The following is a 72089-nucleotide window of genomic DNA, read 5'->3' as shown; positions in this document are numbered from 1 at the left end:
TTATATGAAAATTTTAAAAAATTAGGGGTCGACCGCTCTCAATCCACTCGATCTAGCCTTGCATGATAAACATGTCATATCTTATTATTGACTTTTTTTATACTGGTAACTGTAAGCTTGGTTTAAATTCTCAAGCTTCTGTGCATGTAAAGTAGATATTATTGATGAACTGGGATTTTGTTTGAGCAATTAGATATAAGGATGAGTAAAACTCAACTCAATTTTTTTTAAATAAAATTTGAGTTATAAAATAAGACTTATTAATTCGTATAATTTGAAATCTTTTTACTCGATTCAAATTGAATTGACTCGATCGAATGTCACTCTTAATTAGACAGTTCAATTCAGGTCACGTGGGTTCAAAGAAGCCAGCATTTACTACTCCATGAATCATGGAGTAATTGTTAATGTAGCACATATGAATCAAAGACTGTTGTCGCAACCGTCTTTCGGGTAGGTCCAGAATTAGGCTTCGACTTAAATAAAATACGTTGGAGCCTCCACCGACCATTTTTTAAAAAAAGGATTGATCGGATACCTTAATTTACCATCTTACCTGATCTGCGTTTTACCATAAATATGTCGGGTTAGGGAGTCGGTTACATTCAAGGAAGGATTAACACCTTTGAACTGTCCTTTCAGTACCACTTTAATTTATCGGTTGTCTTAATTGCAAAAATTAAAACTTATATTAAAATTTAAAGATTCGATTGAATACTTACCTCCCATCGGTAAAAATTGCCCATATTAAAAAACATCAAAACTAATGTTAACTAAAAAAATACATTAGGGTTAAATAAAACAAGTAAAAATTAAATTAAATTAAATAAAAACTAAAATAAAATAACATTCAAATCAAAAGGGTTAAACTGTAAAGAATTTAAAATTAAGGATCCAATTGATATTATTTGAAATCTATAAGAAATAATATAGAGTTAGGAGGGGCTAATTTGTAAAATATAAGAATTTTAAACAGGGACTAAATTGAAACAATTTGAAATTTAAGGGCAAAATTACAATATGTGACCAAAATAAATTACACTTCGAAAGTGTAGGGACTGTGGAAATAATTTAAGAATCTTCTAATTACACTTCGATCCCCCCATAAATAGCCCAAAAAACCCAAATATTATCATTTTACTCTTTTTCCCCACCTAAAAAAATCCTCTCAACCTACCCCTCTCCGACCAATGGCCGGTCCAATTCTGACGAGGCCCTCCGCTGTACCGGCCACCATCGACCGCCGCTCTAGCCACCACCATCGGTGGTCGAAAAAACCCAAGTCACCCAAAAAAATCCCCCTCGTCCCCGTAAGCTCAAAATCGAGGTTAAAAACCCCAAAATCTACCCCTATTAACGTAGATTTAAGCGCAAAGTTTGAGCCTTTTACCTTTTCGACGGTGGTTCTTCGTTTTTCGATGCGTTGATGATTCGGGTCCCTCGGCTTTGAGTGTTGTATTCGGTTTCTTAATGTTTGGTTGCTTTATGGTTGTGATTGGTGCTATTTTTTGCTTCTCCCTTTTGTTGTTTTGATGTTTGCTTTACAGGGCATTTATAGACCCCCCATCGGGGCCGTTCCCGGTTACTTGGGGGTCACTCCCGGTTGTTTCGAGGTTGTTTGCCCATGTTTCCTGATTTATTCAAGGTTATGGGTTATTGCTTGACCGAGGGTTATTGCTTGACTGTTGTGTTGAAAACATTTTGATATTTCGATATAACAAATTAAGTTAAATGAATTTTAAGATTTTCTAAAAAGATTTTCTAAGTATATTCGATATAATTATTCGAATATCAAAATATTATTCCAAATCTTTCAAATGTCATTTTTAATCCTTACTCAAGTGTAAAATTAAGTTTTAAACTTAAAATATTTTCAAAACGATTTTACAAAATATTTCGAACCATTTCAAAGCCAAAAATTCCAGATTGTCCAGAGGGAACCGATTCCCCCTGAAAGGTTTTGCTCCGAGAAATTCCAGTATGCTCGGAGGAAACCGATTCCCCCAGGGGGTATCGATTCCCCCCCACTGTTCAACGGTCGAATATTTGAATTTTACACTTAGGGAATCGATTCCCCATGAGGGGGTACCGATTCCCCCCACGCTCCAAGAAGAAATATTAATCGTTTTCACACTTAAACGGCTCCAATAACTTCATTAATGATCCCCAACGTTTAGAAGTGATCCAAAGTGTATTTAAAAAAGATTAGAAGCCATTTATCAACAACAAGAAATATCAAGCAACTAGAATCAAGAGAGAATCAAAGAGAAAGCATCAAACCTCAAGTTTGAGCATTTCAAGCCTATTTTTCATTCAATATTCATTTTTCTTTCAAGAACACTTATTGTGCTCAATTATATTTATTCTTGAGTGTTCTTTCTTTGTTCTAGAATTGTGCAAACATCTTACATTGTGAGGTTTTCTTGTAAGTTTGCGAAATTTGTAATCTTCTCTTTGAGAAAGAGTGTTCTCAAGAATTGGGGTATAAATCTTGAGGGAGTTGTAAGGTTATCTCTTTGGCCTCAAAAGAAAGAACAAATTAGTGAATTTGTTGGAAAATCCTTAGTGTGGATAGCTAAGGTAGTGGACGTAGACTTTGTTGAGAAAGTCGAACCATTGTAAATCGATGTGTAATTACTTTCAATTTTCTGCAAAAGCTTTCACCAAAATTTTAATTACCAATTCACCCCCTCTTGGCTGATTCCATCGATCGATTAACTCAACAATTGGTATCAGAGCCTAACTCATTTGAAGGTTTAATCGCCTCTTGAGTCGATTCGGGAAGAGTTACATCGATAATCAAAGTCATCAATGTCCTCTACTTCAAACTTCGACTCCAGTCTCGATTCGATGCCCGTCAACAAGCCTCTTTTCTTCAATGGGGCTAACTATGCCTATTGGAAAAAATAGGATGATGTACCTCATTCAAGCAAGTGACATGGGAGCATGAAATGCCGTAGAAGAAGGATACATCAAGCCTCTCACTCATCCAAGATTGTGGAGTGAATGAGAGACAAGAATGTTCCAGCTCAACTCCAAAGCCATCTATATCATATTTTGTGCTCTTGGACAAGATGAATACGGAAGAGTTTCATCTTTTACAACCGCCAAAGAAATATGGGACAAACTTCAAGTCACTCATGAAAGTACCGATGAGGTAAAGAAATCTAAAATTAGTATTCTAACGCATAGCTATGAAAATTTTAGGATGAAACCAAATGAAGATATCAAAGCTATGACGGATAGATTTTCAACGATTGTTAATGGTCTCAAATCATATGGAGAGATCATTTCAAATGAAAAGCTTGTGAGGAAGTTAGTCTACTCCCTTCTAAAATCATGGCAATCAAAGAATATGACAATCATCGAGTCTAAGGATCTAACGTCCTTAACTCTTGAAGAACTAATCGGTTCTCTTCTCACTCATGAAATGATGCTTGAAGATGAAGTGGATCTCGATAAGATTGACAAGACACCAAAGGAGAAGGAGAAGAAGAAAACCATTGGAGTTGCTCTCAAATCCATAAAAGATGAGAGTGATTCAAATGACGATGACGATGATGAGGAAATGGCATTATTTGCCAAACGATTCAGAAAGTTGATGAAGCCCAACCGAGGAAGAAAATCCAAATGTCATGAAGGCTTTAAAACTGAATCGAAGGAGAAAGACCCGATCATTTGCTATAAATGCAAAAAGTCGGGGCATGTCAAATAGGATTGCCCACAATTGAAGAAAAATGGTCAATCCAAAAAGAAGCACAAGGCTCATGTAGCTACATGGAGCGATGAAGAAGGTTCTGATGAAGAGGAACAAGAAATTGCAAACTTGTGCTTGATGGCTATCGGGGAAGATTCTAAGGTAACCTCTAACTCATTCGATTTGAATGAATTATCTTATGATGAGTTATTAGAGGATTATAATGGGTTGGCTTTGGATTATAAGACTCTATTTTCAAAATACAAAAATGATATTTCAAAATTGAAAAACGAAAAATAGTCTTATATCCAAGACCAACAATGAGCTTGAAAGTAAGATCAAAGAATTGCAAATCAAAATTAATGATTTTGGAAAGAAAAATACTGATTTGCATAACTTACTTTCAAAAGTTCATGATGATCATCAAAAGAAGATTGATGATCTTAAAACTTCTTTTAATAAGGTTGGAACAAAAAGTTTTGAAAAAGGTGAGAATTTAAAATCTAATTTTGTTAAGAAAAGTTTTAGAAGCTACAATCATAAAAGTCCTCAACGAACCTTGAATGGTAAAATTGTTAGGAGTATATGGGTTCCTAAAGAATTCATTACTACTAAAGATAAGGATATCCTTCATAAATGGATACCAAAGGGGACAAGGATTTTAGAAACTAATGAATATGGACCCAAAAGAATTTGAGTACCAAAAATTAGAAATTAATCTATGTTTTTAGGAAAATGAGCATTGCTACAAGGCACGGGAAACAAATCCAAATTCATGGTACATTGATAGTGGATGCTCGAGACACATGACCGGAGACAAAATCCAGTTCATAGAGCTTAACGCCAAAAATTGAGGAGAAGTGACTTTTGGTGATAATTCAAAAGGTCACATTGAATGTATTGGTACTATACGTAATACCTCTTCCATAAAAATTAAAAATGTGTTATATGTGAATGGATTAAAGCATATTCTATTGAGTATTAGTCAATTATGTGATAAGGGATTCAATGTCATGTTTGAAATTAATGGTTGTAAAGTCATTGACATTGCATCTAATCGGGTTATGCTTATTGGTCATAGAATATGAAACATATACATGGTGCACTTAGATTCTATTAATATGACTAATTTGTGCCTAGTTGCTAAGGATGAGCATGATAGTTGGTTATGGCATAGGAGACTAGGACATGTTAGCATGAGTGTTTTGCAACGGTTAGTTCAAGAAGAATTGGTTTGAGGGCTGCCTAAACTAAAATTTGATAATGATAAAATTTGTGATGCTTGTGCTAAAGGAAAACAAAAGTGAGTTTCTTTTAAATCCATTAATGATGTGTCAACTAGTAGAGTATTACAATTGATCCATATAGATCTTTTTGGGCCAACTAGTACTACTAGCTTGGGTGGAAAACAATAAGCATTTGTCTTGGTAGATGACTATTCTAGATATACTTGGGTTCTATTCTTAAGTACTAAAGATGAAGCATTAGAAAATTTCATCACATTTTCAAAAGTAATCCAAAACGAAAAAGGTTACTCTATCACTAGTGTTAGAAGTGATCATGGCACTGAATTTGAAAATCTTGCATTTAATGAGTTTTGTAATTCTAATGGTATTAGCCATAATTTTTCAGCACCTAGAACCCCTCAACAAAATGAAGTTATTGAGAGGAAAAATCAAACTTTAGAAGAAATGGCTAGAACCATGCTTTGTGAAAATAATTTGCCAAAATATTTTTGGGCGGAAGCCACAAATACCGCTTGTTATGTTGTAAATCGAGTAATGATTAGGAAAATTTTAAAGAAAACTTCATATGAAATTTTCAAAAATAAAAAGCCTAACAGTAGCTATTTTCATCCTTTTGGATGTAAATGTTTTGTTTTAAACAACGGTAAAGAAAACCTTGGCAAATTTGATGCTAAAAGTGATGAAGGAATTTTTCTGGGTTATTCATTAAATTCTAAAGCTTATCGAGTATTTAATAAAAGAACTTTAGTTGTAGAAGAGTCTATACATGTTGTTTTTGATGATAATCTCCTTTCGAGGAAGGATTCTCGTGTTAATGATGATGTAGGTATTATAAATACAAATGACGTTAGCCATGACGTTGGAGAATCATCATCAAAGAAAGAAACGAAAGATGAGGAAACTCATGATCCTCTCGAGAATCTAACCATTGAAGAAAGGGAAGTATCTTATCCAAGAGAGTACAACTATGTCAAGGATGGTGAAATTATAGGTGATCCATCCAAAGGGGTAACAACTCGATCTTCTCTTAGAAATATTTGTAATTATGTTGCATTTATTTCATGCATAGAGCCTAAGATTATTAAAGAAGCATTAAATGATGAACATTGGATTATGGCTATGGAAGAAGAGTTAAATCAATTTGAGAGAAGTAAAGTATGAACATTAGTTGAAAGGCCTAGTAATAAATCTACTGTAGGTACTAGATGTGTATTTAGGAATAAGCTTGATGAGAGTGGTAATATAGTGAGAAACAAGGCTAGACTTGTTGCTCAAGGGTATACTCAAGAAGAGGGCATAGACTATGATGAAACATACGCTCCCGTAGCTAGGATGGAAGCAATTAGAATGTTATTAGCATTTGCATATTTTTATGAATTTAAATTATATCAAATGGATGTTAAAAGTGCATTTTTAAATGGTTTTGTAAAAGAAGAAGTATATGTGGAACAACCTCCAGGTTTTGAAGATTTAAAATTTTCGGATCATGTCCTTAAATTGACAAAAGAACTTTATGGCTTAAAACAAGCTCCTAGAGCTTGGTATGAAAGATTGTCAAACTTTTTAATTGAAAAAGGTTTTTCAAAAGGGAAGGTTGACACTACATTGTTTTTAAAGCATAAAGGTAAAGATTTATTAGTAGTTCAAATTTATGTTGATGATATAATATTTGGTTCTACTAATGATGTTCTATGCCAAGAATTTTCTAAGCTAATGCAAAGCGAATTCGAAATGAGCATGATGGGGGAGCTCTCATTTTTCTTAGGACTCCAAATCAAGCAAAGAAAAGATGGCATCTTCATCAATCAAGCTAAGTACGTCAAAGATATGCTCAAGAAATTTGGACTGGAAAATGGCAAGCCTCATGACACTCCAATGAGCTCTTCAACAAAGCTTGACTTAGATGAAGGAGGTAAATGTGTAGATGTTAAATTATATAGGTCAATGATTGGATCTTTACTTTATCTAACTGCAAGTAGACCGGACATTATGTTTAGTGTTTGCTTATGTGCTAGATTTCAATCATGCCCTAAGGAATCACATTTACTAGCTGTTAAGAGAATCTTTAGATACCTTAAGGACACTCCTAGTTTAGGACTTTGGTATCCTAGAGACTCTAGCTTTATCTTGCATGCCTTTACTGATGCGGATTATGGAGGATGCAAATTAGATAGGAAAAGCACCTCCGGTACTTTTCAATTCCTTGCAAATATGTTGATTTCTTGGTTTTCAAAGAAACAAAATTGTGTTGCATTATCTACCACTGAAGCGGAATACATTTCAGCTGGTAGTTATTGTGCACAAGTTTTATGGATGAAACAACAACTTTTTGGTAATGGAATTGAAGTAGGTACCATTCCTATCAAGTGTGACAATACTAGTGCTATTTGTCTCACTAAAAATCCCATCCAACACTCTAGAACTAAGCACATTGAAATAAGACATCACTTCATTAGAGACCATGTCACTAAGGAAGATGTAGTTCTAGCATTTGTTGATACTTTGCATCAATTAGTGGATATCTTTACAAAACCTTTAGACAATGAACGTTTTTGGACACTTAGGAGAGAATTAGGTTTAACTGACCTATCTTCACTTAGTGTTTAAAAATAATTTTAGCACTTTTAATAATAATAAATGAAAAATGCTTATAATAAATTTTGATTGCATTCTTTGCTATTAGTTAGGGGGAGTTTATGATTCTTTGTGAAAAATTGATTATATGGTCAAATAAATTTTAAGGATTAATTTGATTGATTAAACATAATTAATTTTTTATATATGAGTTGCTAATACCACTAGAGAAGATTAATTTAGCATTTTGAGTGTTTAAAATACATATTTTTTAAATATTTGGCAGAGGGAATCGATACCCCCATAAGGGAACCGATTACCCCTTTGAATGGGAACTGATTCCCCCTGTAGGGGAATCGATACCCCCATGGGGTTCTGGTTTTAACACGGGCGGAACCCAATATTTGCTCAAACCCTCTCTTCTTTTTTAAACGTCGTTCATCCTCTCTTTCTTTCTAAATCTCCATTTTTGCCAAAATCATCAAATACAAGTCGAAATTAGATCTTTCTTCAACTTCTAATCCTTGCAAACAACATCACATTCTCATAAAATCCAAATTTTCAAGGTAATATTTCAAAATCCTCTATTTCATTGATTTTTGAACTTAGGACTAGTTTTGATTAGTTCTAAGATGAACATTACATCGGGCATTGGTTATATGATGATTTTACAACCAATTTCTTCAAAAACACTCAATTTTTCAAAATTATCTTTTAATTTAAAAAAATCGAGAATTGTGGTTTTAATTGATGTTTTTGATTCAATTATGTTGTTTTCATAAAAATTATACGTATTATGATTTTCAAACATTATTTTCCAAATAGTTTTTCAAAACATTGCCCTTTAGAATTCGATTTAGAGAAACTTGAAATATTGAGGACTCATTTGAGTTTTGGGTTTGATTATATTACATACATGTGTTTTAATTTGTAGGTTACATATTCTATTCCGATTCTTAAACCATGTCAAATCCTAAACGACCTAGGACATTGTCTAGTCGCTCAAGTCAAAACCGACCTCTTATTCCTCCACCCAATCCAAATAACCCAAATATGACCATTTTGAACTCTTGTTTCACGTACCTGGTTGTAGACAAGATCTATACCATATGTACCATACTTGTTTTGAGTCATACAAAATCTGGGAAGTGCGTATCCCTTCGATCCAAGCTATAGGAGATATGGACTTCCAATATCATCCTACTCTTAAATCCTAGAAGTTTGATAAACTCTTTAAACTCAAACCTTTGATTTATCATCAATTAATCCATGTTTTTCTATTCCAATTTGGTATGTGTCCAAAACGAGCGCCGATCTAAAACTATAGGAATTCGATCCTATCTTTTAGGACAATTCATTTTTATTGACTCCGGCACAATCGCTACCCATTTTGGACTAGATAACTCAGGTTTAATGGAAAAAAAGACTGTGGATTCACCCTATAAGTCTAAGGATAGTGAGAGTACCCTAAGAACTCATCGTGATAAATTCCTTCATTATTTGATCTCTTGGTGGTTTAGACCATCCGGAGGTAAGTACTCATCCCTTAGGAATATAGATATATGGTGGATATATTGTATCCAACATAAAAAGAAGATTAATCTGCCACATATCATCTTTAGTGAGTTTCCATAAACATTGTTCCTTCCAAGAATATAGAAAACCTTGGTTTACGGTTGTCTCCTTAGTAATTTGTTTATCAAACTCAGTCTTTGGGTCAATGGGTTTATCGTCCCGAGCTCATAACTTTTAATTGTGAAACATTTTGATGTTCATGGATTGTTTTATTTTGGGTGTTTGAATTTGTTGGATAATTGGCTATTTGAACTTACATGCTTAAATATTTGGTTTGATTTTCACTTTCATTTTGAGGTTAATGTTTATTTTCGCATCATTTACATATTAGTTGCATTATGACCAATTTTTGTCATTTCACATTGTTTATGAATATTGAATTATGGAACTAATGGCTAATCTTTCTCTTGATTATGATCTTAACAGCTTACGCTATATTTAGTTATCAATTGGCTAAATGATTTCAAAACCTTGTTTAAAATCTTTTAAAAGTCTTTTTGATTTAACAAAAAGGGGGAGAAATGTTTGTGTTTTTAAAATGGAGAAGTGTTAGAGTAAGGGGGAGTAATTTCAAAACTTGATTTCAAAATCTTAAAATTACTAAAATGTTTTGTTATATCAAAAAGGGGGAGATTGTTGAAAACATTTTGATATTTCGATATAACAAATTAAGTTAAATGAATTTTAAGATTTTCCAAAAAGATTTTATAAGTATATTCGATATAATTATTCGAATATCAAAATATTACTCCAAATATTTAAAATGTCATTTTTAATCCTTACTCAAGTGTAAAAATTAAGTTTTAAACTTAAAATAATTTCAAAACGATTTTACAAAATATTTCGAACCATTTCAAAGCCAAAAATTTCATATTGTCAGAGGGAACCGATTTCCCCCCAAGGGGGTACCGATCCCCCTGAATGGTTTTGGTCCAAGAAATTCCAGTATGCTCAGAGGGGACCAATTCCCCCCAGGGGGTATCGATTCCCCCACTGTTCAACGGTCGAATATTTAAATTTTACACTTAAGGAACCGATTCCCCAGGAAGGGTACCGATTCCCCCCACGGTCCAAGCAGAAATATTAATTGTTTTCACACTTAAACGGCTCCAATAACTTCATTAATGATCCCCAACATTTAGAAGTGATTCAAGGTGTATTTAAACAAGCTTAGAAGCCATTGATCAACAAAAAGAAATATCAAGCAACTAGAATCAAGAGAGAATCAAAGAGAAAGCATCAAACCTCAAGTTTGAGCATTTCAAGCCTATTTTTCATTCAATATTCATTTTGCTTTCAAGAACACTTATTGTGCTCAATTATATTTATTCTTGAGTATTCTTTCTTTGTTCTAGAATTGTGCAAACATCTTACCTTGTGAGGTTTTCTTGTAAGTTTGTGAAATTTGTAATATTCTCTTTGAGAAAGAGTGTTCTCAAGAATTGGGGTATAAATCTTGATGGAGTTGTAAGGTTATCTCTTTGGCCTCAAAAGAAAGAACAAATTAGTGAATTTGTTGGAAAATCCATAGTGTGGATAGCTAAGGTAGTGGACGTAGACTTTGTTGAGAAAGTCAAACCACTGTAAATCATTGTGCAATTACTTTCAATTTTCTACAAAAGCTTTCACCAAAATTTTTATTACCAATTCACCCCCTCTTGGCCAATTCCATCGATCTATTAACTCAACATGTTGTAATCATGATTTCGTGCTACGCCGGTTGTTTCACCGACCGAAAGTAGAACCCCAGACGAAAATGGGAGACTACAGCTGCCCTTTTTTGCTAATTATCGTGTAACAAAAATAGGGTAAAGACAAAAGGCACAAATTTTCGTTCGGTGCATATGGGCTTGGAAATAAGCTTGCTCTTGTGAGAGTTGTTGAATTATGTTCTAGAAATCCAACTTAAGGTTTTCGTTGAATTTTTATCAACTACCTTCCGCTGTGGAGTTGAGATTCGAAGAAGATGATGACTCCCTGTTGTATTTGAACACGATATCCTTTGTTTTGAAGTTGAAATCATAGTTTAAAATTTGAATAAGAAAGTGGCTTCTTGTTTCCAAATCGTAGTCAACCTTGGTTTTCTTCTCGGCTTAAAGACATCGGTGTGAAAATTCTACCGAATAGTAGTTCCTTGCTGCTACTATGAAGTTTATATACCTTCGAACTGAATGGAATTGAACTCGAAAGGTTTTTGTTGATAGATAGCCCTTCTCACCTTGAGCTATGGTGTAAATTAGGCTGGGAGATAGTTCCTTGTTGCTAAGTCGCAGCCAACCTAGGTCTTCTTCTTGACTTAAAGACCTCAGGTTTAAAGTTCAACCGGTAAGTAGTTCCTCGCTACTACCATGCGGTTGATACACCCTTGAGCTAAATGGAATCGAACTCGAAAGTTTTTGTTGACAGATAAACCTTCTCGCCTTGAGCTATGATGTAAATGGTTCCTCTAAGCAAAGGATGGCTCCCTTTCACGGGTCTATTCCAGTCATAATGATGACTCCCCTTCACGGGAAAACCATGTAGTATATTCTTCAGGTGACCCCTCTTTGCAAGAAAGCCAAGTGAGGTAGTCTGTCAGCCGGATATCATCCGTCGTGGAGAAAACTTTAACTGGAAACTAGCCACTCGCCATTGAGTTAAGCTAAACTGAATCTGTTCTGAATTGGCTCCCAAACTCAAAGTTGATTATAAGATCCATCGATATTTTTATAGGTCAACTTGGTTGAGGCAAAGCTCCTCTCCGCTGAGTTTAGCATCCACCATTAATTTTTTGAAGATACATTTGAATCGAGTATCCTTTGTTGGGAAGTTAAAACTTGACTCTAAAGCTGTAAAAATTATGTATGTGAAAAATGATAAATGTGATGCTCTTAAGTATGTCTAAGATGTATGCATAATTAATTAGTTTTTGTTTGATTTCTTGGACAGGGTCTCGTTCTTTATCTACTGGTCCTGTCCTTGGAATCGATCATGTGCCAGCACTGATGGTTTCATGGAAAATATATAATATTTTTCCATTTGTTAGCTCAATCCAGTGATCTTGCACTCTTGATTGTACGGATCAATTTAAATTCAGAGATTACTAAGTGTTCTTTTAGCCTTTGTTTACTCGAGGGAGTAAAACTCTTTTGCATTTCAGTTGATGATCAAATACTGGAACTGGTTGGGTTAACATCGTGGTTGACACATTAATATTTAGTGAAAGGCTTCCATACATGGCTTGGAAGCTCAAATGAAAACCTCTACAGCCAAGGCTGCCTTCTCTAGTGTCCATGAAATTATTATGATTGCCATGGAAAAAGACTGACAAACAAAAAGGCATGCTTCCTTGAAATTTTATAAAGCACCCTCAGTGCTTCTTGTGAGTTCTCAGCTTCTTGTACTTGTAGAGTACTTTGAATTTCTTGCATGAGAATCTTGGCAACAAAGTTTATATTTACTCTAAACATTGTTGAGTTATAAGCGTCTTGCTCTCTTCCTTTCATGCTCATTTGAGTTGTCATTATCATCAGGGCTTGTATTCCTGTTGTTTTCCTTTGATATGTCATCCATAAGTACAATAGTAAACTCATTCTTCATGAGGGACCTGATAGTGAATGAATTTATCATCATTAAGGGCTAAACTCTTTCTGTCCAACTCATTGATGTAGTCTCTTTGCACCTTACTGGACAACCATCTTCATAGTAAAGAAAGACACTGTGCTGGATAAAGCAACCATATGTATTGATCATACTCACTTTGAAATTATTGGTTAGAATGGTTATTTTCGTTCCTTCAATCTAGTATCATGTCTGGTCATGGATTGTAACTCTATATTTAACACTTCAAGCTCTGTTTTGGTAGGAACCACGTCAGGAGGCATGGGTGGTAGAAAGAGAAGAGATTGGAAACCTGAAGAAGCTCCACATCGTCTCAGATACTTTAACCGATTTTTTGAGAAACTATGTCTTGTCTGAGATATATCTCTCTTTTTAAAAGGTTTGGTATAAAAATGATGTCAGAGCAATTGAAGCAAAATATCAATTCATCGAATATCAAATAAATGAATCACACAAGTAATTTGTCAAAGGTTATAGCCATTTGACAAGTATCAAGATCCATGCGATTTGGTTTTGAATTTCATAATTTTCAAACAGGATGTAAACAAAATAGCACAACTGATGCATTCCACTGTAAGGCCCTTTAGAGAGTATTTCTATTTTAGTTCTAAGGAATCTTCCATTTGTTCAAGTTTCGTAGATTCCTTAAGCAGGGATAGCGTCGAAATTTTGATCTAAAAACAAAAGCCATGAGTGCTTTTGTATAATCAACTATAATAGATGTTTCCTGACTCCCTTAGTCCACCTTTCATCAAAGTTTAATTTCAAATCCACGTTTATTTCAGGCCTTATTGCCTTTTATTTTATTAAACTTGAGGACCTCACTTTAGATTTTACTGGGAGATTCATCTTGACACATAGATACTAGTGTCATAATCTTAATGTACTCGTATTCATAAAGTTAGGGAACTTAACATTGCTCATTACTTTAGCGGAATACCCTTAGTTAAATGATTTAAGTGTCAGAAAGTCTTTGACTTGACAAACTCAAACGAAACTCACTTCATAAAGCTCGAACATTACCACCATAGCTACTTCAGACAATACCTCCGAAGATTAACAGCCTACTACTTTCAGCAAAGTGCCCCCAGCATTGTTAAAATTATCGTTCATTAATATAACATTAATTATTCAATTTCGAGATTTCCTAAGTTTGTCAGGAAGAAACTGCTATAGTCTGAGTGTTGGTGAAAGTCAGAAAATTTCATTTTTAGAGTTCAATTTCTAAGCAACTTATCTAAGCCAAATTTGTTTATTCCACCATTCCATTTGTGAATATCGTCACAGAACATCCTAAACTTGGTCTTGCAATGTCATGCATCGGGGATGCCCCATCTTGTCTACTTGCATACTTGTACGAGTGAGATATCATTTATCTTTTTCGGGTAAAATATATGGATCTTGTGTTTTTTTAAAAGGGAATTGATCTCGACATATGTTAAAAGGCTATAACCTCATTTCTCAAAATGTGCATTTCAATATACTTGATATACACTGAGTTTCAAACAATTCTCTATTACTCAAAGAAATGGCATAATTTTTTTTTGTAAAAAAAGTTCGAGCATAAAAAAGATAAATTCAAACAAGACATCATTTCATAGGTAACACAACTCTGTGGTAATAGTAATGACATCCTCTTGTCTCATCCCAAGATACCTTGCTCCTCGGTTACACCATTTACTTTTTAGACCCATCTCCAGTTGCACAAATATCCGCTCTGGGAGTGTCCTTGATTTCATCATAAAATTCCATCTTTTTTCTTCCAATCATTAGTTGTATCAAGGCTCTAAATTTGGAACATTTTGATACATCATGCCCTTATTCATTGTGGTAACAACATTTGTTACCACCTTCATGTTTCGATATATTGGAATTGGGTATAAGAAACCCTGCTTTCACCATCTATCTCCACAACCAGGCTAGGGGAGACGTTATTTCAGCAACACTTGTTTTGACTCTCTTGTTTCTTTCCTCAACAATTGCATTAACTCTACATTCTTCGTGGTTAGTTAAATGGTTCTATACAAAATTTGGTGCCTCTGAGTTGTTGAAATGGATCCAATTCTTGTTTCGTATTCTCTGTACGATCCTCTTGAATGTGAGGTAGTTTTCGATAGTGTTCCCTAGGACACCGCCATGATATTCGCAATGGGCGTTCTCATCATACCACCTGGGGTATGGGGGCTTCATAGGTTCTACTGGTATGGTGACACCACATGAGTGTCAAATAGTTGTTGGTAAAGTTTTTTGTAAGTCATGGGAATAGGATTGAAATGTTCCTTTTCTCTTTCTTTCCTAGGTTTCCTTGAATCTTGTATAGAAGTACCTGACGGTACAACAACAATTGATTTTGGGTTGGAGATCGTAACACCTTTGTTGTTGTAGGTGTTGATGTTGTTGACCTCTCCATCACTCTTCTTCATATCTTATTGGTTCCCCCTCCCTCGATCTTGCCTTGTTTTATGGCCATTTCTATAATTTCCCCGACCATAACTAAGTCAGTAAAAATTCCAGATGTGATTGCAACCAGGTGCCCGAAATAGGGTGCCTTTAGTGTTTGCACGAATAGCTTCTTGGTTTCTTTCTCATCCAAATATGGATGAACTTGCACAGCTAAATCCCTTTATTTCTGTGCATATTGTCTGAAACTTTCGTTATGTTTCTTCTCCATACTTTGCAGCATAACTCAATCTGGTCTCATATCATTTGCATGTTTGTATTGTTCCAAGAATGACTTGGCCTAATCCTTCCAAGTCTTGATATGAGATCAATTCAACTGGTTGTCCCACCGGATGGCTGAACCATATAGACTCTCCTGGAAGCAATGAATCAGGAGTTGGTCGTTTCCTACGTATCCAGTCATCTTTCGACAAAACATGATAATGTGGGTTGACGTGCAGCTGTTCCCATCAAATTTCTCAAACTCAAGGGATTTGATTTCGGAGGAAGAACCAAATCTAGAACTAACCTTAGTTCTACGCCATCGACTCCATAGTAATCATGGTCTCCCTTAACCAGCTTCATTTGGTCCTCCAGCAACTTGATTTTTTCTTCCATTTTCTTTGCCTTGTCTTCTTCATCAAAATCCGATATATGGTAATCACCCAGATTATTCTCAGGGTTGGATACAAAAGTTTGTACTTTTAAAGCAGATGAGGCCTTTGTTTTTGCATTGGATGGGTCCCCTTGAAGTCCTGGTAAGATTCCAGGTGAAACAACCACTTGCAGGGTAGGTGGCATAGCTACCCCTTCAAATAACCCTGCCCCAGGCGCAGTTGATTAACTCAGGCCAGATAATTTTGCAAAAATTTGGTCAACCAAAGACTCTTGGCTTTTAAAGATTGACTCCAGAGTGTTTTTATTATTCTGACTTATTTTCTTCTCCAGCTCTTTTTGCAATCTTAACATGTTCTCTTCGAGTTGAGCTATATTTGCTTCCATCTTCTTCTTTTTTGAACAAGTGTTATGTGGATGAGGTGTGTCTAATGCTTGGGGTGGTATGTCCAGTGTTTGTTCTTTTTCGATGACACATTTTTTGTTAGTTAATGTGAATGTAAAGAAATGAAGAAAAAAATAGCAAATGCAAAATATGTATAAATGCATGATGCATGAAATGTTCAAGGCATTGATCCAAAAACTCGTCTGTTATTATAAATAATCTTTATTGGGACAAAAGTGTAATTTCTTAAGAGAAAAAAACATTCTAAAGGTACATTATGACTAAGTCTTCTAGATCCCGAACGACTTCTAACAGGTTGACTAGTCTTCTTCCTTCATATGTCACCGGTTGAATACTTTGTCGAACCACTCTGGCTTCTCTCGCTAAACCGTGCAAGTGACGAGCTACTTTTTTTACTTGTTCCAAGAAGTCTCAAATGACTGCATCTCTGGCTTTCACTCTCTGCTGAGCCTATTCCCAACAAAAACACCATTGGAAACCTCCATCGAATGGAACTATCTGAAGTTCACTTGCTTGTTTCTTGAACCTGTCCACAATGGCCTCTAACTCAGCTATAGTTTTTTCGTCCCGTTCTTGTTGTAGCTGAGTGTAATCGAACTCGAAGGTCTTTTGTTGGCAGATCGTCTTTCTTGCCTTGAGCAATGCTGCAAATGATGTGCCTTTGAGCTGAGTGTAATCGAACTCTAAGGTCTTTTGTTGACAGATAACCCTTCTAGCCTTGAGTTATCCTGTAAATTTGATATGCCTTTAAGCTAAATGTAATCGAACTCGAAGGTCTTTTGTTGGAAGATAACCCTTCTCGCCTTGAGCTATGCTACAAATGATGTGCCTTTGAGCTGAGTGTAATCGAACTCGAAGGTCTTTTAACATGTCAAATTGGTTGAGGTGTAGCTCCTTGCTGCTGAGTTAAGCAACCACCGCCAATTTCTGAAAGTGTTTTTGAATTGAGTATCTTTCTTCTTGGAGTTGAAACTTGACTCTAAAAGCTGTAAAAAAATTATGTATGCTAAAAATGATGAATGTGATGATCTTAAGTATGTCTAAGATGCATGCAACTTGAATTAGTTTTGTTTATCTTTTGGATAAAGCCTAGTGCATTGTCTGCCGATCTGGTCCTTGAAATCGATCATGCCCTATCTTCTCGGGTTGCAGCTTCAAGGACCTTTCACATTTGAGATTGTCCTGTTTGAAAGTGTTTTTCTCCTTTCTCTTATTTTAGGAGGGAAAAAGATATGAGAATATAAAAATTCTGTAAAACATTGCTCCCAAATTCAGGCTTGCAATCGAATCAAATCATAAACATGAGTTCAAAGTATATCAAAGGAATCAATAGCTCTTTTAATCCTTTCAGAGTTATAACTCTTTGACAAATGTTCAAATGGATAAGTTGGCTTTAGGTTGGCCTCTTATTTTCTAAGGTTCCAGCCATAAAAAATGTCATTTTTCGGTCATTACAACGTGCCTTTTTCTTGGCTTGGCATTTTAATTGGATGCGGACAAAATGACGAACCTAGCATGATCAATTACTAGACCTTCTATTTCGGTCCTCTGAAATCTTTCATTTATTCAAGCTTTGTAAATTCCTCTAACAAAGACTGTGCAAAAATATCGGTCTAAAAATGAAATTCTTGAGTGCTTGTGTGAAATTGACTATAACAGGTATTCCTTAACTCCCTTAGTCCATCTTTACCGAAACTCTTTATTTAATTTGCCATTGTCTAGCTAGATGGATCCATAAAGTCATGACGTTTGACCAATTACTCTAGAGGGACAGCTCAATATCGTTGTATAGATATTATAATCACCTTTATCAGGCTAGATGAATATTATCCATAAAGCCGAGGTGTTTAACCAATTGCTCTAAAGGGACAACTTGAGCTTTATTGTATATTATAATCACCTTTATCATGCTAGCTAAATCTTATCCATAATGTCGAGGCATTTAACCAATTGCTTTAGAGGGACAACTCAAGCTTTATTGTATATATAATATTATAATTTGGGTATACGAATCCAATTTCTTAAGTTTGTCAAGAAGAACCTGTTATAGTCTAGGTGTTGTTGAAAGTCAAGAAATCTCATCTTTAGAGTTCAATTTCCAAGCAATTGGTTTGAATTAGATTCGCATACTCGACTATTCCATCTATGAAGATCATTATCATCATCGAATGTCCTCAAAAAAAGTATAGTAATTACATATGCAAAAGACTCCCCATGTTGTCTTCTCCTATGCATACTAAATACCAAGCCTCTTGTTTATCGGTTTTTCCAAGAAAAAGGTATGGTGTTCGAGTGTATCTTCTGGGTAAGGTCAAAGTCCTTTGTTTTATCGGCTTTTAATCATGTTACTTTGTCAAAGATCTGTAACTATGAATCATTTACGGAGTTTTTTAATTCAACTGATATTCAAAGAATTTCAAGTTGTACATTTGATTCATTGCTCAGCATAAATTCATTGAAATATCCTCATAAAAAGAAATATGTCAAAGTTCAAAAGCAAGTTACAAAAAGAAATATGAGAAAGTTCAAAAAACAAGTCCAAACAGGATGTTGCAAAATGGAATAAATCCTCATTAGGATGCCCTGTTATTTCTAGAATGTCGAGGATTAGGGCCTTCATCTGTACTTACTCCCCATCTTTCAACCGTTTCACTTGCTGGGGCTCCTTTTAATGTACCCTCAGATGCACAAATTTCTGCTCGGGGTGTCCTTAATTTCATTTTTTATGAGACATCTCTTGTTAGTTAATGTAATGAAAAAAGAAAAGAAGATAAAAGAAAAAATAATGCGAAATATGCAGGAATGCATGATGCATGCAATGTTTGAGCCATTGATCCAAAAAAGTGTCTGTTATTATAAATAATATTTATTGGGGACAAATGTGTTACGTCTTAGGAGACAAAGGTATAGACCTCGAACATCTTCTGATGGGTTGATTCGTCTTTCACATTTTTCTGTCACCGATTGAATACCCTATCGAACCGTTCCAGCTTCTAAGGCTAAACTGTGCAAGTGACGAGTTGCTTGATCCAAAAAGTAAAGAATGACTGCATCTCCGGCTTTCAGTCTCTGCTGAGCATGTTCCTAATAAAAGCGTCATTGGAGCCCTCCATCTGAAGTTTATCTTGAATTTGTCAACAATGGCCTCCAGTTTCTGCTATCGCTTTGCCATCTTGTTCTTGTTGTCTTTGAAGAGACTCTCCAGGTCAGTAACCTTTTCTCGTCTTGCCCTTGCAATGTTTTGCCAGCTCAAAAAGTTGGCTTTTGTGTGCATAGTGTAAATCCCAGTCCATTCTGAGTTTCTCTGGCCATAGTTGGACTTTTGAGCTTTTTATCTCTTATATTATAACCCATTTTTCCATTAATGTAAATTATTTATGTTTAACAAACACGTTTTTGGTGGATCAACACCTCTTTTGAATGATGTAAATGAAGTAAAAGAAAATAAAAATTAAAGGAAAAAGGATAGTAAGATAAGGATAATAGAAAAAATAATGAAAATAAAAAGTCCTACCCCACATGCTTATTATTCCTACCTGAACATGATCTCTACCCGCATGTTAATTTTGAACTAGTCCTAATCGTATAAATTTATAGTTCACACGCTTTGAATAGAAAATAAAGCATGAACTGATCTCAAAGTAGCCTAGGGTTTGAAATATGGTTTTGGGGTGGGCTCTAATTCCCTGTAGTCTCCCGGTTTAGGTTCTAAAAAAATACCTGAAATCTCCTTGCTGGTGCCCCCTTGGGCTTGCCAGACTTAGTCCTATGCCCATGACAAGCTTATGTGGACTAAGTTAAACTCGAGAGGATACATTCCCTTATGCTCATACGGAGAATAAATTCACACGAAAGCATAAGGTATATGAATCTCGAAGGTTACTTGCTAAGCCAATACGAAGAATAAATTCTCACGAGAGCGTCGCTTTCACCCCCACTTAAAAACGGGTTTGGAGCTCGGTTTTAGAGCTTGATAATAAAATTTTTGAAAATCTGGAATCATTGAGAAAAAACGTCAGTACAACTATTTATTTAAAAACAATAATCAAAGATAAATAATTAGAATCGAATAAATAAATTAAAATTTAAACTTATAATTTTTACTAAAAATGACAACCGGAAATTAACTTCAGCCTGACTCACTTACCTGTCCACAGCGGAGTCACCAAGTTATCACAACCGTCGACTTGAAATAATGAGTTAGAGTCGCCACCGATCACTTTAAAAATATTTAGGTGGATTGAACACCATCTTACATGATCTGCGTTTTACCATAAATATGTCAGGTTCGGGAGTCGGTTAAAGTCAAGGTAGGATTAGACCCTTGAAATATCCTTTCGGTACCAATTAATTTGTCGGTTGTCTTGATTGCGAAAAAAATTAAAATTTAAAATTAAAATTTAAAAACCCAATTCGAATCGCTTACCTTTGATCGATTGAAATAACTACTCAAAAGGCCAAAAAAATGTTAGATGATAAAATAAAAATAAATAAATAAATAAATATTTTAGTAAACCAAAGAGAAGAAAAAGAAGAAAAAAAGGTTGGAAAATAAAAAAATGTTAAAAAGAAAAATATAAAAAACATAAAATAAAATAACATGAAGAAAATATAAATATATATATATATAAGAAATGTTAAAAGAGAAATGAAAAATAAAAAAAAAGTTTAAAAAATAATAATAATAATAATAATAATAATAAAGAAAGCGATTCTAAATAATATAATCTAAATTAGGACTAAAATAATTTAAATCTAAATCTAAGGATTCAATTTAAAATTAAAGTTCTAGGACCAAAATGAATTGTATGCATAATATAGTGTCAAACTTAAAGGAAAAATAAAGCTAACATAATTCATCAAATGCCAAGTGACCAAGCAAGTAATTTTCCCAATACAAAAGAAATGGAAAGCATATCATACCCTTGAGTTAGATTCACGACATTCAAAAACGTATTCCTTCAAACATTTCTTTCTCTGTTGCTTCCTCAGCCATGGATACGGCCTCGCCTTCTGCGCTTCGGTTTCTTCTTTGATTCTTACGTCGATGGACTTTCGAAACGCTTGCATTAGAGCTTCTGTTTTTGACATTTCCAGAGAGAATATTTCACTGCCAGAGAGCATAGAGAAAGGGGTTTCGAGGCCAAGGGACTTTGCGATGCCCATGGCGATGGCAGTTTTGTCGGTTCCAGGTTAGTCCGCTAACAAGATAGCTCGCTCAGTGATTTTATCGTCTTTGATCATTTGGAGGATGACATCAGTTGTTTTACGAGCTTGTTCCTGGCCCACCATCCCTTTCAAGACTCCACGGGGAACATCGAGCAAGATGAGTCTCATTCTCTCTCTTTTACTCTCTTTTCTTTTCGAAAATCTCTATAAAAATATCTATTTTCTCTTATTTTGTGTTGTATTTCTTTGCTCTCTGAAATCTGTCCCCATTTCGTATGATTTCCTCGTTAATTTATAGTGCTTTAAAAACCTATTTTTAGGTTTGGTTTAGAGTCCTGTTTGGATTGAAATTGATGGTTTGTTGAAAGTTTGACTTGGTTATGGCAGGATTTCTCGGGTTGTTTTATTGCGGCTGGAAGAGGGTGGAAAATTAGTGTCTACAATAAGATATGCTCGAGTTGCATATATTTACTCTTACTCCATTAATTGTTCATCTACTCTAAATTCTCTTTTCAACCACGTCATCCGTATCCGCAACCCATCAATGACATCGGTTGGAGCCTCCTTTCCCAATAAATTTGAAATAACAACATCTTGCGAATAAGTGTTGCGAAGCACCAATGTCATTCCATTAATCAGAACACCAAGTTGATGTGCGACATCTTCCAATGTTATCGTCACTTCACTACAAGGAAAATGAAACGTATGTGTTTCAGGCCTCAAACGCTCAATCAATGTCAATATTAGTGCCGACATCACCTTAAATCCGCGAAGAAACGTCGCTCCATATAATCTGGATTGTGAAAGATATATCACCATCCGCTGATGTGGCTCTTCATTCGTCATTCATCGATGATGAATGCCTCGTTCTTCTCGCTACAATTTGAAAAAAAAATATTTAATACAATTACATAAATAATTATTATTAATACTATAATTTTGTCAAAACTAAAATGAAATAAAACAAATTAAATTTACCGTAGTCAACTCGGTCGACGAAATATGAACATCATCAAGACGTAATATTTCTTCTCTTGAGGTCATTTCAACACAAAATCTTCAACACAAAAGTTTTACTCTCAATATAATGTTTGATTACATGTGAAAAATCAATCCAACCCAAACCTCTATTTATACTACTATACCCAACGACTATAAACGACTAGGTTTTTTCAAATCGAAAATAGCCGTTGGAACTAGTCACACATGCATGACGAGTTCCATTGAAATTAAAAAAAAAATTAACCGTTCAACAACTGTCAATCCAACGGCCAACAAATTAAAAATTATACCTGTTAGAACTCGTCACACCGGCGTGATGAGTTCCTTCAGCATTAAAATAATATATTTTTTACAATGCTTTTAAAATTTTCAAAAAAAAAATTATTTTTTTATTGGGACTCGTCATGCGAGCATAACGAGTCCTATAAAATATATTAAATAAATCCGGGCTGTTATACCCACGTTACACGACCCATTAAAAATATCTCATGGAACTCGTTACGTCGGCATAACGAGTTCTATAGACACTGAAGCATTTGTCGTAGATCCCAAAATAAATTTTATGTTGCCTTATTGGGCTAAATAATCCACTCGACTGGATTATTTGCCAAATTCCGCCCATGGATCACTACACAAATTATCACATTAATGTCATTAAAATTTAACAGTTTAATCACTGTTTTGTCTAACAAATTAACTAAAATTTGAAGATTGAGAGCTAATGTGAAAAAGTGATAAAACATTAAGGTTTAAATTTATTAATATACAAAAAATAATATTACATCATCAATTCAATTTAGTTAATGATTATTTAATTAGATTTAAAAAATAGGCCTTAGGTGGTGTTTGTTTTTAATGTGTAAGGCCTGCAAAGCTCTTATGTCTGCGCCGCGCAGACCACGCGTAGACATTGGGCTTCGCAGACCGTTTATTTTTTAGAAGACAGAAGCTCTTCTAACGTCTGTGCGAGGCCTTCTTGGTGCAGACATGGTTTTATGTCTTCAAAGGTCTTCAAACCTCTTAAAATTATTTAAATCTATTTTAAATTTTATTTTAAAATATGGATTGGTTTATTTTAAAATATGGATTGATTTATTTTAAAATATGAAAAAATTAATTTTAAAATATGGATTGATTTATTTTAAAATATCGATTGATTTATTTTTAAATATGTATTGATTTATTTTAAAATATGGATTGATTTATTTAAAAATATGGATTGATTTATTTAAAAATATGGAAAAATTTATTTTAAAATATGGAAAAATCTATTTTAAAATATGGATTGATTTATTTTAAAATATGGAAAATTTTATTTTAAAATATGGATTGATTTATTTTAAAATATGGATTGATGTATTTTAAAAAAAATATTATTGTAGTTGTATGGATTATTTAAATTTCATTATTATAAAACTAAAATTATTTAAATTTCAGTATTGCAAAACTCTTTTAAATTTAAAAAATCAGTTTATTTATATTTCAGTTTATTTTAGCAGTCTGCAGACGTTAAAAAACTAACAATCTTCTTCTTGCAGACTGCAGACTTTTGATCCACCTCTTTTGCTGCAGATGCCTGCAGATGTAGTCCGCAGATTGCAGACCTTTTACCTCTGTAAAAACAAACACCACCTTAGATTCTCTCATTTTGGTGCGTCGTTCTTCACTTGTTCTTTTCATTTTTATTGATTGGTGGTGACATCAATTTTAATATTGATTATTTTAATATTGATTGTCGATTATCGGTATTTTATATTATTTTTTTATATCACATCTTTATTTTTCTATTGTTTTTAATTTTTAATAATTCAGTTTTTATGGCACATTTTTATCTTCCTTTTTAATCTTTGTTAATTGGTGGCAGCATCAATTTTAATGTTGGTTGTCGTTCGTTGGTATTTTATATTGTCCTTTTATTTTTTTATATCGCATCTTTATTTTTCTCTTGTTTTTAATTTTTAATAAGTCTGTCTTGATGGCATGGCACGTTTTCATCTGCCTTCATGGTACGTTTTCTTCTGTTTTTTGGCACGTTTTCATTAATTTGATCGTTATTTTCATTTATCTTTTTAAGGATTGATTTAACATTTTCACGATTGATCAAGATGAATTTGTTATTATGTTGAGCTCCCCTGTTTGGACTCTCATATTGAATTTAGGTATTTGATTTGCATTCGTGGATAGTTTTTTTTTCACATCGCTCTACTCTGATTTACAGCTTGTCTGTGGTTTTTCAATAGCTTGATTCCCTTTAAGGTTCTCGTTTACTGATGCGATCAGATATGTTTGTATCTATATTTGTTCGAGTTTTTTTGGTTAAGTTTTTTAATCTTTCCTTGTAAGGTCCTTATGTGATCTTAAGTGATTAATCTTTTTTTTTTTAAATAAAACTAGCTTCTTCTATATAAAAAAACGTTATACCCTATTGGAGTTTATTTGAAAACATGAGGTCATTATTCAACCGAGTGAAATGATACACTTTATTTGACAACAATTAAAAAGATTAAGACTTAATTGATTTTTATAAAAAGTTGAACTTTTATTCAAGTGTCTAGCCAAAAGCAAACAAGCATGAAATATATTGCTAAAGTAAATCCTAGCACTTGGTTGTTACTAAAAGTTGACCGGAAATATTATATACAAAATGATTCGTTACAAACAAAATAGGAAAAATGATTAAAATAATTAATTGTATAGCATGTTCTCAAAGTATTAGCCTCATTTAAAATTGGTCCCTAAATTTTTAAATATTTTAGTTTCAACCCCAAACTATGATTGTCATTCTAAATTAGTCCTTAAACTTCTGAAAATTTCAATGTTATCCTCAAACTATGACCTTCATTCTAAATCGATCTCCAAACTTTTTGAAAATTCCAATTTTATCCCAATCTATATGTATATACTAATTACATCCATTGTTAATAAAATTGTTAGACCAAGTTATATTGCTATAAGTTTGGAAAAACAAAATTTAGTTTAAACTATGGTGAAACTAGTTACATATTTAGATTAATTTAGGGATGAAATTAGAAGATTCAAAAGTTTTGGGATCAATTTAGAAAGAGGGTCATAGTTTAGGGATGAAATTAAAATGTTCAAAAGTTTAAGGATCAATTTAAAATAAGAGTTATAGTTTAGGGAATATGATGTAATTAACACTAATTAAAATGAAAACATGAGATATATTTGTAGCCAGAGATAAAATGAAAATCAAATATTGGAAAGAATTATATTATTTAATTTTAAAATTTTAAAGATGTAATAAATATTTAAATTTAAAATTTAAAAATCAAGGCTTCAATTGATTTAATATTTAGACTTTTAAGGACCTACATTACCATTGTAGCAAAAAGTTCCTCCCCAGCATGCTTTAATATGGTCCCTGTCCTTGGGTAAAATTATATCCTTTTTTCCCAATAAAATTTCTTAAATAATGAAATAGAAAAAAGAAATAGTTCAAATGGAGTGATGGAGAATTTATTTTTTTTTCAATTAAGGTTTTATTACAATGTAAGTAGGGAGACGATTAGATCATGTTCAGATAATCTGGCGACTTTTGGATTACATAATTCACCATATTATATATAACAAAGGAGAAGATGTTATATATTCCATGCATCTTTCTCAAATATGTCATCTCTTCCAATGCATCTTTAGGGATGAACATGGATCAGGTTGGATTCGGTTTTCAGCCAACCTGACTGGACCAAAAAATTTTGTACCCTCCACCATACCCGGCCCGACCCGAGTTTATGGTAATTTCACCCGACCTGACTTTTGAGATAAAATCCAACTCCGACCTGAAGTAATATAAAATTATTAATTTTATTCAATAAAATAGGGATTTAATTGAAAATAAATAATATAAAAAGGGATATTATTGCAATTATCCCTAAATGCATAAGGTATAATTATATTATTTTTCAGGTCGGATATTTTTCATCTTAAACCCAAATCCAAATTTACCCAATTGGATCGAATCAGATCAAAACTTGTCGAATTTGAGTCATGTGTCCATCCCTATACGTCTTCCCAAAGAGGCAAGTACTCCTCATTTCTCTATACTTGTACTGTAATAAACACTCTAGTTGAAAAAAAATAAATTCTTCAACATCTTATTTATGATATTATTTTATCTCAATGCATTATCTAAAGACTTTTACCCTCTCCCACCATATAATATGCAATTTGAAGAGAAAAAAATTGTGGATGGATTTATCTAAATAACAATAATTCTTTTATCACTAAGATCATTTGATTTGTGTAGGTATAATTATAATTATATATTACGAAATATTGCCGGAAATAAAAATAATACCTACACGATATGACAATACGAATGTTTCAAAATTATATTTAATATGAGTAAATTGATACTTAGGATGCATTTAAAAGTCATCAAATAATTGAATTTAAGTAATTGTTTATAATTAAATGTATGTGTCATGTTGAATCTATTGAGTGATCTCGGTAGTTAAGGAAATATTATTTTTTCTTCAATTTTGGATTCGAACAGTTACATCTGTAGAGTGTATGTATGCAATGATAGATGCAATGATAGATGCAAAGCTTGCTCAGGGTGTACACATTCTCATCCTGAAATCTGAATTTTTTTATGTTAATTGTTCATTTTACTGATAGTGTCCACTCTTGAATTTTATTTGTGCTCACCCCATAAGAAATTTTTTTTGTTATTAATGTACATGTGCTCACCCTAAAAAATATTTTCGGATCCGCCATTGTATATACATTGTCAATGATTAAGAAAAATTATGAACAAATTCTAACTTATAATCGCTCGTACTATTTTTTTAAAAATTAATCTGGGATAAGTACAATGTAGCATTTGTTCAAAGATAACTTTCTAACTTTTGATATTAAACACTTGTACATCTAGTATTCCTAGTGCTCGAACACAACACCTCAAGAAATAACAACAATAGTTATAATTATTGATCCTATTAATCAACTCTCTTCAATTCGTAAGAGAGAGCAAAAATAAAAATAATTATCTATAAAATTTTCAATTATTTTTTATTCATTTTATCAATAAAATTTTAATAAAGTGTGTAATTATATTTTATCAACTAAATCATATAAATTATAATTATTTATAATTATAAAAGAATGTGATTATTACGTAATAATTATATTTTATTATAATAATCATGTGATGTTCAAATACACCTGTTTTATTTTTTTAGTTTAAAAAGCTATTATTTATTTAGGAAAATATTTTTAATGTTTAAATATATATATATATATATATATATATATATATATATATATATATATTTATATAGTTCCTAATAAGCTCTTTTATCAATTCACTTACTATTTCATTTGAAACAAAAAAAACATACGAAATTTTATAAAAGAATATATTTAATATAAGATTTAATGTAAAAAAATACTCAAATTATATCTAAAGTTAACTTTAAATGTATAAAGAATTTTTCGTTAAAATAAGTATCTAACGTTTTCTCTATTATATTTTTAAATATATATACAATAATAATTGTTAAATAACACGGGTCATGTTTAAATATTTTTTTAGAAATATTATATTTTTGAAAGTTGTTCCGTTTGGGGAAACTCATACGGTTGTTGAACAACAACCATCACACTTTCATGGCAATTTTTGTTAAAATTTTCTTCACATCCTACTTTAGCACTTAAAGCATCATTATTGGAAGGTGAAGTCATATTAGGGCCCTCATGGAAAAGGATTTTCTGGGTGGTTAAGATTGGAGGGATTTGTTGGAATTTGTGATCTCGTGGTAAGAGATGATCGGTGGATATACTATCGACAACAGTGAAAACGGTAATGACAACCTCAGAACAATGACGATCAACAAAAAAGTTAGATGATTTGAGAATCTTAGGGTTTTTTTATGTTTTTAAAACATTTGAGTGTGTTTTTAAAAAATAATAATATTTTTAAGTTAATTTTAAAAAATAAAAATTTCAAAAAAAATATAAACATGAGAATGTAATTTAATTGTTTTTTTAATGATAATTACTGCATAAACACCAAAAAAAAATATAACGGAAAAGATATTAAACATTTATTTTAAACGAAAAATTCTTTAAGCATCTAAAATTAACTTAAGGTACTGTTTGAACATTTTTTTTAAATTAATCAGTAGTATTCGATTTATTGACCGACTAATCTAATTCAGGTACTGCAGATGCGAAGGCGACCCTTTCAATCTAGTTTATTCTATTCACAAACGTCAAGATTTAAATCTCCGACGTTGCTTAATAAATTTAGTGTCTTATCCAATTAGATCAACTGGTTGTTGGTACAACTTTTTTTTCATTAACCGTAATTATGACATGATAAATATTTCACAAGAATCTAAGGGAATCTCATGGTCAGTAATGGTTGATTCTAGAAGATCCGTCTTAATAAGGTGCCAAAATTAACAAAACAGCCAAACATTACACATTAAAAGATCATGATCAAAAGAATATTATAACAGAATTTAAAAACATATTTTATATAATATTCAAATTATTTAAAAAATTTAAATTTGCAAATAACAGAATTTAAAAACACATTTTATATAATATTCAAATTACCTAAAAATGAAATTTGCAAATTAAAAAATAGTGTGCATTTGAAAACATTTGATTCCATGCCCTCTTGGATACTATAATAACACTCATATTAATCGATTTAAAATTTGGTCGAAGTAAAAATGTAATTTATTCATTAAAAATATCAAATACAAGGGTAAATTATATTCAATGTCAGTTAATTATGAGTTTAATAATAAAATATGTCATTTTTCTTCTTAAAGTTAAAAACATATTACTAGATTAGAATATTGTTACAAATAGTTCATTGATAAATAAATATAGACAAGAATAGTAGCTGACGTGGTATAATAATAATTTTAGTCCTAAAAATGTATACAATATATTAATTTGGTTTTAATTTAAAATAATTAAATAAATTTAACTCTCATATTTAAAAATTTTAGTCTATATTCTTCTCCTAAATTGCATGTGTTATATTACTTTTCTGTTATTTTCCTAGTATAGTAACAATTTAATAGTAACTTATTGATGTTTTATAGCATAATGTAATTATCCAACTATTACTTTGATTCGATGGAGTTGTTTGCCTTAACTTTTTTACAAAAAAAAACTAAATTGTTAGAATTTTTAAATATAAAGAGTTAAAATTATTGAATTGTTTCAAATCAGCAAAAAATTAATATAATATATAAATTTGAGGGACTAAAAAAATGTTATTATACTATATCATATTAGAGTCGGTTTCAATTTTAACGACAAAATGAATTGTTTAAAATAATATTTTAACGTAATGACATATTTGTAACTTTTAGAAGAAAAGTGACATGCTTGTTACTGAACCTATAATTTAGTGGCTTGAGTGTAGTTAAGGATGACAATTTAATTTGAAGCCAGTCAAATTCGACCCGACTCGATAGGGTTGGATTTTTTTAATATATTTTGGTTTGGGTCAAGTCGGATTTTATAAACGAGTGAGGTCGGGTCTGCTTCGGGTGAAGGGTGAAAAACTCTGACCCGACTGTAATTACTTCAAATAAATTTATGAATAATTGCTAAAATACCCCATCTCTATTGTTTTTTAATTAAATTCTTATTTTATATCGGGTCGGATGAGATTTTACTATAAAAATTTGGGTCAGGGTCGAGTGAAGGATATATATTTTTCAGGTCGGGTTGGATCGGATGGATATTATATATTTTCCAAGTTGAGTCAAATTCAAGTGGATGATATGTATTTTTCGGATTGATTCGGATTGAAAAAAACATGACGTTGCCATCCCTAGGTGTAGTTTACCCTAAATATGAAATCAAAATAATGGTAATAGAGGAATAAGGAAATTGGGAAAAGGGTGATTTTCCCCAAAAATCACAGGTGATCGGTATATATACCGATCTAATACTGGTCATATTATATTTCTCGATCTAACACCCGTAGCAGTAAAGCACGCCCCCTGAACCGCGCTATATGCTGATTTGGCGTCACGTGGAGTATAGTACGCCCCCTGTACCGCGCTATACGCTGACTGGGTTACACGTAGGGTATAGCGTGCCCCCTGCTCCGCGCTATACGCCACGTAGGGGTATAGCGCGGATCAGGGGCCGCGTTATACGCCATACCAAAATTATATTTAATGCGGTCCCTGATCCGCGCTATATAATAATTACATATAACGTGGTGTAGGTACCGCGCCTTATATGTTTATAAATACCTCCGGTTCTCGCATCTCTCCTCACATCTCCTCGCATCTCTCCTCTCTTATAAATTAATACAACAATTCCGTCAACGAGTGCACTCTCCGCACGGAAGATGGAATGTGTGGGTCTCCGGCCTCCACCGCTCTACTAAGGCAGAAATCAGGTCTGACTCTATCTTACAGTGACTATGATATCTACCTATGTAACCGAATCCAACCTCTACTAAATACGGCAAGACACGGCTGGGTATCACTAACTTAAGATTCCTAATAAAAGGATCTAATACACGGTTCTTCTCCTAAAAATAAATAATTACAAAAATTAATTCTTAATCTAATAATCATGCATTAAATAAATCAACTAATTAATAATAATAATTTAAATTAAATTAAAACGTTAAAATGTTACTGTATCAGCAAAGTGTCAATATATTTAATTCTTAATCTAATAATCATGCATTAAATAAATCAACTAAATATTACTAATAATTTAAATTAAATTAAAACGTTAAAATGTTACCGTATCAGCAAAGTGTAGAGATATATGATTTCCATCCGAGCGAAGTAGACGGTCTTCCATTATATATCTGCAAAAGAATTATATTAGTAAAATATTAAATAAAGTAAATACATAATAGTAAAAATATTATAAAATATACCTTAAAAAGATAGAGTATTTGAGAGAAATTTAGAGAATTTGAGAGAATTTGGTGTGATAAAAGTGATTGAGGATGTGAGTATTTATAGGGAGGATGGAGACGTGTAGGGTTGGATATTTAGGGGTATAGCGTGCCCCCTGCACCGCGCTATACCCCACGTGTCAGATACCCAGGTATAGTGTGGATCAAGGGGCGCGCTATACCCACGTGGCGCCAGATCACCGAATATCGCGTGGCAGGGGGCGCGCTATACCCACGTGACGCCAAATCAGCATATAACGCGGTTCAGGGGGCGCGCTTTACTGCTACGGGTGTTAGATCGAGAAATATAATATGACCGGTGTTAAATCGATAAATATACCGATCACCGGTGATATATTAAGAAAATTGCCTGGGAAAAGTAGGGGAAAGCAAATAAAAAATGCCCCAACAAACGATAAACCAAAAAACCCAGCAGCTGCCGTCCACATACCCAAGTGAATTTCCACGGTCCTATTTGCCCCATTGACCCCCAGCAACTTTGTTTTTTGTCCCGACCCCATGGCTGAAAATGATATAAAATAAAACACATCAATGGTCAGAAAAAGGAGGTAAGAAAATCAGGCTTTTTAGCAAGAAGGAGAGGCCAGGATTGCTCACAATCCAATTCCCTTGCTAAACAACACATACCCTTATCTTATCTCTTTCCCCCGCAACATTACTCCAACTCTTTCAACTATACACCACATTGTTTTTGGACTTCCCATCCCCATTGTTTTCATTCCACAGAATGGCCCCAAGGTCAGGGAAAAGCAAGTCAAGCAGAGCTAAAGCCGAGAAGAAAAAGAAAGAAGAGAAAAGTAAGTTCCTTTACTTTCTTTTAGTCCATTAAGATGAAAAAAGATTACCCTTTTTTCCCCTTTTGATTTTGATTATTGTCCTCCTCAGTTGTTCCTCATGTTGTTGACATCACTGTCATTACTCCTTGTGAATCCCAAGTTGTTCTCAAGGTACATGCTTTCTCTGCATTCTTTTTCTGCAATTGAATAGTGATTGGTTTAAGCTGAAATTGAGTGGTTTTGTTGTTGTTGTTCAAAGGGTATCTCCACTGACAAGACACTTGATGTAAGAAGATTGTTGGCTTCTCATGTGGAGACATGTCACCTTACAAACTATTCTTTAGCTCATGAGGTGATACACCATGAAAGTTCTCTTGATTAAAAAAAAGTTATTTTTTTATGATTTTGAGCTCATTCTTGTTCTGTGAAAAATGATGGGTAATTAGGTTAAAGGGAAGAGATTGAAGGAGAAGGTGGAGATTGTTACACTGAAACCAAGTGTACTCAGAGTGGTTGAAGGTAGGTTTTGGGTTTAACCTCTTCTTAACCAATATCTCTACTCTATTTACTATGAAAATTATTTTTTTATTAATATATGGTAAGTATAAAGTCGTATATATTAAAGATAAATTCTCAATCATTTGATATTGAATGCTTAGACCCTTACATTTAAGGTGTTCGAATATGAAATTTCGAGAAATAAAAATAATTACTTTATCACCTAAATTACTTTATTCATGCTAAAAATTACTTTTTTTGGTTTTATTGTTTGTAGTTTCAAATATATTTAGAGGTTTGGTTTTGGAATGATTGAAGAGTAACTTTCTATAGATAATAGCAACCAGTGGACAACTTGTCCTTTTCCTTACTGTACTCATAACCTACATACACAAGTTTTTTTTTTATATAGAAGGAATAATACATTAGAGAAAAAATTAAAAAAATGTAGTTTTAGAGAAAAAAATTACTATAATTTAATATAATTATTATAGTCGAGGGTGGACTTGTCATTTTAATATAAGGAGTTTCGCAGTTTCATTAAGGAATAATACATTAGAGAAAAAGAAAAAGAAAAATGTAGTTTGGGAGAAAAAATTGTAATATGGACAATTGTTATCGTGGAGGATGAATTCGTTATTCTAACCTAACGAGTTTTGAGAAAAATATTATTTAAAAGAAATTCGTGAGTTTCACTGAAAAAAATTCGCTTTTCTGAAACAACAGATTACTTTAAATAATATATTTTTTAAACTTGTCATATTAAAATGACGAGTTTACCCTCTCTTATAATGATTACCTTAAATTACATTTTTTTCTCCAACGGTTGTATTCCCCTAATTTTGATCCTGCAATGTATTATTCAACTTAAAAAACCATATATACCCTCTAACTTCTTGATTTTTTTTATAAAGATTTTATTTTTGAGTTTAAACATATTATTGCACGAATCAAACGATCATAGTGATTAAAGGATTTATTATTATTTATTAGAGTCTCGGGTTGAAGTACCGTGTATACAGAGATATGAGTCTTCATTGTTAAAGAGTTGAGTGTTTGACCAAATACTACTTTGTATATTTATATTCACTCCATACTCTAAAAAAAAATTAAATACATTATTCAATTCTAGATTGATTTAGATAGAATATTATAGAAATCTAAATTATTAATATAATATAATATAATTTATTTATAATATTAATATCTACAAAATAGATATTTTGCTAAAAATATTTAATTTAACTATATTAATTTACTTTGAAAATGAAAAATACACCCTTGCCTATTTATTTTTGTTTTATCTTTCACGGGATCTTATGGAATTATTATTCCGAATTGGATCTAAAATAATATCGTGGACTTCCATTTGAGAGTGCCCAAAAGAAGTAATATCAGTAAGCATAAATAAAACATTTAGTATCTAAATTATTATTTTTATTTTGTTTTGATATATACATTTTTTTTAAATTATATTTAATGTTTAGTTTCTGTTTCATTTTAGTACCCGTCATTAAAAACTTAACGATGATGTTAACGTGTTATATAAAATAATGTCATGTCATTAGAGATAAAAAGTTAAAACTACCACGTGAGTAGTTTTATTAAATTTTTAATGACGGATATCAAAATGAAATTTAAACTAACAATGTATAATTTTGAAAATAATAAAATTTAGATACAAAAATGAAATAAAAATAAGGGTAAATTATGCATTTAGTACCTAAACTATCAGTTTTAATACGTTTTAGTACCTAAACTTCTAATTTTTTTAAAAATCACACCTAAAATTTAGTTTTTATTTCATTTTAGTACTTTGAAAAAAAATGAAAGTCTAGATACCAAAACACGTTTAGACCAAAACATGTTTAGTAACTAAATCATACTTAAGTTATGAAAAAATAAAAATTTAGGTACTAAAACGGATTAAAATTGATAGTTTAGATATCAAACACGTTAAGTTTTAAACGATGAGGTATCAAAATGAAACAAAAACTAAATTTTATGTATAATTTTGAAAAAATTTGAAAGTTTAGATATTAAAACGGACTAAAATTGATAAAGTAGGTACTAAATGTCAAATTTACCCTAAAAATAATAATTTAAGTATAAAAGTATAGTTTAATAATGAGTTGAAGCAGCACATTTTACACGAGAAAACCAAAAGAATATCAGAATGCCCAATAATTGTTGACTACTTACAATGGTGCCCCTTTCGATGCAGAGGACTACACGGAGGAAGCTCAGGCGGTGGCCCACGTGCGGAGGCTCCTAGACATCGTAGCGTGCACCACCAGATTCTCCAAGCCCAAACGACTCCGATCGCAATCATCTTCACCATCAACGCCGTCTGATTCAAAGTCCAAAAAGGTATATAGCAAGCACTGGCAGGCAACCAGCAATGCTCCTCCTCCGCCTGAAACGACGCCGATTTCGGAGAGCTTGGACATGGCCGCCATTCATCCGACCCCGAAATTATCGAACTTTTATGATTTCTTTTCCTTCTCTCATCTCTCTTCTCCCATTCTCAGTAAGTGCCTTTTCCTTTTTGTTTTTCTTTGTTTTGCCTAACGAGGGGATCGAGAAAATTTTAAAAAATAAAATAAACGAGCACACTTTTTCAGAGAGATCTTTTATGTTTTCTAGTCATACATCTTTTTTTTTTATAAAATATTTGTTAAGTATTAGTAATTAATTGATCTCTAGTTTCCTGGATTTCGTATGTTTCAAGGTAGAACTCTGCATTTGGCTCCGGAGAAGTTAAAATTTCATTCTTTCATTTAATAATTCAGAAATAATTTTATCTGCTTTTGTACTCGGTCGCATTTTTCTTACTCCCCCCCCATAATAAGAATGTAAATTAAATCATTTCCTGTGAGACAAACTTAAATGAAAAATCCACAAGAAAAAAAACTAAACAAAGTTGTTTTAATAACTACAAAAGCTAATATACTTGTTTATATTATTATAAAATTCCTTACGAATTTATGAATAAAATAATCTCAATTGAAGAATTAAATAAAAATATAATTGCTAGGTACATTGTCATGGGTTAGGGATGATGACTATTTGTCTCATTTATTTATTTTTTAGATAGATATATCTGATAATTTTCATTTGGGATATGGAAAATAAATATAGTTTTCTAAATAAAGAATGAAATTGAGTACATTGTTCATGGCTATTTTCTAGATTTAATTGACTTGAACTTTCGAATTTAATTTTGTAAGCAACTCCAATTTTTATTTAGTTAAGTTTTTTTTGTTAGATTGTTATTTACTGATTTTGGGTTTCGCAGATTTGAGGAAATGCGACCCCAAGGAAGTAGAAGGGCAGCGTGATGGTGACTATTTTGCAATGCAGGTATCTTCTTAGTCTGCATGTTAATAGTCTTAATGTTCATTTACCTTTACTAAATTACTAGTGCTTCTTCCAATAGCCTTGATCTAGACCGAAAAATATTGATGCAATTTTATCCCATATACTGTTTGAAGCTTACTTCATTTCACTGTGATCATTGTGAAGATGGTATTTATTTGGGTTAAGTTGTCATCCATTAGAAATTTATATCATCTATAGGTGTATCCTACACATATGACATATGCATGGTAATGGTTAGTGTATTAAAAAGTAATTGACAAAATAATAATATGACTAGATCTCAACCCTATTTTTTCTTGGTCTTTTGTCAACCAAAACCTGTTTTCTCTAATGTGTTATTTTGACCTCCTAATTTTGATGAAATGATCATGATACTTAAATTTTGTTACTCTTCTTATACTTTTAACCACCTTTCTCTTTCCATATATTGTTGATTTTGGATTTTCCTATTCTCCTGCTGCTGGTTTTACCAATACATTATATTTAATACACGTGTGCAGATAAAAATCTGCAATGGGAAGTTAATACAGGTTGTTGCTTCCATAAAAGGGTTTTACACTGTTGGAAAGCACTTCTTCCATAGCCACTCTTTGTTAGATCTTTTGCAAAATCTCAGCCAAGCTTTTTCCAATGTAAGTATTGTTTATCTTTGATTACTAGGCTTCCACGATCATGACTTTTATACCGATAACAAAAGTTTAATAAAATATTGATAAGCAGCTTTTTAATTAACTTTATGTTATGAATTCTAATACCCAACCCATCCCTATTTTGAGAGGGAAGCAAAGGGAATTAGTTATGTTTGTAATACATCTTGAGAGTTTAGAACTGTACATGCTAAAGGGCTATTGCGGAAGGAAGAACAATTTTGTTATTTATCCCTTGGTCACAGTCCACAGGGATCAATGTCATCAATGTGCTGCTCTCTGGTGGCTTTGTTTTATCATAAGAAAAGCTTAAGACTACAATGACATCAAATATTTTATGCCATGACAGCTGCTATTGACTTTATGACAAACCCCTACACTATCTTTAGGTCCTTTACCACTCATAATTTTTTTTGATAAGAATTACAGGCCTCATTTAAATCCCCCTTCTTGACTAAAGGAACTTTTGAGAAAGTTCCTTAATCAGTGAAGGGAGTAAAAGAGTGCCTTAGGATTTTATTTCTGAAGAGAACATAGTACATAAGAAACACCCCACAGACTGACTAAACACCATAAAAAATACAGACCAATTATCACAACCAGTCTGCCCCTATACAATAGCGAAACTACCCCATCCCCTACAACCACAATAACCCAAAACCCCACTGAATGACCTCTAAAACTATGATGTGTGATCAGCCAATCCCCTGTTTCGCTAAGGTATCAGCCTCACAATTACAATTTCTCGGAATATGTCTAATAATGATCGCCCTCTCCGAGATTAAGGACGCAATTTTTAGAACCAATAACCTAAGAAAAGGAGGAGAAGAAATCGGTTGTAAGATCCAATCCACCACTGTCTTACAATCACTCTCAATAATTAACCTTCCTTGAGTCACCCATTCCGACGATAGAAAAAATTCCATGCCTTTCTCTATTGCTTTCATCTCAGCAAGTGGAGGAGGACATGGACCAACAGCAAGTGAGAAAGACCCAAGGATTTTGCTTTCCGAGTCCCTTAAAATACCCCCGATTCCCCCCAACAGGCCGTCCCCACTAACCGCCCCATCAACATTAACCTTGAAAAAATGTAGTGGAGGAGGAAGCCACTCCTGAACCTTCACCCTTTTATGGTGGCTTGTCTGGTGCTTGTCTGCAAGTGACGGGTCTCCAACAAGAGCATCAACCTGAATGAAATCATTTGGGTATTTAGCAAGGAACCACTTAACCAACCTAAATCTGCAAATGAAGAAAAGATTAGGTTTGTCCAGTTTCCCATCATCAAAAACCACCGAATTTCTAGCCTTCCATAATGACCAAAGAACTACCCCCGGTATAAAGGACCATATTAATGACTTTGGCCTTAAATCCGACCAGGAACACAACAGAGAGGCTGGATCATTCGGTAAAACTGCCGAAACTCCCCATAACCTCCAGAAACTGCTCCATAACTCCCATGCAACCTGACACGAGATAAACAAATGCTGAACTGTTTCCTCTTGCTTAGCACATAACGGGCAAGCCACCTCCTCCAACATAACACCCCTTTTATCAGCTCCGATCTGACTGCCAGTCTTCGATGGGAAACCTGCCATAGGAAAGTTTCGACTCTCGGTGGGGCCAAACCTGACCAAACGAATTTCTTCCAAGTGAGACTGCCCCCTGAGTTAGAAGAAAGTGTCAACCTGCAGGCTTTAGCCGTAAACAATCCATGACCCTTTCCCGACCACGCCAAAAAATCATCCACCGATTCCGATAGCCCCACGTTCTCCAATAGTGTCATCAGTCGAATCCAGTGCTCCATCTCCCAGTCACAGATATTCCTTCTCGTTTGAATGTTCCAAATCCACTTATTGCCTATTCTACTTCCAAACTCTGAAACTTTTCCCCACCTATTGTTGGATAGAGCATATATTCTCGGAAATTGACCTTTCAAGGATTCCTCATTTAGCCACACATCATGCCAAAATACAATCGACTTTCCATTACCTACTTGTATCTTCGAGTGAGATCTTAAACCATTTCCAATTGCATCCTCTGCCAAGTAATTTCTTGTAATCCCCTTCCATATCCAAGAATCCGAAGGAGAGATTACCTTGTTAAGGTCTAAAGACATAGTACTCGCATTGTGTATACTGCAAATCATGTTCTTCCATAGTGAGTCTTTCTCATTAGCGAATTTCCATACCCATTTGCCTAGTAGTACTCTGTTAGCAAAATTCAAATCCAAGACTCCCAGTCCACCCTCCTCTATGGAAAGACACACCCTTTTCCAGTTCACCCAGTGAATTCTGCTTTTGGAAGAACCCTCCCCCCACAGAAAGTTTGCCATAATAGAATTTAGTTTCCTGTAGACCTTACTCGGAATTCTGAAAATAGAGAGGAAAAAAATTGGCAGGGAGGATAAAACTGATTTGATCAACACTAATCTCCCCGCCATAGAAAGTGAGGAAGCTTTCCATCCGGCTAGTTTCTTGTTAAAACTGTGTATGACTGGCTCCCAAAGAGCCTCTGAGTTCCTTTTTGCACCTACTGGTAACCCTAGATACATTACTGGAAAAACCCCAACAGCACAACCAATCTCCTTCGCCCATTCATTCAATACCTCGCCCTCCACATTGATTCCATACAGACTACTCTTCGACATATTCAAATGGAGACCAGTCATTATGCTAAAAGTTCTCAGGACTCTTTTAATATTGAGGATGTAGGAAGTTGAATCTCGGCAAAACACAATCAAGTCATCCGCAAACTGTAGGTGAGTTAGACTGAGGGCACCCGACCTTCCAAAAGTGAAGCCCTGAAAAAAACCCCATCCGCTGCTTTCCTCAACATACGATTTAACAGCTCCCCCACTAAGTTAAACAATAGAGGAGACAAACTACATCCTTGTCTCAATCCTTTGGCCATCGAGATTTTCTCTGTAGGTGAACCGTTCACTAATACCGATATCGACGCCGTAGAGAGGCAACATTCTATCCAGGAAACCCATCTCTCCCCGAAACCCATGACTCTCAGTAATCTAAAAATAATTGGCCATTCAACCGTGTCATAAGCCCTCTGAAAATCAGCTTTGAAAACCACCCCTTTCAGCCCTCGCTTCCGCCAACTATCTATACTTTCATTTGCAATAAAAGCACAATCTTGTAATTGTCTCCCCCGGAATGAATGCAAACTGTGAAGGGCTCACAATATCTTGGATCACCAAAACTAATCTCCTTGCTAAAACCTTGGAGACGATTTTATAGAGACTGCCGACTAGACTTATAGGTCTGTAATCTTCAATACATTCCGGATTGCCTTTCTTTGGAATCAGAGAAATGAACGCATGATTGACTCCATGATCCCATTTTCTTCCAAAGTAAAAGTCCTCCATAAACTTCATAAGATTCCCTTTAATAATTGGCCAAACTTTCTTATAAAACCCCATTGTGAAACCATCAGGGCCTGGGGCTTTAGAGCTATCCGAAGAAAAAATGGCCTCCTTTACTTCCTCTTCTGAAAAAATAACCTCGAGGCCCTTCCTTTGCTCTTCTCTCAATATGTCAAAATTCAGGTTCAAGTTGTCTACCTCTAGAAAATCTCTGGAATTATATGCTTTCTTGAAGAACTGAGAGACAGGAACTTTTACTGCTTCTGGGTCTGTCAACACCTCCCCCTCCACTTTCAATTCCGAAATAGAGTTGAATCTGTTTCTGTTAACAGCACATAGGTGGAAGAACCTAGTGTTCCTGTCTCCGTCTTTAATCCATTTTCTGTCTCGACAATTGAAACCAAATACTTTCCTCGATTCTAAACAATTTCCATAGCTCATTTCTGGAAGATAGAAGCTGTTCCCAGTCCGAAGAAGATAATCCACTGCTTTGTGCCTTAATTTCCAGATCATAAATTTTACACTCTAACCCAGTAATAGCCTCCGATATCCCCTGTTTACTTCTGATTGGCCCTTCCTTGATACGTTTTTTGGTTCCTTTTAAAACATTGAACATTCTGCTTCCCCCTCTATCGTTGGCCTGATCTGACACTACATTTTGAACCATATCTACAAAGCCATCCTCCATCAAATAGTTGAAAAACCGAAATGGTTTCGGTCCCCAATTCTTCCCATCTTCCGCCAATAGAATCGGGTTGTGATCAGAAAGAGATCTAGGGAGAAGTTTCTGAACCACCTTGGGGAAGCAACTTAAGAAGCTGCTGCTCAACAAGAAACGATCCAGCCTAACCCATGTGGTAACCTCTCTATTACTTCCCCATGTGAAGGTACCACCTACCAAAGGGAGGTCAATTAGATTCGACTTTTGTAAAAAATTCCTAAGCAGGCCCATTGAATGCCAGTTTTGAGAGGCACCAATCTTCTCCTCTATTTCGAGATAAGCATTGAAATCTCCCCCAATGCAGAGAGGCAGATCAACCGAATGCACAAAACTCAACAGCTGACTAAAAAACTCCTCCTTTTCTTCCTCAACCGATGGGCCATATACATTGATAAAAACACTCCGTCTAGACACCTTGAACCTTCCTTTTAGCATCTGGAATCTACTATGGTTGGCCACGTCAATTACCTCAAAAACATCATCATTCCACAAACACATCAGTCCACCAGCAGACCCATCCGCTGGCTGAATACTTGCTCCCTTTAATAGCTTTCCTCCTAACTTCCTCTTCAATCCCTTCTGACTTTTATTTAGTTTAGTCTCCTGTAAAAACAATATAACCGGCTTAATCTTTTTAACAAGTCTCGACACCCCTCTAATTTTTCCTTCCTACCTAATCCCTAACATTCCACGAAATAAGATTGCACTCTATCATATGCATTTCCTACCGAAACCTGCATGACACAGAAACTGGCTCACTGACCTGCTTCATTAACCACCCCTGCTCCTTCCTCCATCATTCTAATTTTATCCATGAAAGCCTCCCTCCCTTCCTTAAAAGAAATGCCTAAACTCTGACAAACTTCCCAAGTAGACAATGCTTCCTCCAAAACTTTAGAGAATGACCGAGAATAGACTGTAGACACTTCTGCACTTGCCAAAGCATCTGCAATTAAGTCTCTTCTCTTCTTTCTGTACAATCTTCGACTCTTTGAAATAATAGACGGGTCTGCCCCCCCCCTGGTCGGAGAAGAACTGCTCTTCATATGCCCCGTAGAAGTATTCAGAATTTGCCCAGAACCTGTTACCTCCTTGACTTGACCGCTATCCTCTGCCACTGAAGAAAGTTGCTTAAAATTATGAAGAACAGCCTGTTTGACTGTGCTTATGGCTATTTTCTGAACATAGCCATACTCTTCTGTTTTCGACCTTCTGTACACCCTATCAATACGTCCACAACCCTCACACCTTCAGAATTATTACTAATTGACATCCTTTCGAAACCTGATATCCCACTCTCCATATCTTACACCTCTCCCCATTGGGTTGCTGCCAGTCTTTTTAGATTACGTTCTTTACCACCCTTAGCCCACTCTTCCATTCCTTGCTTTTTCCTTCACCTCCTCCCCATGAAATTATAATTTTCACATATGTTGGAAAAGAGTTTGGTCCTGGATAATTCATCTCCACAGGACAACCTTGGGCTGAAGAAATATACCCACTCTGCTCAGGCCCAATCTCCACATATCTGCCCGTTTTAGGGTAAATCCCCCAGTCTTTAACACCTTTATCTTGCCCCGAGGATTCACCTCCCAAACTACACAACCTTTTTCTCTCAGCAGAGAAGGTTTCTGACACGTTCTTCCTACTTTTAACCTACCTAGTACTGTCCCCTGCTCAGTCTGGACAGTCCCTGTAATATCATTGACTTCCACTTTTAAATTCAAATTGCCATCAAACAGCGTGTCAACCCCATGCAAGGCTCCTGACATCGGCAGAAATTCAACTGTCCTTGCAACTCTTCTCATCTCCTATGTTCCCTTCCGAATGAGTTTCTTCCCCGGGTCGACTCGACCTTCCACAGAACGGCTTCCTCCACTCCATCATCCAGCTCCGGAAAAAACTCATCATCCTTCCACTTTGATTTTAATAATAAATGATCTGCCAATGTATTAATGACTACCTGGGACGGAATATCAAATGGACTTTCCACTCTTATCAACAATTGAGCCACCTGCAATCCGTTCTTTGAGCAGTTGCTCCTGATCTTACTAACTTGCCCCATCTCTGCCAAGTTCGAGAAGAAGGGAACTGACCAACAGTTCAGAGGGACACCCATCAAAGACACTGCACAGAAAGATAAAGGAACACCCGTCTCCTCCATAACAGGCTCGAGCCTTTCGAACCAAAAAGACAGTGCCTCCCATTTATCCTTCACCGCTGCTGTTTTCTCTTCCACCGATGAAGACAATCAGACAGGCATTTTTCGCAAACCCACCTTACCACCTTGACCTTGAAGCCCTCAGTCCTTAGACTTCTTTGCACAAGCTCCACCTCGAAATATCCTTACATATACCAGTAGAGATGATCTTAACCAAGTTCTTTCTTCCAACGGAATATGCACCTCCAAAGTCTTCTTACCCCCCTTCACATCGCAACCACTAATCCTCTGCTGGTTCTCCTTAATATCCTTCCCACTACCGCCTCCTTGTAAGATCTTCCATCGTGAAAATTACTAGCACTCCTCTTCCTAGTCTCAACAAGGCTTATTGGTCTCTTCCCACTCGACTCCTTCTCTTTCCACTCCTGACCCCGCTCCAAGAACTTGCTCACGGCCTCTCTGACCGCCGCTCTTCTGATATTTGCAATCGACACGATATTCTCCTACCGTCTACCACAGCGTTATTCATCCTCCATTGCATTGAACAGTCCCTCCTCACTTGCTCCCATAAAACACTTCTATGAACTCTCCTGCTAAGATTATCAATGAAAGCTACCCATACTCCTTCGCCAGGCAGTGCTCCGCCTCTGTCTGAAGAGCCAATACCATGCGCCACGCTCACTCTCTCACTAACTTTCTCACTCATCTCAAGAGACTATTACCGAAGTTTTTAATGATCTACCAGCTTGTAGGTAAATATCTAGGAATGGAAAATAATTTGAATCTAACGGCCTTTGGTATGTCCTAATCCTAGTAGAATGGTTTTCTTGTTAGAAAATCAGTTTGGCTCAGGATCTATTTGTTTATAAATCTTGCTCTCATTTTTGAGAATCACCAGATTGTGTCTGATGTACTACAAAAATACACCTTATGTCTTTCTAGTTTCTATGGTATGTTTTTTACCTCTGAAATATTAAATAGTACTTGTATCGAATTTTGGAAGTTACCACTAGTTATAAAATTAATATAAAGTATTTAAAGCTTTCCTTTGAATGTGGAATTGTGGATTCCTTTGGGTGAAGTTTAGGCCTATCATTTTGTACGCATGTTTGAATTTAATACTCTATTGTGTCAGGTTTGGTTTGGGTCTGTAATTTTTCAGTTACAGATAGGACTCCAACGGACTAAGATCTGATCCAACCCGATTCATTATTATCTCTAATTGTCCGCTTCTGAACAGTGTTTTTGTTGGCTATTCATGCCAATACAAAGTGTTCCCTATTTTGTGCTTAGCTTTTCTTGCTTTGCAAATTTGGACCAATCTTGTTCAAGTAATGTATGAAATCTGAAACCAGACATGCCAAAAGTTTGATGTGGCATGACATTACTTATCATCTCTCATTTATTTATTATGTTAGTTTAATGGCTAAGTTTGTAATTTATTCTTTCTTGTGATTGATGCAGGCATATGAATCCCTTATGAAGGCTTTTGTAGGACACAATAAGGTGACATTTTCTTAATTTTCTTGATAGATTACTTTACCTTGCAAACCATGATATCTGTAAAAGCAATTTTGCAAGCTCTCAACCCTATGGGTTTCGTGCAAATACATGGCTTGTCCCTCCCCCAGTTGTTGAGTGTCCATCAAACTTCCCCTCTTTCCCATCAGAAGATGAGCAATGGGGTGGTAATGGTGGAGGCCAGGGAAGAAATGGTGAATATGATCTTCGGCCATGGGCTACAGATTTTTTTATTTTAGCTAGCCTCCCTTGCAAAACCGAGGAGGAGAGGATTGTTCGAGATCGCAAGGCCTTTTTGCTCCATAGCCAGTTTATTAATGTCTCAATCTTTAAAGCTGTTGCTGCAATACAACATGTTATGAATTCGAGATTAAATGTCAAGGGCATTGCAAATTGCCATCCAGACTCCATCCTTCACGAGGATCGCATTGGTGACTTATCCATTCTAGTAAAACATGACTTGGCAGAAGTGGATCTTAAGTCTGAGGTAAAGTTTTTCGGCAATCAATCATCTGGCAAGACTGCTAATGAAATTGCTCAAAGGAATTTACTTAAAGGGATAACTGCTGATGAGAATGTAATTGTTCATGTAAGTCCACAACCTTGTCTGCTCTTATTAGACATCTTACATCATCTTATTTTTTCTTCCTTTTCTTGTAATGAATTTTATTTGTTTCCTCATTTTATTAGACATCTCTCATCAAGGAGTCCCCGCCTTGTCCCTCACTCATTTTTTTCTCTGTATATAGGATGCATGTGCTTTATCAGCTGCCTGCTTTGTCATCATTGTATTTTCTTTTCTTCTTTTTTACTTCCTCTGTATCTGCTAACAACTTAAAACAATATCTGATTTGTCACCTGAGACTCTCATGGCTCACTTGTTTTTTTCCCTCTTATCCTTTCTTCTATTTCATCTATGCATGTCAGCCTTTGTACTCATGCATGCTTTACCCAAAAATAGATGTCTCTGTAATGCCATGACACTTCCCTGGAATCTAAGCTCGAGACCTTTAGTAGTCCTTCATTAGTTTAATCTATATCCTCGTAGGTCTTCTCCTCCAGTGCCTTTAAATTAAACTTTGTCGACGGTCTGTTAGGTAATTTGCTGGTCTTTATAACATACGACCAAACCTTGTTAATGGACGAAATTTCTAGATTATGCGTAGTGGTTGAAGCTTTCCTCTCAAAAAGCTGTTTCAAATTTATATTTGTTTGTCTTTTTTTTTGGCTAATCAATATAGCAACCATCTCTCAGGATACTTCCTCATTGGGGACTGTCACTGTTAAGCATTGTGGGTACGCTGCAATTGTAACTGTTGTTGGTGATGTGAAGAAGGAAAAGTCTGGTGCTCTGGATATTGAAGTTGATGATCAGCCAGATGGGGGAGCAAATGCTCTTAATACTAACAGGTCTGAATTATTAGATGACACTTTCATTTCTATTCCATTGCTTGAAGTTAACTAATTAACTGCATTATTTTAAATCATGACCTATTTATATACTGTTTACCATCCATTCTGTTTAACCAAGCTTTTTAGTTGCTTGCTAACTTCTCGTTTCTAAAGGGACAACAAGATTTGTCTGCCTTGAGAAGATGATCAAATAGGATATGAGTTGATTTTCTGAAGTGAAGGAAATCTTATATGTGAAAACGAAGGAGAAGGAAGTCTTATAAGTTACATGTGAAGTTGAAAACTTGTTAAATGGACCAAACAATACAAAACTAAGTGCCAAGTTGCCAGTTAGAGACATCTAATCTATTGAGATGGTGTTATAATACTTCTTCTCTGTTTTGAGGGTTTCTATATTTGAGCCTTTCATCAATTGCCATTTGGTTTTGTGGTAGATGCTTAACATGGTATCAGGAGTATACATTATTTCTTCCCCATATTTTTTATTTAAGTGTTCCATTCCTTAGAATTGGGCTTTCAGTGAGGGTGAGTGTTAATTTATGTAATTTAACCTTTGTTGAAGGTTTTGTTGTTGCCTTATATAGAAGGTCTCTTCTGATATTGGCAATTGGTTTTAGATTCAATGTATATGATTACTACGAACAAGAAGTCCTGATAAACTATTAGGAATAAGTACACTATGACATGCACTTTGCTAGTCTTCAATGATTTCCTTATTTTTTTACCTGCAAACAATATATCATCAACTAGGTAATGATGGAGCATTGAATTTATTGCAGCCTAAGGGTTTTACTTCACAAATCCTTCCCTGCGGAATTAAGTGGGGGAAGCCAGTCAAATCAGTCCAACTTGAGTGATTCTGAATCTTCAGGATGTCTTGTTCTGCGAGTAATTAAAGAGAGCTTGACAAAATTAGAGGAGAATTCAGTTGCTCCTGAAAGGTCTATTAGATGGGAACTTGGTTCATGTTGGGTGCAATATCTAGAAAAGCAGGAAACTTCAACAGATCCTACTTCAAAAGGACCTGCTAATGACCGCGATGCTGAATCAGCTGTCAAGGGTCTAGGAAAGCAATTTAAACTTTTAAAGAAAAGGGACAAAAAACCAAGCAATGTCAGTAGCGCAATTGACAAAGAAGAAAAGGATTCTGAGCCATGCAGTGTGGATGTGAATTATAATCTAGATCAGGAAAGCAATGATGAGTTCCGCAGTGAGATGGAATTGAAGAACCTGATTTCTGCAGAAGCTTTCTCACGTCTCGAAGAAAGTGGAACTGGTCTTCACTTAAAGGTTTCCTACATTTACTTGTTTTGTTCACTCTTGCATTGATTTACTGTGCTATATATTTGTGTGAATAACTGTGAATCAAGCTACCCATCTTTATAACCACTAATTTTCTTGTGTTTTTATAGTATTTTTTTTGTTATATTTTGAACCCACTCTTCTGAGTTTGCTTTTTCAACAGTCAGCGGAGGAGCTTATTAAGATGGCAATCAAGTATTACGATGACATTGCTTTACCAAAACTGGTACTATAGCCCAAGCTATTACCTTTCTAAACATCTGTTTTGGGTTTTATGTACAGTTCATGAACAAGCATTTTATATTTTATTAGGTAACAGACTTTGGATCGCTTGAACTTTCTCCTGTTGATGGTCGTACAATAACTGACTTCATGCATTTAAGGGGATTACAGATGCACTCTTTGGGTCGTGTGGTGAGGAAACTATCTATAAAATTGGTTCTATTTGATCCTTTTGGGGAAGTGATTATTATTTATCTTAAATCAAGTCTTATTGGCAATGGGATGCGGTCTTCAAGTAATTCTTTAATTTTCTAATAAATATATATTTATTCGTTAAAAAATACATAAACCAAATGCTTGAAAGTATGGTTCCTTGTATTTTATTTATTTATTTATTTTTTTGACTCTTTTCATTGGACAAGTCAGGTTGAACATGCTGAGAAGCTTCCTCACATACAATCACTTTGCATCCATGAGATGATTACTCGGGCTTTTAAGCATGTAGTGAAAGCAGTTGTGGCATCAGTTGACAACTTCGATGATTTACCTGTGGTTATAGCTTCAGCCCTAAATTTCTTACTTGGGAGTGGTGGAGGGGAAGAAAGTGCCAAAAATGAAAATGATGACTATTTACTCAAATTGAGGTGGTTAAGAAAGTTTCTTGTAGCAAAGTACGGTTGGAAACTAAGAGACGAATTCCAGCATATACGAAAACTATCCATTCTTCGAGGACTTTGCCATAAGGTACTTTTTCTTGTTGGTTGCTTTGAGATTCTGAGTTCATCAGATGAGGGATGCTGAGTTTTACTGATATTTTTCCTCAGGTTGGTGTAGAGTTGGTTCCTAGAGATTATGATATGGAATGCCTCAAGCCCTTCAGAAGTTGTGATATTATTAGCATGTATCCTGTCTGTAAGGTGGGTCTCTCTCTCATTACTTCTCATATGGTTTTAAGATTGTTATCATCTAAATGGATCAGCTTGTTATGGATTAATCTTAACTGAACTCTGCCTGTAATGATCTAAAGCATGTAGAATGCTCTTCTGCTGATGGTCGAACATTGTTGGAGTCATCCAAGATTGCTCTTGATAAAGGGAAACTAGAGGATGCGGTTAATTATGGGACAAAGGTATTTCCCCATTCAATTTATTTTTAGAATCACATTTATTTGTGTACTATGTTTGGTGAAGAAGGTCCAGAGAAAGTGATAATTTTTATCTTCTTTTCTTTTATATTTTTTCATTTGGATAAAAAATTGAGGAAAGCAAGCGAAACAAAAGGGAAATATAAAAAGAAAAGAAGATAAAAATTATATCACTTTCTCTAACGGAACTGTTGTCATATATAATGGATAACTGATCTCTTCTTATATTCCTCTTTTTTTATTGAAAGGACTTATCTCCCTACTTTTTGTCCGTTTTATATATTATTGAGTTAAGCATCACAGATAATGTGTAGCCTTTTTTTCCAGTTAATTAACCACATACATAGCGGATGCCATAAATTTGTAGTATGCAAATGTTAGCATGTATTTGAACTAATTACATCAAGCAACAAGAAATAACAAATATGAAACAAAAGTCCTTTCTCTTTCTCATTCCTCCCTTTATCATACATAGTGATGGGATTCAATGATTCCAAATAGAACTTCGATTGGTCTCATATAATGTGTTACTTGCTTTTGAAGGCATTGGCAAAGATGATAACTGTATTTGGTTCGTATCATCGAACTACAGCGAGTGCTTACAGTCTGCTTGCGGTGGTTCTCTATCATACTGGAGATTTCAATCAGGTATCAAAACCTTTTGCTATCTTTCAGATTGAGATGTATGAAAATGAATTCACTTCTTAGTCTCTCCTCTTATAGTGATGAATGAAATAGGGATCCTAGATATTGTTTGCTTAGCAAGCTATTGTTTCAAATAATAATAACATACTATCTGAAAATAAACCTTTTCTGTCTATCAATTTAACTGAACTGGGTTAATGGAGAATGAACAAAAATGAGAAGAAATTAATTTCTTACTTTATTGCTCTAACATTAACTTACAATTTATAAGGAAGAAATAGTCTATGTTAGGAAATGATTCCTAAGATCAGGGAATTAGATTAGCGTCTTTTTACATAAAGCAAACTCCTAGAAATAAGGAAAACAAAAAATATTTTGTCCTTTAATTCTAGGAATTCCAACACTCCCCCTCAAGCTGGAGTGTAGATGTTCATCAAACCCAACTTGCTAGAGAGATCTTCAAACATGTTCTTGTTTAGGCTCTTGGTAAACAAGTCTTCAATTTGTTGTTTAGTTGGTAGGTAGGTTATGCATACTTCCCCTGATTCGATCTTCTCTTTGATGAAATGGCGATCTATTTCTACATGTTTGGTACGATCGTGGTGAACCGGATTGTATGCTATGCTTACTGCTTCCTGATTGTCACAGTACAATTTCATAGGTCTGGTGTGAGGCATTTTTAATTCTCTCATTAGTCGTTGTATCCAAACTCCCTCGCATATACCATGTGACACAGCTCGATAGCTTCAGCACTACTACGGGTTACGACGTATTGTTTTTTACTTCTCCACGTCACAAGGTTACCCCACACGTAGATGTAGTAACCGCTTGTAGACCGTTTATCATTCACCGAACCTGCCCAATCTGCATTAGTGTAGATGTCTACATATCAACTATTGGTTTTCTTGAAGTGTAGGCCTTTGCTTGGGGTTCCCTTCAAGTATCTCAACACCCTATGGACAACCTCTAGATGTTTCTCCTTTGGGTTATGCATATATTGGCTGATAACACTCACACTGAAAGCAATGTCAGGACGAGTGTGAGATAGATAAGTTTTCCCACAAGTCGTTGATATTTCCCCCTATCTATTTTCTCTCCATCTTCATTAGTTCCCAGTTTTAGATTGAATTCCATTGGGGTCTCTGTAGGTTTGCAGCCCAACATGTTAGTGTCCTTTAGTAAATCTAAGACATATTTTCGTTGAAAGATGGATATACCTGTTAGAGACCTTGCCACTTCCATTCCAAGGAAGTATTTTAGATTTCCCAAGTTCTTAAGTTCTTAAGTTGGTATTTATGAAAGATTAGAACTGGGCTTGCTATCGTTGTCTCATGTGTATCATTCTCATCATGTTTCCTCTGTTAAATTTAGCCGGGTCTTAGGTTTCTGTCTATTTGCAGAGATTATTTCGCAGGGATTATTTTGCAGGGATTACTCCCCATTACAGAAGCACATATGATATTAATTACTGCATATGAATACTGTTTAGCTATGTATTTATATAATTATTTATACATGCATTGCATTTTATCTATATTTTTAATTTTCTGACTGCCGGAGGTCTTTCACGGAAGCTATTCTCAACCTGGCGTTGGGGGCAGCCTACTACCCTACCTCCCCCTTACCCCATACATATGGGAATTGGGTTTTGTTGTTGTTGTTGTTGTTAAGTTCAAATTCAGTGCTAAGAAACTCTTTTAAGCATATGATTTCATTTGAATCATCTTCTGTTAGGATGATATCGTCAACATAGACTATAAGGATGGATCATTTACCTTCCTTCGAATGTTTGTAGAACATGGTGTGGTAACCCTGTCCTTGGATATACGCCCTGCTGGTCATAGCCTTGGCAAATCGTTTAAACCAGGCTCTTTGGGACTGTTTCAACCCATATAGTGATTTCTTTAACCTGCATACCCGACCTTTTTCTTCGTCGAATCCTGGTGGAAAGTCCATATACATTTCCTCGGCTAATTCACTATTTAGGAAGGCATTTTTAACATCCAATTGAGTCTAGGGCCAATCAAGATTTGCAGCAAGTGACAGGAGAGCCCGAATAATATAAAGTTTGGCAACGGGAGCAAAAGTCTCATCATAGTCGAGCCTATATGTTTGAGTGAATCCCTTTGCCACAAGTCGAGCCTTGTGCTAGTCAATATTTCCATCAACTTTGAATTTGGTGGTGAAAATCCATTTGCAGCCTATTGTTTTTTCCTTTAGGCAGATCCGCGATTTTCCATGTTCCATTGTTTTTTAAAGCACTCATTTCTTCCATTACAACATGTTTCCATTCGGGTGATTCAAGAGCTTCCTTTACATCCCTTGGAGTTTTTACATGGTTAATATTTGTCACAAAGTTCTTGTACGACTTGAATAAATTTCCACAAGACACAAACCGAGAAATAGGATGTTGGGTGCAAGTCCTTAGACCTTTTCGAATAGCAATTGGGAGATCAATAGATGGAGAATCAAGGGTTACCTTTGTTGTAGAACAGTTCACGGTTGTGGATGAATTTGGCACTGCTATGTCAGTTTCAGGAGAGTTACTACGCCGTGAATAAATAAGGAGTTAATGAGCACGGAGTTGCTGAGTTTCAGGGGCAACCTGTTGCTGTTTATGCTATTTTTCAATGGGGAAATATGAACTTTCAGGACTAGGATTATCATTGTTCTACTGTGGGGGGGGGGGGGGAATTTGCTGCTCAGGAATTATGAGGATATCATTCGGGTGGTGGAATGAGGAGGGTATTAAGGTTCTCATCTTCATTGAGAATCTCCCCCTAAAGATGAGTTGCTGAAAAATATGGTTCTGCTTCAAAGAAGGTTACATCTCTGGAAACAAATACACGATGCAGAGTAGGTGAGTAACATTTGTACCCTTTTTGGGTAGGGGAATAGCTAATAAAAACACAAGTATGAGCACAAGGGTCAAGTTTAGATAGGTTAGGTTGGTGACCATGGGCAAAGGCTTTGCACCCGAATAGTTTAGCTGGTAAGGTAGGAACATGAAAAAGAGGGAAAGCCTTTTGAAGGGTATTTAAAGGTGTTTGAAATTGAAGGACATTGGATGGCATTCGATTGATTAGGTAGCATGCGGTAAGGACAACCTCTCCCCATAGGTATTTTGGGATATTTGTGGTAAACATTAGGGCTTGAGCAACATTTAATAAGTGTCGGTTTTTTCTTTCAGAAATTCCATTTTGTTGTGGTGTGTATGGGCAGGAGCTTTGGTGTATGATGCCTTGCTCTGCAAGATAAGGACTTAAAACCGAGTTGAAGTACTCTTCCATTATCAGTGCGGAGCATATGTATGGTGGAATTGAATTGGGTTCTAATCATTTAATGAAAGTTTTGAAATAATTTGGTGTTTCAGACTTTTCTTTGAGGAGATAAACCCAACAAACTCTAGTATGGTCATCAATAAAAGTTATAAACCATCTAGATTGGGATCGAGAAAAAGAAATATGCAATTCGTTCTCTTGGGCTTATTCATCTGCACCTTTGAGCAAGAGGTTGATGTCCTTTGTTTGGACATTCATCAAATACAAAAAGGGCTTACCTGGCCAAGTTTATTAAATAAAATCATTATTTATCAGAGAATCCAACCTCCCGGTTTCATGGCAAGGGTTTGATAAGCTAAATCTTCTTTTAATCCTTCGGAAGAGAGATTGAGATAAAAAACATCGACGGAGAAATGTGAATTAGAAAGTTCCACCATTTCTAAAGGAATCGAGGTTGAGCTAAATATCACTAAGGAGATTCTATTCTTCCAGCACCTAGGAGGGATCAGAAAGAGCTTCGGTATTAGGGATTTCGGATTCTGAGTCTGTAAATAGGTATGCTTTCTATTTCTGACTAGCTTTCTCTCTCCCGTAATATTTTTCACTCGGCTAGTCCCCCATAAATCACCATGTATTAAGGAGAAAGGTTGGGATTGGTTGTAAGGTTTTAATGTATAAGGAACATGAGTATGCTTTAAAAGTTGGTAGATTTCACACTTTAGGGAATTTGGATTTTTATTTCGAAATAACAGTGGAAGCAAATACTTCATGTACAAGAAGTTTGGATGTCCTAGTCTTTGGTGCCACAGCATAATTGTGTCCTCATGTGAAGCAGATAAAGCCAAACTTCCTTTTTTATTGTCTTTATTCCATATGTAGAGTCCATTAACCTTAGCAGTGTCAATCATCTTCCCCGATTTCTGTTCTTGTACAACACAACCAAGAACAGAAAATTCAACAAGTGCAATATTATCCTCAATTAGTTTACTAACTGACAGTAAATTGCAGGATAAATTTGGGACATGTAAGACTTTGTCTAGAGAGAGATTTTCAATGAGTTGAACTGTCCCAGTTCTATCAACAGGCGAGTATGAACCATTAACTATTCGGATACGAGATTGGTTGTCACAGGGGATGTAGTTGTGGAACAAGGATGAGTTACTTGTCATGTAGTCTGAGGCACCTGAATCCAGGATCCAAGAGGATTGATTACTGGAATTATATGTGATATTAAAGGCAGTACCTTGAATAGCCAAGGATCCATGAGCAGTGGATGTTTCAAGTATTTGGTGTAGGGCTTCGAGTTTAGATTTGGTTAGGCGAACATCCAAGGTATTTTCTGTAGAGGATGAAGTGTTGGATGACAAAAGGGCCTTGGTATCTCTCTGATTTTTTGTGATTCCAGGGTATCCAAGGAGTTTGAAGCACTTCTCTCTAGTGTGACCAGCGCGGTTGCAGTGGCTACACCAAGGCTGTTCTCCCATTCGGCTTTGACCTGAGTCACTCCTCTTTTGGAATTGAGGACCTCTATATATAAGGGATGAGGCTTCAACAAGACGATGTTCAGTGGTGGTCACTGATTTTGGGTCCTTATTATCTCCCATCATAACCCGACGACGATTTTCCTCTCTTCGAACTTCTGCAAAAGCTTCACCAATGGCAGGAAGTGGAGTTCAGCCCAAAATCCGTCCACGAACTTCATCCAAATCCAGATTCAGTCCTGCAAGGAAATCACAGTCTTTCGTTGTTGAGGTGTGTTATAAACTTGGATTGTTCCAGGCCTTCACCCCAGTCTGCTTCATAGTACATGTCCTGCCACAAGATCTTCAAGTTGTTATAGTAATGAGTTACCTCAAGCATTCCTTGTCGAATGTCCTTCAGTTTTAATTTGATCTCAAATACTTGGGAAGCATTTCCCAGATCAGAATAGTTTTCCTTTACTGTATCCCACATTTCTTTTGTGTCTTGAATAGGATATAGGTATGGCTTATGTGGCTTTCCATCGAATTAATTAACCAGGTCATCACGATTGAGTTGTTGAGTTACCATGTAGCATAAGTAGGGTCTGTGATAGTCGACTGAGGAATTTCTCCATTGATATACCCTAATTTCCCACGGCCTCGAATAACCATTAGTATTGATTGAGACCACTGTAGAAATTTTTTCCATCTAAACGGTGGTTGGTGATTATAAGGGAGGAGCTCATGTCACCAAGAGGGATTGGTTGATTTATGATTTGGGTAACATGTGAGGTTTCAGATTCGGAAAGATTTTCTGGTTGTTCTACCATAAGAAGAAAATAACACAAGGACAATTTCTAGAGAGGAATAGCAGATTAGGATCGAAAGAGTCCTGTAGCTCTGATGCCATGAACAAATATGAGAAATGAATTTCTTACTTTATTGCTCTAACAATAACTTACAATTTATAAGGAAGAAATAGTCTAAGTTAGGAAATGATTACTAAGATAGGGAATTAGATTAGTGACTATTTACATAAAGCAAACTCCTATAAATAAGGAAAACAAAAAAGATTATGTCCCTTGATTCTAGGGATTCCAACGGAGAATATTTATAATCTAAATTGTTTCTTTTTCTTCTTGTTTAGGCAGCTATATATCAACTGAAAGCTTTGGATATTAATGAGAGGGAACTTGGTCTTGACCATCCAGATACGATGAAAAGCTATGGGGATCTTTCTGTATTCTATTATCGGCTCCAACACATGGAAATGGCTTTGAAGTGAGTTTGTGATTTTTTGTGGTTTAATTGCATTTAATTAGCTAAAATCGCACTGCTAAGAGTGATACCCTTTTATTGCTTCATGATGGTTCACTTTTGTGGAGCTTGTGTTTATTTTCTTTCCATTTAAGCTCTTGACAAGCTTAATACATTTTTGGCAGATATGTAAACCGCGCTTTATTCCTTCTTCATTTTACTTGCGGACTGTCTCACCCTAACACTGCTGCGACGTATATAAATGTGGCTATGATGGAAGAAGGCATGGGAAATGTTCATGTCGCTCTCCGATACCTACATGAAGCTCTTAAGTGCAATCAGAGACTACTAGGAGCAGATCATATACAGGTCTCTCTCTCGTAATTGCTGTTTCTTCATCTGTCAATGGAATCATATTTATTTAATGTACTTCCTATCTGGATCATTTTATTATATTTCCTCCCATGACAGACCGCTGCAAGTTATCATGCTATTGCCATTGCTCTTTCATTGATGGAAGCTTATTCTTTAAGTGTGCAACATGAGCAAACTACACTCAAGATACTTCAAGCAAAACTTGGACCAGATGATCTTCGTACGCAGGTAAACACATCAGTCATGACAGTCAATACAACTTAGCTGGGAAATTATAAATAAAAAAGTGAAGCATTATTTACCGGCTGGTTATATTATTAAATTTTTTATGAACTGGTTTTCCTTTTACAGGATGCTGCAGCCTGGCTTGAATACTTTGAATCAAAGGCTCTAGAACAGCAAGAAGCAGCACGAACTGGAACTCCGAAGCCTGATGCATCGATTGCAAGCAAAGGTCATCTTAGGTATTAATATGGTACATCCAAATTACTAGTTATTCAATTATATTATCATTTGTTGCAGCATCAAAACCTATGGCCATTTGTTACAGTGTAACAGATCTCCTCAATTACATCAGTCCTGATCAATATTCTAAAGGAAGCGATGTGCAGAGGAAGCAGCGGCGTTCCAAGGTACTTATTGCTTGTGATCATGCTTCTCATAGAACTTTAAAAACAATCACTATATCACCTATGATTTTATTTCAGATTATGTAATGTGATACTCCACTTATAACAAAACAAAGCACAATTTCCCTATTTTACTCTGACTTGGTGTGAGTGCCGAATACTGGTATATATCCAACAGAGCTATGTTCAGTTTTTTCCCTTACCTAAGTCAAACATGGGTACTTAAAAAAACAAGAGTTGGAGTAACATTAGCTATTTCTAACCCAAAAATATGGGCCCTTGTAACAAATTTGATCAGATCATCGTTTTTAAAAAATCACCAAAAGCTAAGAACAAACTGGTTAGCTTAAGAATTCTTTAATGGCCATCAAAACTTTGTTCACTGAAGATTAGTTTGTTTTGAAGTTTTAAAGAATTTTCTTGTTCGAATCTCTCGTATTAGCATATCCTTCTAATTTGTCTCACTTGCTTGTCTTTATGTTCCATGTTGAAACATTCACTAGTTCTATGGATACAAATTTTCTTCTCATAGTTCTTTTAGCTGCTCGTCATTTAATTTCGACATTTTTTAGACAACTTGGCAGGTGTTACAGGTTAATGATAAAGCCCATAATGCGCATCAGAACTTAGAAACAGATAGTGCTGTGTTTGATGATGTATCGGAGAAAACTATAGCCACTGCAGATATCAATGAAATAGATACAGTGATTTCTATCCATCCCAAAGAACCAGAAGAAACCGTCAATCTTAGTAGAGTTGAGCAAACTATTACAACTGAAGTTGTTGAAGATACAACTTCAGATGAGGGGTGGCAAGAAGCCAATTCAAAAGGTCGGTTAGGAAATGCCAATGGAAAGAAGTACGGAAGGAAGAAACCTGTTCTTGCAAAGCTAAAGGTGAACAGTTATGAGTTTTCAAATGGTAGAGAGAGTAGCAATAGGCGAGAAATTATTTCACCTGCAGGAAAAACCGTCCCGAAGAACATCACAAAGGAAATGCTGCCGGTTAAGCAATCAAAGCCTTCCAGCTCGAATCCTGGAGGGAATTCAATTAGTTTACAAGCTTCTGTTTCCAGAGGTTTCTCCCCTTCAGCCAATCTTAGTGCCATTGCTTCAAAATCGCTGTCCTACAAAGAAGTAGCTGCGGCACCTCCAGGTACAGTTCTAAAGCCGTTGCCGGAGAAGGTAGAAGAACAAACTGAGGGGAAAAAAGCACAGCCAATGTGCACTGCCCCAGAAGAGACAGAAATTGTGGAGGATGGGAACAACATCTATATTGATGATGTAGCGAATGATGATGGTGAAACCGAAAGAACTCATGATAGTGAAAGCCAATCAGAAGAAACTTCTCCTGAACTTGATAAGGTTTCTTCTTGTAGTCGGGAAAAGCCTTTAGAAGCAAAGGGGAGTAAGCTATCGGCATCAGCTGAACCATTCAATCCCGGAGCAATCTATCACCCGATAAACTCAGTTGCTGTTGCATGTGTTTATGATGTAACAGCCAGTCAAGGCATGCTTTCCGAGCCTGTTGTACCTCCAGTTGCTGCTCGAGTTCCTTGTGGACCAAGGTCGCCATTGTTTTACAGAAACAGCCATTCTTACAGCATGAAACCTGGCTTTCTGAGATACCAAACTCCTATTTTGGAACAAAATGGATTCGGTTCTCTGAAAGTTATGAACCCTCATGCACCCGAGTTTGTTCCAAGTAAAAGTTGGCAAACGACTGGAACTGGTGATTCAAGTGTCTCAGAAGAAGTTATGAACACAGAAGTGAAGGAAGTTGACAAGTCCAGTAGGGAAGTTAAATATTCTAACCCGAAAAAGAGCAGTACAGAGGAGAAATCTGAGCTCGCGAGGCAGATTTTACTTAGCTTCATCGTCCGATCAGCCAAGCAGAACATGGAGGGTGCAAGTGAACCAGCTGTTAGTGACAAAAGGCTCAACCGTTCGGAAAACACTTTGGATGCAGTTAAGAATGATACAGCAATAATAAAAATTGTTTATGGGAATGAAGGAAAGGACTTGGATTCTCAATCCAATAGCAATGAAGAACTGAAACCATATAAAAAGAAACTGGGAGACAACGAAGACTTTACAGTCGTAACAAAACGGAGAAGAAACCAGCAACAACTCACAAATGGAGTAACCGAGCTATACAATCAGCAATCCATCTGTGCTTCTGTGAGATGAAGGAATAACGTAAGTGAGAAGTGTCATCATGTTCCATTTCCAGTTTTATTTTTATTATATTAACAAAGCAGAAATGGTTGAGAGAAATGTAGTGAAAACTGAGTCTTTAGTTCCAACTTAATATTGAGAACAGTTTGGCATTCTGCTAATAATCTCTGTAAATTGATTCTCTTGTTTAGAGATTTTGTTTGATCAATAAAAAGGCCAATTGGTAATTTTCATATTTCTTTGATCTTGCGATTGTAGTTAAGGGTGAGCTAAATTCAATTTGAAAAAAATCGGTTATTTTACTCGATTCAAAAAATTTCTAATTCGAGTTGAGTTATAAAATATATCTCGAACAACTCAAATTTTTTAATAATTAGTTGATTGATTTTTAAGTTTAAGTTAAATCCCTCAACTCTGCATGATATCTGTATATCATAAATGAAATATATATATATATATTACATATAATTATAGAATATCACTTAAATTGGAATCAAATAGTATCATAATATTATAAATGTGGGATGCATCTTGTTACACAATGTAAAAAGTGGATCCTAACCCTATAAGAGATAGAATCCTATTACATAATGTAAAACTCTTTTAGTTTTACACAGTTTAGGACCGTTGGATTATTGAAAATATATGGCTGAGAATAACAGAATGACTTGAAAAAATTATAAAATAGAACTTGTCAACTCGAATTACTCAAAAAAAGTTTACTCGACTAGATCAAATACTCACCCCGAATAATTATTTCTCCCTTTTTCTTTCTTCAACCCAGAAAACATTATTGATGTGGATGATAATGCAATTTCAGTTTAAATTAATTTTGCAGGACTAAATATAAAACAAATATGATGATATTAAAAACATTTTAATAAATTATAAAATATAAAAAAATATAGAAGTTAATTTTGGTTTATATTAATTTTTAAGGGATTAAATATAAAAATATTACAATATTTAAAATATTAGACTAAATTAAAGAATATAAAACAAAACCATGAGTCAAATTTTATTAAAATTAATTTGTAAAGGACTGAATACAATATAAATATTATACTAATTATAAAATATTGAATAAAAATAATGGTCAATTTTGATTTATATAATTTTTAGAGACTGGATTAAACAAGAAATTATAATAAATAATAAATAAAATTAGGGGTTAATTTTAATTTAAATGAATTTTTATAGAAACAAAGTATAAATTATTAAATAAGAATGGAGGTTAATTTTAGTTTAAATTAATTTTGAAGGGACTGAATACAACAACAACAAAACCCTATTCCCATGTGTAATAGGGTAAGGGGGAGGTAGGGTAGTAGGCTGCCCCTAACGCCAGGGTTGAGAGCAGCTTCCGTGGATGACCTCCGGCAGTCAGCAAATTAAAGATAAAGATAAAATGCAATGCATGTATAAATAAAAAAATAAATGCATAGTTGAACAATCTTCATATGCAGTCCTCATATGCACGTTTGTAATGGGAAATAATCATTGTAAATAAATCCCTGCATTAAAATATCTGCATATAGAAAGAAACGTAAGACCCGACTAAATTTAAAAAGAGGGAACCTGAAGAGAAGGATACACAATAGTTAACGGTAGCAAGCTACGAGAAGGAATAAAGTCTAATGGGTTAAAAACCTAAACTAAGGCAACACTACTCCGCTGCCCTAGTTCTAAGCCTTCATAAATTCTAATGACAGAAACGTATACAAAGTATAAGTCATGGAAATTATTACAAAGGCATTAAAAAGAAGACAAAGATGTTACACCCTATGTCTATGACCCGCACTACTCGGCTACCCTGGTCTTAAGTCTCCATACTTTCCTATCAGAGGTCATGTCCTCGGTAATGGCTAAATCCTTCAAATCAGCTCTCAAGCAGTCTTCCCACTTACGCCTTGGTCTTCATCTCCTTCTGGCACCGTCAACTGTAATCGACTCTACCCTCCTGACCGCATCCGACGGTTGTCGCCTAAGAACATGCCCAAACCACTATAGTATTCCATCCCTTAATTTTTTGGATACATCCTTCAATATAATTATTAAAATATTAAACTAAATTAAAAAAATACTAAATAAAAATATGAAACTATAACACCCATTTCCTGTATACGTTTCTATACACAAGTCACAGATGTCACATGACTTTTTAAAAACATTTCCTTATTTGCAAACCCATAAAATTTTGTTTCTATAAATAAAACATTTTAATATAATAATAATAAAACATTCGTTAATTTCCAATATGTAAAATAGTCTTAAAGTTATAACATATTAAATGTTACAATCATCATAATTCAAATACATTCTAGAGCATTTTCATAAGTCTATTACATACCATCTAATTATCAAAAGTAGACATAGTTGTCATACAATTACTGATGAGCCGACCCTTGATTGACGATGTCAACTACACTCCTTACTCCGTTCGTACTAATACCTACGCGTGAAATCAACACACGCTAAGTAATCACTTAGTGAGATATAATAATAATGAGGTGAATTTAAAACATAAGTATATCATAACTATCAAAATATGAATTGAATATTTCGACTCATTATAAATTACGTGGTTTTGCACACATAGTGCAGATACAATAATTCACAAACTCAGGTTGCACACATAGTGTCGATATGGTAATTCACAAACTCACTATGAATTACGAGGGTTGCACACATAGTGCCGATACAGAAATTCACAAAATCATTATGAATTACGTGAGTTGCACACATAGTGCCAATACGGTAATTCACAAACTCATTATGGATTACGTGGGTTGCACACATAGTGTCGATATGGTAATTCACAAACTCATTATGAATTACGTGGGTTGCACACATAGTGCTGATATGATAATTCACAAACTCATTATGAATTGCGTGGGTTACACACATAGTGCCAATACGGTAATTACAACATATAGATTTAACAAAATGCATCTATGACTATCATAACATAGAAGTACATAATAAATGCACTCACATGGTTTGTCTCACTATTATGCCCAAAATGTAGTCCGATTATTTGGCGACTTTATCATTGCCTTTCTGTTTGATTGACTTAGGAGCTTGATTACGATATTTTCTATGGAGGGCACGGGGACGACGGAAAGAAGAAGGAGAAGAGAACCAAATTTTCAGATTTTTTTTACCATTTTCCCATTTTCAACCTTAATAAATATCCCCAAAAAGAATGAATATTAAATTCATTCCTTTGAAAAGACTTAATTGCCCTTTTATTCTTCCATTCTTGATAATTAGTTTTAAACACAATTTCCTAAATCATTCCTTATACTTTTCAATTTACTCCATTTAACCCACGAAATTTTAAATCCTTTCAATATGGTCTCTGACCCAATATTTGGGTATTACAGAACCAATTTTAGTTCAAATTAATTTTAAGGGATTGAATATAATATAAATATTATTATAATACAAATATTATAATAAATTATAAATTATTAAATAAAAATAGGGGTTAATCTTAGTTTAAATAAAATTTTCAAGGATTGAAGAATCAAATAAAAATATTATAATAAATTTTAAAACAGTAAACTATATTAAGAGTTAATTTTGATTTAGGGTTTTGTTTCACTTTGTTTCCATGAAAAATGAATCATAATTTTTAAAGAACATATATTGGAAAGTATTTTTAGTGAATGATGTTTAATTTATTTTTTTTATTTGGTAATTTTCACTTGAAAATATTTTTTGAAATTTATTTTTCGTAAAACAAACACACATTTTAAATCTTTTTACACACACACACACACACACACACACACACACACACACACACACACACACAGAGTCAATTGTTGATCGTTGATCGTTGTTGACTATTGACCGTTAACCTTTGACAGCTATTGACTTTTTCAAAAACCTCACTCTTGATGTTTTTGGGCATCTTGAGTCTGATTTTGCTGTCTGTTTTGCTAAATTATGACTTGAAATTTCTGAATCGAGTTCGTTAACCTGAAAATACTTACTTTTTTTAGTATTTTTGCTCATTTATTAAGATTTGATATGAAATTGATTTGAGAATATATTTTTATGAAGGTACTTGTGTTTCCCCCTATCGATGTTCGATTAAATCCGATGCTTCCTGTAAGATAAATTCACATGATCCGTGTACTTAGAGAGTTATGTGATCTAGCACCGTCGCTGATCCTAATAGGCAGACACAACATTAGGCTACCTGATCAGACATTTTAGACTGATACAAGTGTGTTTCCTGATGGTGTTACATTACTATTTTGATCTACCTATCTAAAATGTTTTGGAATTCTAATGGTATTAAATATTTTTACTACATGATATCTTATTTTTTTGAATACCATCGATTTGATATCCGATTTACCATAAATTTCTGATATGATATCTTGTTACTGTATTTCTGTATCTGATTTGGAATATATAATGTTTTTATGTTTTAATGAATTAAACTACCTTTTTTGCTCAGATACATATATGCTTATTAATGCCAAGGGTGTTATTGGAGGAAATATCTTAGGCCTAGTCTATGACTTGTAAGACCTTACCGTAGGCTCATTTGCTTTGTGCACATGGTAAGTCATTACCACTGGTCCTTATGCTATATGTATAAGGTCCTTATCGTGCGTATAGGTGGATGTATGGATCATGGGAACTTATATATTCTGGTGTTCAGATAGGGTAGTGTTCATATTTTCAAAACATGTTTGATAAACTAATTTTACTGAAGTATTTTATCTGTATGTTTTTATACACAATAAGGAGCACACTAGAATTTTTAGCTCACTCTTTAATTTTTAACATTTTCAGATAGTACCAGACAGTAAACTAGCAGATTTGGCATCATGAAGACTGATCACTCCTCACTTTTGTACCACTGTATATTTCTATATCCCCATTTTGTTATATTTTGGTGACACGTGTTTTTGCTACTGTTTTGATGTATTTGTATTACCGATGTTTTGTTTTATATATGTTTTATATGATTTTTTCAATATATATGTGTGTGTGTGTGTGTGTGTGTTTACAGTATGAACCTTAATGATGGTTAGTTCAGTATTATATTGTTATATGGATTTCAACTGTGTTTTAAATATGAAAAGAACTTTTGAATACAATATGTGACTGCCTAGATTCGGTCGTAACATCCAGGCCAGGTTTAGGGGGTTAGATTTGGTTGTATAAGAGCTTTTGGTTTTAAAACATTCAGACTGTGGATGAGTCCTAAATACTGTATTTTAAAGATATTTTTTGATATTTTCAAACACCGTGTCACTTTATTTACGAGTTTTAAATATTTTTGAGATTTCTGATGCCAATTTAAATTAGGTTTAAATTCTTCATGTAGAGCCTTTTAGACCTATTAGACGAGTGATACTCGAGGTCGTATGCCAGGTCATGATCGTGGTTGAGGGTGAGTGACTTGACCTTCTGTTTCTATAAATGATCCTATGTTAGCTCGAGATCCTACTGCTCTGTGTGTAGATCCACCTATTTTTATAGATGATCCTATTACACCTGCGAGGGACCCTCCCATTGCTGAGGACAAGGACACTATTTTGGATGAGGATGCTATAAATAGAAATATTTTTCATATGTTTTGGAGAGCCGCTAGAGTTTCTGGTAATATGTTTGCAGTCAAGATTTTGAAGTCTTTAGTGGCTGTTGGAGTAGTCCTATTGTAGGGCATTATTGGTGGACCTCCAACTGATGTTGTGTATTGGTTAGAGGATACTGAGAGGATTATTTATGAGAGGGATATGAGCCCTGAGCAGAAGTTAAAGGGGGCACTAGCCATGCTGAAGAATGAAAGTTTTAGGTGGTGGCGATTGATAACTCTCCAAAAAAGTTATTATTTATAACATTGCTGATCCGTTGCTGTAGTAATCAAAACATCACCAGGTAGTTAGAGAATTTTCTGGAATTAACAACTATATTTAGCTGCTGAAGATAAGGTTGTAATTTAATTTTTAAATAAAAGGAATTTCATAAAAGAAGGAAACTTTTCTATTGGTGGAAAGTTTGACCTTATGAGGCTATAAATATAATATTTTCTTCATCTCTTATAACCCTAATTTTTCGATAGCCTCCTATTTTTCTTTCCTACCGCCAACCATGGCCACCTAAATCCACCGACGGGGAGTGCAGTAGCAGTAAGGGAGCAACGCCGTGTAGCAGCGGTGATAAAGAGGATTCAAGTTTATTTTTTATCATTTGTTGAGAAAGGGAAGTGATGGTTGTTTAGTTGAATTTATTCCATTTTGGATGATATTTTGTTCTTGAACATAAAGTGTTTGATTAAAAGTTTTTGCTATGTTTTATATTTGAACTTAGTTTTCATGTGCCGCTGTACTTATGAGATAATTTTATAGATGAAGTTGTCTTTATGTATATGATTTCTATAATTTTTGGAAATGAATTTTATAGATTTTTCATATTACTTTTTTGAAGCTTTGGAGTTTGTTAAGAGCAACATTTGATAATATATAGAAGTATATACTACCAATTGTCGCACATTGTTATCTGTTTAATTAAATATAATTAATGAAAGTTGATTATTTTTAATTAAATGATGTTAATCTTTATGAGACACATGAATGCACTATCTTGAGTGTATGCTTAGTAGAAATTGCCAAATAGTATCCACATCTATTTAATTCTTGATATATTGCTCTCCTGAATGTTGTATCATTGCATGACTTCCTCATTTTGATTTCATTACCTTATTGTTGGCTCTTTCTTCACTCATTACAACCATATCTCTATTATTCTTTTACATATCTCTTATGTAAACACTTAGCTCTGTATGGTTCCGATATCCGAAGCTTAACAACTTCCACTTTATTACTTTGATACAATAGTGTATGCTTGCACTTTGATGTAGTATTATTATTAACTAAGCATCAAGTTTTTGGCGTCGTTTCTAGGGAGAAAAGGTATCACATTATAGTTGTTTTTCTTTTGTTTTCAATAATTTTTTATTTTCTTTTATAGGTAATCTTAATGTAGCATTGCTGGTACATGACCCATCGTAACAACCGAGGCTTAGAACCTTTTGATCTCGAAATCGATAGAACACTTCGTCAAAGAATACAAAAACAAAGAAATATTACAGATTGAGAAAAATGTTTTATCAGAATTGCAAATCGGGCTGATGGCAATCCTCCAATGGATGGAGCACATGAATGATTAAATCCGCCTATGAGCGATGCTTCGATGCAGTAGCAATTTTGCAATATGGATGACCGCAATCAACAAATTAGAGAATACATTGTGCTAGCCCTAGAAGATATACATCCCAACATTGTACGACCAACAATCCAGGCTGCGAACTTTGAGTTGAAGTCGATGATGTTTTAGATGTTGCAATCCATGAGACAATATAGTGGTTCATTCACTAAAGATTTGAGAGCACACCTTCGATCATTTATGGAGGCGTGTGATTTATTTGTTCAGAAAAGATTTCTTGAGGAAGCCCTGAAGCTGAAGTTGTTTACCTACTTGTTACGGGATAAAGCTAGAGCATGGCTTAACTCGCTACCTTTGGGTGCTATAGCATCCTGGAATGAATTAGTACAAAAATTTCTACTGCGCTTCAATTTGCCCAATATGAACACGAAACTGAGGAATGACCTTACCTTTTTTAATCAACTAGAAGACCATATTTATATGAAGTTTGGGAGCATTTCAAGGAGTTACTGCGAAAGTGTCCAATGCATGAATTCCTTCATTAGATGCAAATGGAGATGTTTTATAACGGGTTGAACATGCATACTCGCATGGTGGTTAATGTTTTTTCTAATGGAGCATTACTGGATAAAACATACAATAAGGCCTATGATATTCTGGAAAGAATATCTAACAATGATTATCAGTACCCCAACATGAGGAGCTTGTTTGGCAGACACAATGCTGCAACAGTGGATGCTGATGCTTTAGGTTCAATGGCTTCACAAGTCACAACATTGACATATATGGTTAAGAAATTGCAGAAACCAGTGGGCATGTATAAGGTAAAAACCGCATCTCATCTCACTTTTGTTTATTGTGGTGATGCACATAACTATGAGGAATGCCCATAAAACCTGGAATTTATATATCATGTGAGGGACTATAATAGAAATGATGATGCATATTCTTATGGGAACAGATAAATGCCAATTTTTGTAACCATCCCAATTTATCATGGAGGAGCCAAAATGTTACAAATCCACAACAGCAGCAGATGTTGCCACAATATTAGCCAGTTGTACAGCTACATCAACATTAGAATTATTAAGGGCAATATTCTAATCAAGCTTCCAACCTAACTTCTCTTGAAGCTTTAATGAAGGTGTATATGAAAAGTTAATCAACATCATTAAGAGCCTTAGAAAATCAAGTTGGATAGCTGTCACATACTATGAGTAATAGGAAGCAAGGAATGTTGCATAGCGACAATGAAAATCCAAAGCCACATGAAAAATCCCATTGTAAGGCAAAAAAGAGTGGACTTCACATTAGAAAGCTTGTTGAGGAGCCTAACAAGAAGGATAATGAGAAGCTAGAACAATAAACCAAATGAAGGGATGTGGATAAAGAAACATCTACTGTAGATGTTGTTTCAAAGAATACATGACAAAGTAGTAACTCTGGGACATTGCCACCAGCAATGCCTACAACATTACCTTATGTAATGTATGTGATGCCACCGCTAATATTGAATCAGCTGAAACCTAAGACCTCCACCACCATTTCCCTAAAGATTTAAGAAAACCAAATAGGACTAGTAGTTCAAAGCATTCATTAATGTGCTTAAACAATTGACAAACAATATTCCCTTGATTGATGCCTTGGAGAAAAATTTGAACTATATTAGGTTCATGAATAAAGTTCTTTCGAAGAAAAGAAGACTTGGGGAATTTGAGACTGTTACACTCATCGAGGGATATAGTGCTATGGTAACAAGTCGATTAGCATCAAAACTCAAAGATCCAGGGAGTTTTACTATTCCTTGTAGCATTGGTGATCAATTTGTAGGTAAGGCTTTATGCAATTTGGGTGCCAGCATTAATCTAATGCCTTTGTCATTTTTTAGGAAATTTGGAAATGGAGAAGCAAGACTCACCACCGTGACTTTACAACTTGCTGATTGTTCCATTGTATATCCGAGTGGCATTGTAGAAAACATGCTTGTCAAAGTGGAAAAATTCATCTTCCCCATCGATTTCATCATATTGGATTTCCAGGTTAATAAGGATGTTCCCATCATTCTTGGTCGACATTTCCTTGCCACTAGGCAAGCCCTTATAGATGTTGAAAATGGAGAACTTACCATACATTTAAATCATGAATATATTACTTTCAATGTCTTAAAAATGTTTCTTATACTGATGATAATGTTGAATGCAATTCCTTTGATATTATTAATGTTTGTGTGAAGGAGTAATGGGATGAGAACATAGAAATTGCTACGATCAATGCTGTGATAATTGAATAGTTAGAGGAAAATGAAAAAGTTGAATAATTTTTATTCAACATTTTAAGTCTTTAGAACTTCTGAATCGACCTATTCAAGCACCAAAACTGTCTATTGAAGAATCTCCACCATTTGAATTAAAGCCTTTGCCCGAGCATTTGAAATATGAATTCCTTGGAGAGGATTAGATTTTACCATCTATTGGTGCAGCAAAGCTCACAACATCACATGAAGATAGACTGATTGATGTTCTACGGTAACATAAAAGGGCAATTACGTGGAGCATTGTTGATATTAAGGGCATTAGTCCAGTGTTCTGTATGAACAAAATATTGTTGGAAGACCATGACATCAGTTCTGTTAAACAATAACGAAGGTTGAATCCGATCATAAAGGAAGTTGTTCGAAAAGAAATCATCAAATGACTAGATGTTGGGATCATATATCCTATTTCTGACAACAATTGGGTAAGCCACGTGCAATGTGTCCCAAAGAAGGGGTATAATCGTAGTCTCCTACACACAAAATTACTGGCTGGAGAATTTGTATGGATTACCGAAAGCTAAACAAAGCCACAAGAAAGGATCATTTTTTGCTGCCATTTATTAACCAAATGCTGGATAGGCTTGCTGGTAAAGCTCTTTATTGTTTTCTTGATGGGTATACCGACTACAATCAGATAGCCATAGCTCTTAAAGACTAAGGGAATACAACCTTTATTTTCCCATATGGTACATTTACAGTTTGAAGAATGCCATTTGGCATGTGAAATGCTACAGTAACATTCCAACGCTGCATGATGGCAATATTCTCCGATATGATTGAAGATTGTTTGGAGATATTTATGGATGATTTCTCTATTTTTGGGCAAGATTTTGATCAATGCCTTGATATTTTGGCCACTATATTGAAGAAATGTGAAGAAACAAATTTGGTTTTGAATTGGGAAAAATGCCATGAAGTGGTAACCAAGGGCATAATGTTGGGGCATCGTATTTCCCAACGCGACATTGAAATAGACAAGGACAAAGTGGAAGTTATTAAAAAGCTTCCCCCTCCTACTAATGTGAAGGCAATAAAGAGTTTTTTTTAGGACAAACGGGCTTTTACCAAGGATTCATCAATGACTCCTCATAAATTGCTAAAGATTTATGCTCATTATTAGAGTAAAATAAGAAGCTCGTGGTGGATGCTTAAGTCCTTAAGTCCTTTGAGACCATTAAATCGAAGCTTGTCAATGCTCCAATTATCATAGCACCATAATGGAGTTTACCTTTTGAATTAATGTGATGCTAGTGACCATGCCATGGGCGCAGTGTTAGGGCAACACAAAGAGAAAATATTCCATGTTATTCATTATTCTAGCCGAACATTGAATGACGCTCAAGTCAAGTACACCACAATTGAAAAAGGCTTACTTTTGATAAATTTTGCCCATAATTGGTTGAAACTTATGTAATTGTTTATACCAATTACTCGACTCTGAATCATTTATATGCCAAAAAAGATGCTAAGACAAGATTGATCTGATGGGTTCTGCTTCTTCAAGAGTTTGACATTAAATTTCATGATAAAAAGTGACTGAAAACCAAGTGGTTGATCATTTGTCCCGAATGGAATCTTGAAGTGAGGTTGGCCCAAGATTGTTGGCCATCAATGCTTTTCCTTGGTATGTGGACTTTGTGAATTATTTAGCTAGTTGTATACTACCACTAGATCTTAATCATCAAGGTTGAAAGAAGATAATACGAGATGTTAGAGCTTAATATTGGGAAGAGCCTTACCTTTCCAAACAATGCAACGATCAAATTCTAAGGAGGTGTGTTCTCAAAAGTGAGTAGCAAAGCGTTTTGCATAATTACCATAATGCACTATATGGAGGGCATTTTTGTGGCATGTGCAAAACAACAAAAATCCTCCAATGTGGCTATTATTAGCCGTCACTATTCAAAGATGCTAATAATTTTGTACATCATTGTGATTATTGCCAACGAATAGGCAATATTTCTCTTTAAAATGAAATGCTAATGCAACCGATATTGGAGATCGAATTATTTGATTTTTGGGCGTTTGGTTTTATGGGACCTTGTCCGTTGTTTTGTGGAAATATTTTTATTCTTGTAGCTGTGGATTATGTGTCCAAGTGGGTTGAAGTTGTAGCATTACCTTCAAGCGGTGCTAAAGCTATTTTGAGATTCCTATACAAAAATATTTTCACACGCTTTGGTACACCTAGAACATTCATCAATGAAGAAGGTTCCCAGTTTGTTAGTAGGCAAGTTGCCAATGCCTTACAACGCTATGGAGTAAAACATCACAATTCCACATCATATCACCCTAAAAAAATGGTCAAGCCAATATCTCAAACCGTGATATAAAACAAATTTTATAGAAGGTTGTAAATCCTTTAAGGAATAATTGGTCTTTACGACTTGATGAAGCTTTATGGGCTTATAGGATAGCTTACAAGACTCATTTGGGTATGTCATCTTATCGCCTTGTATATGGTAAAGGCTGCCACTTACCCCCCCATGGAATTGGAACATAAAGCTATGTGGGCTTTGAAGAAGTTGAACTTTGACCTCGATGCTGCTGGTGAGCAAAGAATGATGGACATCAATGAATTAGAAGAACTTCGAAATGATACATACGAGAGCAACCATATTTACAAGGACAAGAGCAAGAAATGGCAAGATAAACACATTTTACTGTGAGAATTTCTTGATGGAAAGCTTGTCTTGTTATTCAACTCAAGATTGAAGTTTTTTTTGGGGAAAATTGAAGTCTTGTTGGTCTGGTCCTTTTGATATACAAGACGTCTACCCTCATGACATAGTTCTTTTGAAGAATTTAGTGGATGAGAGCATAATCAAAGTTAATGAGCAGCGCTTGAAGCATTATTGCCACCATCAAATCCTACACATTGATTCCATCTCACTAAACGAAATATCTTATCCTTAATTTTCCCCCTTTCTTTCAATAAGTCAATTTTGACATTAGGTTAGTTTTGGTTTTTCATTTTCTTTTCATTTCAATTTTTTTTGCAAGTAACGTTCCCTCATTTATCATCACACCGTTTTTCGTCATGTACTACTCTAACTTCATGTCATCTTTTAAATTCTAGATTGCCATTGCTGTGCAACGTCTTCAAAATCATCAGGGGAGTATTGTTGTCCCCTCTTCCATGTTTTATTTTATTTCCAATTTTTATTATTTTTTGCTTGCATGCATTGAGGGCAATACACATCTTAGGTTTGGGGGGTGTGTTGTTCATTTTTCATGTTCATGTTGCATTGGTGTTACTACATTTAGGATTAAGATGTTACCTTAGTTGTTGCTTTAGTTGATGAAATTTCTAAAACTCTTTTTGATGATGAGAAAATTATGTTGTGAAATGTTAAGGGAATGTGTTAGATTCTTATTGGAGTTAAAATTCACGGAAAATTCTTAACACAATAGATGTATGCTCTCAATACTTAGAGAAATTAAAAATAGTTGAACCCTGCAAATATGACAACATTAGTAAAAACATTGAAATTTTAGAATGCTAGAGGTGCCAAAAACTGGTTCTAATAAAAAAAAGGAAAAATTATGATTTTCCAATCTCTCAAAGGTTCCAATTACTGGCGCTAGCAATGAAATGGAACTACATGAATGCTGAAGGTACCCAACAATGGCTTTAACATTAGACAAGAAAATACTAGAGGTGACTAACACTGGCTCCAATAATGAATAAAGCTAGAAGATGTTGCTACATCATTGGAAGTTTAAATAAGTGAGTAGGATCAATTTTTTCTAATTTAGTGAAGTATTGATTGGATATACCTTCCTTGCACACTACAATACTATGGATTCTGATTTTGGTGAGATGAAAATACATTCCAAATTTGAGATAAGTTAATGATATTGCATACGTGGAAGCAATGAAAAATTGCTTGTACTTTTGCATGTTTAGGATCACATTTAGAGTAATTTTAGCATATTTTACATCATTTGCATATTGAAAGAGAATTGTTGATACTTAGGCTGATTTTGATGATTTTTCTATGAGTTTGCTACTATGATGTTGTGACTTTGTCTCATACATAAGCGTTGTTGTGAATCAATACGAAATAAAATTGTTGATCCGTTGTTGTAGCAATTAACACAACACCAGACAATCAAAGAATTTTTGGAATTGACAATTGTTTTTAGCTGCTGAAGATAAGGCTAGAATTTAAATTTTAAATAAAAGAAATTTCAGAAAAAATAGAAATTTTCTATTGGTGGAAAGTTTGACCTTATAAGGCTATAAATATAATATTTTCTTCATCTCTTGGAACCCTAATTTTTTCGATAGCCTTTTTTAATTTTTCATTCCTACTGCCAACCATGGCCG

The 72089-nt window shown here is 34.6% G+C and overlaps 2 protein-coding genes across 2 annotated transcripts; one reads left to right on the top strand and one right to left on the bottom strand.

The window, feature by feature from the left end:
• Positions 1–21796: 21796 nt before the first annotated feature.
• On the bottom strand, positions 21797–22168 carry LOC120199582 (protein MAINTENANCE OF MERISTEMS-like). The gene has a single exon (XM_039200625.1). The coding sequence runs from the start codon at positions 22166–22168 to the stop codon at positions 21797–21799; it is 372 nt and encodes a 123-aa protein (XP_039056556.1).
• Positions 22169–31973: 9805 nt separating this feature from the next.
• Positions 31974–68887, top strand: LOC120203873 (protein TSS-like). Its single transcript, XM_039204030.1, has 24 exons — positions 31974–32062; positions 32151–32212; positions 32301–32393; positions 32488–32560; positions 34764–35069; positions 35838–35902; positions 36421–36552; positions 44287–44330; positions 44401–44932; positions 45599–45753; positions 46536–47046; positions 47222–47284; positions 47371–47472; positions 47707–48024; positions 48105–48197; positions 48308–48409; positions 48968–49072; positions 54958–55091; positions 55253–55436; positions 55539–55670; positions 55794–55906; positions 55993–56074; positions 56656–58273; positions 68877–68887. The coding sequence occupies exons 1-23, from the start codon at positions 31993–31995 to the stop codon at positions 58258–58260; spliced, it is 5076 nt and encodes a 1691-aa protein (XP_039059961.1). The 5' UTR covers positions 31974–31992; the 3' UTR covers positions 58261–58273; positions 68877–68887.
• The last annotated feature ends 3202 nt before the right edge of the window (positions 68888–72089 follow it).

This window comes from Hibiscus syriacus, unplaced genomic scaffold (genome assembly GCF_006381635.1).
Source record: "Hibiscus syriacus cultivar Baekdansim isolate YM2019G1 unplaced genomic scaffold, ASM638163v2 tig00000340_pilon, whole genome shotgun sequence".
Classification (NCBI taxonomy): domain Eukaryota; kingdom Viridiplantae; phylum Streptophyta; class Magnoliopsida; order Malvales; family Malvaceae; genus Hibiscus; species Hibiscus syriacus.
Note: the sequence above shows the minus strand (reverse complement) of the source record. Positions and strands in the feature narration are given on the sequence as shown.

Excerpts from the sequence above, each read along its gene's own strand:
- LOC120203873 (XM_039204030.1), top strand. The coding sequence starts at position 31,993 with ATGGCCCCAAGGTCAGGGAAAAGCAAGTCAAGCAGAGCTAAAGCCGAG. Across the intron at positions 44,331-44,400 it reads TTTGTAGGACACAATAAGGT|AAGCTCTCAACCCTATGGGT; the intron begins GACATTTTCTTA and ends AAGCAATTTTGC. Across the intron at positions 49,073-54,957 it reads ATACTGGAGATTTCAATCAG|GCAGCTATATATCAACTGAA; the intron begins GTATCAAAACCT and ends CTTCTTGTTTAG.
- LOC120199582 (XM_039200625.1), bottom strand. The coding sequence starts at position 22,168 with ATGACGAATGAAGAGCCACATCAGCGGATGGTGATATATCTTTCACAA.